The sequence below is a fragment of the Papaver somniferum genome, chromosome 10 (genome assembly GCF_003573695.1).
Source record: "Papaver somniferum cultivar HN1 chromosome 10, ASM357369v1, whole genome shotgun sequence".
In the NCBI taxonomy this organism is placed as follows: Eukaryota; Viridiplantae; Streptophyta; class Magnoliopsida; order Ranunculales; family Papaveraceae; genus Papaver; species Papaver somniferum.
The window spans coordinates 94152842-94224930 of record NC_039367.1 but is presented as its reverse complement, the minus strand read 5'-3'; the positions used below and the strand labels follow the sequence as shown (position 1 = coordinate 94224930).

Here is a 72089-nt window from a genome sequence, read left to right as displayed (position 1 = left end):
TTAAAAGATTAAATCTAAAACCCTAAACATATGAACCTAAAATAGATCATTGAAGTAAAAAAATACTAATTCCACATACCAATTTCCTCTTCTCATCAACGGCCAGACGTCGTTGCGAATTCCTAAAAATGGTGTAGTGATCGAAATTGGTCACAACATTCAAAATATACCAGCATTATTCAAATGTAAACCATCAAAATGTGACAGCATTAAACTAGTCTTAGATCTCGAGACTGCAAATTATTATAACCATTCTTACTTGTGAAACTGTCAACAATATAGAATGTAATCATTCACCAAATTAAGACTCCAACAAATTATCTTACACGAGAAACTCCAGCGACACTATCTTTTAGACCTAGCTACTGCAGAATCAGCACCAACAATCCTCAGCTGCTCAGCACGCCATCATCTGCTCTTGTTGTGAGTCTCTAGATGCAACTTATTCAGCCATTCCAACTATGCGAAGCTCTCAGGAATTCAGTGCAATAACCTCAAACCAAAATCCTACAGCATACACAACAAGCACCCGTCATGTCATCCATTTCTTCATCACCAGAAGTACCATGAACAGAACATCAACAAAAATCTTCCCCTGCAATAGAAGACCCATTGAATTCCTTCTGCTGTGCTATATGAGAAGCTATACTGTGGTCAAAAAAATATAGAGAAGCTACCATTACAGCTGGTATAATGGCAGCAAAAAAATACATGGGTGGGACTTCTCCCATATCCTGCAGTTTCGATAAAATTATTTTAGTATTTCGTACTTTGGATTTAGATCCTTAGATTGTGTAGTCAAATAGTATCTAAAAGAAGAAGAAAAAAATCAAGTTTACAATAGATTGTATCTACAAAACTACCTTGTTACTGTGCAATGATACATCGATGCTGGTTCCCATGGAAGAGGAGTAAAAATACTTTGGAGAACTCCAGCTGGAACTTCCTTTGGAATAGTGAATGACATCGCCGTCTACACCAAAACCATGAAAGGAACCCACTACAAAAAACTTGAGCATTGGCAACCAAGCTAGTTTGGTTGCCGAATATGAGTTTTTAGTTTCCAAACACATTGGCAACTAATGGTAGTTGCGGAGCCTAAGTTGCCGTATGGGGTGTTTCCAAATGTAAAGGCAATTACTAAAAATACATATTTGCCATGGTTTCATTTGGCAACTTATGTTACAGGAGCCAAATACGTTACTTAGTTAAATGCAATTAATTAAAACCACAAAATTTTGCAGTTGTTCTAGAGTTGCCAAACATATTAACAACATAATCATCGTAGTTGTCAGTAACTTTCCACATAATATGGCAACTAAATTAAAATCTTGTTGTGGATTTATTTAGCAATTAATTTGGTGGTAGCCAAATACTATGATTTCATAATTTCAATAGGTATAGACAATTAAGTTGAAGTTGATTGATAGTTATCGAATCGTTAAACAATTAAATTTACTAGTTGGCATATGGTTCCCAAATCATTCCGCAACTGTGATATTGTAATTATCATTCCGCAACTGTGATATTGTAATTATTTTGGTTGTATGCATGGATGATATTGTAATTAATATTGTAATTAATATCACAATTAATTATTATATTTATATGGTAATTAATATCTTCATTTATCTTGTAATTAATATCGTAATTAAACTCAAATAATTATCATAATTAATATGGTAATGAAAATATCGTAATTAACCTCATAATTAGTTAATTACTATTTTTGATCATATCCTAATTAATAATTTTTTTGTATAATGTATGCATTGACAAAACAAATTAATAAAATATGCATTTCATTTCCAGAACCAAGAGTAAAAAGTCATAACACCTTGGATGCTTCAAAAAGCCATACTACACGTTATCATCCTCCCTACCCTAATATCCTAATACCAGAAAAAAACAAGAAAGAAAAAAACACAAAACAAAATAAAATAGAAATTCATTCATCACTGGCTGGCCCACTCCGAATTGGAATCCTCCACGTCAGTTTTCAAATAAAGAAAATCATTCATCATCCATGGCACCTTCCACATTTCGATCCTCCATATCAGGATAGTCACGGATGTAGTTTTCATCTCTCATCAGGTCATCATAGTCATCCTCATCATTTTGACCTTCCACATCAAGATCCTCATCTCGCCCACTGACCTCTGCATCATCCTCCATTTCATCATCTGATACATCTGGTACAACCATGGAAGGATAATGTTTAGAAAAAAAACTATTAATTAGATCAGTAAGCGTGTTTCTCTTCTCTGTAGCATGTTTTCTGTCTGTAGAGACTCAATTCTTCCATTCAACAATTGTATTTCTTTTTCCCTTAAATCAGCCAAACTCTTGTGAGTGTGAGAAGCTTTGCGACCACGTTTGTTAAGACTCCCACGTTGTTCATTACAGACAGTTTCATATATGTCAGATGGAGTTTTACTAGATTCTCCTCGCAGTGTTGCTTCTTTCATGTCCTCCATTATTTTCTACATAAATTACAGATAGCTATACATGATCATATACTGTTGCAGAGATATATTTAGACACAAAATTCTAAGTATATTTGTAGTATGTCTTACTTTCATCTCCTGACATTTCGGTGGCAATTTTTTAGAACCATGGGTTTCTGAAAACAAAATCACTGCATCACAAGGCTTGTTCTCCGCAATCTTTGAAGCAGCAAGCAGTTGCAAACAAACCAAGTAAGTTAACACTACACGGTATATAAAACACGGATTCGAACCAACATCAGTAGACAAATGAGATACAATTAATGCATACCAAATCATATTCTACGCTGGCAAAACTTCTGTTGCCCGCACTATGATTAATTTCCTTTGCTTTAGCAGCCGCAGTCCCTCTGTCTGATTTTTTCTGTCATTTAAACTCCACCATCTGTTAGGTTAAGCAACTCTGCAGTGTATTCATAACATATATAGCTTGATATTTTAAACATTCTACACATACTACAGGAGGCTCTTTCATGGAAAGTCAAAACTTCATTTTATTTGCGACAGTCTAAAACTAAGTATGCTACGCATATTTGACAATAGAAGAACAGATAGGAAGTTCAAATGCATACCCTTGCGGAAAAGAACACACTCCTAACTAGAAACAATAAATTTTCAAAGAAGCAATGAAATTGTATAAGGGGTGTATCACTAGGTGACATAAAATTGTATGCTATCTAATTTTATGGTTATAATGTATCCACAAGTAAATTCAGAATCTAACACATAAGCAATGATAGTTTGATGAAAAGATCACATGTAACTGAATGTATATACCTTGAAATTGGCGTGTCGAAAGTCTTGCACTATATATCCAATCCTCTTGTTAATCTCCAGTTCAGAGGGTGGTTCGGAGGCCAAAGCTACCTCGTGACTACTAAGGTTTTGAATCTTTAGGTATGCTTTATGAATTTTGTGCCTATGCCTGTTATATGCATTCCTCATTATTTTCTTGATTGCTTCCTCTGGGTCTTCTCCAGTGCTAGACTTGATTGTAAAGTAGTCCTGGTTGAGAAAAAACTGATTAGCTGGGAGTTATAATTGACATTAAAACATCCGAATTATTGCTTTCACAAAAAATATTATTAAAATTGGAATAACACAGTGACTTCTAATACATACATAGAGATTTTTGATCACCCGCTGAATTTTTTCAGGAGGAATATCATCAAATGCATCGTAATTCAAGGGACAGTTCTGACTTTGCCTAGTCCACATGCACACTGAATTGATTGCGACTTCGTTTTTATAACCACATAGTCTACCTTCATAGAGATCCAATTCAAGTATTTGTCCCCTGAATTTGGAAAGTTCCTTCATACAGCTGCGCCCTCTTTTTTTCCTTAATGGTACAACTGTTTAATATTAAAAATGAACATATAAGTGAACTCGCGCAAAAAAATAAAATGAAGTGTTCATCTTTTATTTTCACATATGCATACATTTATACTTACTCGTTATTTCTGCAGTACCACATTCTTCATTTGATTGGGGAGAATTAGATGTTGAACGTGAAGGATGCTGCCGCTGGAGGTGTTGATCTTCAGGAGTATCATTTTGTTCTGGCTCATGGCGTGAAGTATTCTGATGCAAGATGTTTTGGTTTCCAAGAGGAGCGCCATTTGATGGTGTTTGAGATTGTCGTTGGGAAGATGAACTTCGACTACCCTGATGTTGTAATCCCAATGGTTGTTGCCGAGAAGAACTTGATACTTGAGTGTTATAAAGTTGATCTGATTGATGTTGGACTTGACGATGTCTTTGCATATATCCTGCATTTGAAGCATTGTACTGCCTCAAGCGATCTTTGTACCCTATTATTGCCGAGTCCCCTTGGAGATCTCCTTAAAGAATTAATAAAATGATTAGACCTGTTGGTTAGTACTCGATTACTACCAAGTCCTCTAGGAGATCTTCTCGGAGAATCAAGAAAATCATCATCAATTAGAGGTAACCTGCTTGGTGTTATAGGAAGACTTTGTCCACCCCTGTCTCGCAGTGGTGGTGAACTTGTTGGCAAGGGAGTGTTACGAGTTCTTCCTGATCTTTCTTCTGGTGGTTGAAGGTATTCTTCCTCCACTTGTTCATGGTCTTCGATTTGAGATGATGGTTGCTGATTCATTGGTTGTTGTTTCTTTCTACGAACTTGTTGGAATATTGATCCTCTTCTTGATTTTCCTGAACGCGATGGTGGTTCAACCAAATCCTCCAATGAATGGCGCACTGATTGTTGACGACCGAGTTGACTAGCCCTTCCTCCTCTATTCTTTACGCTACCTGTAGGAAAACAATGAATGAACAAATTAACACATGCTACACACTTCATTATATACCGTCATCTGACAATATAATTCTTACCGTAATTTGACCTCAACTGTCCAGGGGCTATGCTTGCTATGTCGGAGCTCCCAATTTTTTTCTTGGAAAGTTTTTTTTTGGTTTGAGACATCTGGAAAGGAATAAGAAAAGATTAGTCACGAAACCAAATCTGAATAGCAATAATGATATTACAAAACTATAACAATCCTGTAAAGGAATTTTTCTTGGTGCGGGTGTCATTGCGATACTCATAGTTTTTATTGTTGGTGGGTTGTGGGTCGTATGTCATAGGGAAACACATATTGCTGTCACAACTATAGATGCATTATTTTCTGTTTTGAACAATAGGTGCGGGTGTCATTGTGATACTTTGTAGATGCATTATTTTCTGTTTTGAACTATTCTCCACAACCTGATGGAAAGGAACACCCAACTTAAGCAGGATAGCATACACCAAACTATTCTGCACAACTTGATTGATCCTATGTAACCCCAATTTTTTTTTTTTTTTTTTTTTTGAGGAAACTGTACTAGAGAAGCTCTAAAAAGCTACAGACAAGGCCAAATTTAGACCAAAACACTAGCCATCAAAATATGTAACCCCAATTTCAGATTCAGTTGAACAGGCGTAATATCAATTTATGAACACATGAATCAAATTAAAAATATGTAACCCGATTTCAGTTTCAATCAAATAGCCTAATATCATTTTATGAACTCATGAATCAAATTAAAAATATGTAACCCCAATTTCAGATTCAATCAAATAGCCTAATATCAATTTATGAACTCGTGAATCAAATTAAAAATATGCAACCCCAATTTCAGATTCAATCAAATATCCCAATATCAATTTATGAACTAATTAATCAAATTAAAAATCGTAAGTTATGTACCTTGCTGTTTTTGATCTCTGATAATTCCCCAAAAAATAAATAAATTTCTTTAACATCTCTGGAATGATTTTAGGGTTGAGATTTATAGCTTTTCCAAAACACCAAGCGGGAATAATCCCCGCCCAAAAGGATTTTCTTTTGATTTTCATCCCGCCTAAAAATTGTTAGGGTTCAAATCGAAAGTTTTTGGACCGACATTATTACCACTTGATATCTTCTTCCAATCCTTATCAATATAATCAACACAATCATCCTACGGCGATGCAGATATATTTCCAAAACTGTAGAACAATACCCTAATTTTCTGCCAAAATTTCTTCTCGAGGAGAAATTTTCTACCTAAGATAGAGATGGGGAGAAATACGCTGGATCTGGAAGAAACTAGGATAAAACTATGTTTCGATGTGAAACTGTGATTATACATCTCTGTCGCCTACTTGATGGGTTGAGGAAGATCTAATGGTTATTTTACAACCACGTGTAAACACGTCAATACAGTTCACTGACACGTGCCGTGGGCATGGACACATGGTAAATTCACAGCACATGCCTCCTCACCCTCTAGTGGACATGGTAACATTATATGGAGTTTTTATAAAAAATAATTAAGGATTTTTTCTTTCTTAAAAGTTCAACTTTCAATCTGACAGTGGCTCATTGGTAAAGTTATTGGGGAACGGTACTATAACATATCATTCATGTTAGACCAAAAATCTCGACTGTAACCTATGATTCGATAATTGAGAAGGAATCTTGGAAAAAATAATGAACTCGAGAATTGTTAGCAACATTTGACTCATCAAAATTTTGAATAATTATAGTATGGGAATTAAAACGACCTCAATGTTGGTCGACCTCACTCATTTTCACCTGGACTTTAATAACAACATTAGTCAACATTGGTCGAACTCACTCAGGGGATACATGTGTGCACTTTGGTGATCTAAGTCAAATAGTGCATCCATGTTTCTTGTCTTTCTTATCGGTCTAAGTTTCGTTATTAGTTTGATGACTTTAGGCAGGGGAAAAAATAATGTCGAGTTAGCGTCCTTTATTTCTCATTTTTAGTTTTTTTAAGTGAGGTTAAGGGAAAAACATATACTAGGATGAGAGGATAAAAAAAACAGAAAGAAATATAGTTAGGTATTCTCTTTATTTTTCAAATTATATGATAGATATTTCAATAATATAGTTTCATAGTTCTTTTTTTAAATTTACTTATGTAAATTTTTATGTACATATAGTGAGATTAAACAGATTATATAGAGTCGTATAATCTTTCCTTGGAATCGATTTATGTAAATATCTCAGCATATCCATTGGTATCTAAAGAATTCTTGAGTTGGGTGAATATTTCAACACATTATAAAGACGCCTAACTAAATTACACTCGAATTTTATTGGTTTCTTTGGATATCCACCCATTTCAGAGTTAGGATTATTAGAAATCTATGTAAATCTTCTTCTTCCTTTTTTTGTTTTCTACATCTTTATGGATTTTTGAATTAGGGCTTTTTTAATCTCCAGTGAGTTTTTTTTCCTCAGCAAAATAAGATATTGGTTTTATTAATCAATAAATCATTTTCTTCGTCTAACCTCGTTGTTCAATTCTATCTTTTCAATCTGCAGATGCCTAAGAAACAATCTTCCATCACCTACAAAATCAGTTTTCCTTTTACGTTAGCAGGTACAAAGTTATTTGTCTTAACCGTCGAGCTAGTGCCAACCCAATTTAGTGTACACAATTAACATATATCTTCGAACTTGGTTATAATAAGTATGCGCTCTTAAGCCATGGCATCCTGTTTAAGCTTAGTCCTCTTGAGTTGGGTTGGGGTGCTAACTCCACCAATACTTTACAAAAAAATAAATTTGAAGTTTGAATCATGTATGGTATTTACCATTAACCTTTAACGAAAAATAGTGAATTAAAGATAAAAGAGGACTTAAGAATTGAATAGAGTTTTGAAATATTTATCATTCAATTTTGCATAATAGTGGAATCTAGTGTCTTGGTTACCTCTCGCACGCATTGTTAATAATTCTGTATATAATTTTATTAAACCTTTAAATTTAATCTTCACAAGTCCGAGAGTTTGAACCTCATTACTACAACCCACAATCAAAATTCTTAATCAATTGGCGCCGCCGACGCGGATTTGTGCTTAGGTAGAATTTTTAGGTTTATCTTTTTTTTTTAACTATTATTTGTTCCTTTTTACGTTTCTTTTTCATAACCTATTAGTCTCCAAAGTGTTTTACCAAATTTATTGGAATTCCGTCCATTTTCTCGACTATCTGTTTATTTCACCTAATGTCCATCGATTTTAGTCAATTTTATCCTGCGTGACTTGTATTTCTTCAATTTCTTTGGTATTCATCAATATAGCCCAATATCTCTCGATTTTGCTGAATTTCACTCGGATTCTTTTGAATTTTCCCTTAAGTGCATCAAATTTCACCTAATATATCCACCATCTTCATTTATTTTTGAATGTTTGGATATGATACCATAATATATCAAAATTCATCAAGTGATCCAAAATTCGCATTAGAAACCATAATATTTGCAATTATTGAACGAAAAATCTTCCTTTTTACCAGACTTTTATTGCAACTCGAAATCTCACCCGTGAATCAAATAGGTATACAGTCTAAAACTAGGTATGTTACGCATATTTGACAATAGAAGAACAGATAGGAAGTTCAAATGCATATCCTTAGAGCGTCCGCAGTGGGCGACTAAACCCAAAGTATATTTGGTCTAGGACCAAGACTAAACCCAAATATAGTCGGTATAGTCCACGCTCAACCACCAAGCGAACGTATAGTCCCGACCTATGTAGTCGATTTCGGCCATCTCGGCGGAAATTTCGGCGAAGTTCCGGATTTCGGTCCAAGAAGACAAGATTTTGTTAATTTCGGCCGGACGAAATCTTTGCGAAAATTTCGGTCGGAAACGCGTTTTTCGGTCGGAATTTCGGCCGGAATATATATATATTTTTTTTAAAAAAATTGAGTGGATTAATCTCAAGTATAAAAATTAAACAGATTAATTTACTCACTAGTATTATTGCTTGTTGTTGTGTTTGAATTTCTTGACCTAAAATTATCATTTGGTGTTGATGATGAGGAGGAAGGTGAACAACCAGATTTACTAATACTATGTTTCTTTTAAGTAGGTCAATACTCCCTCAATCTTCTAGTCTGACTCAAACTAGGATTGGAATTAACGCTTCATCCCCATGAAATTGAACCTGGCAACAAACACTTCTTATTATAAAAATTAGAACCGAAATTACACCGAAATTTGAAAACGAAATTTCCCCGAGACAACGTTTTACCAGTGTCTCGCTCGGGACCGAGATAAACCGGAATCCGAGATTAACTACCTTGGTCCCGACCCACACCAGGCGGTGGCATAGTCCACGCCCCACACCAGGCGAACGTATAGTGCACGCGCCCATTTTTTTGTGTGTGGGGCGCGTGGTTTTCAACATAAGATCTCGGGTCTCAAGATTTGGTCATCAGATATCTTTGATGGTGATAGGTGGCTTCCATCTATGGCAGTGAGGTACTCCTATCTTATAGTCCAGCTACACCAAATAATACGCTGGGCGAAACATAGATTACTCAGTCCCGATCTTTCTTTCTCATCTTCATCATATACCCCAGTCACCTCGTTGATATTTCTCTCAACAAATACTTCCTTCGGTTCCCCATCTTCTTTCTTCAATTTCACAGGGATTTCTCTTTTCTTCTTCATTGACTTCGAGATTTCTCTTTTTTTCTTCATTGACTTCGATTGGATAAAGAAGTTGTTGAAACTTGAAAATCAAAGGATTCCATCAAAAGTTAGGGAAAAAGGTAACTGTCTTCTGTAATTTTTTCTTATAACTATGATTTCGATTTCGGTAATGGTTTTATTTTTAATCAATTGTTGAATAGAACCCTCTGGTGGTTGATTTCTGGGTGTGGGTTGTGATTTTGGTTCAGATTTATGTTATTGTTGAAGATTTTAAAAGCTAACTCCCTCAAGACTCTCTATAACTATAAAATGGATTCAGAGTTTAGAGATAACTCTCATAGTCTCATATCAATCTCCCCCTCTTTTCAATTTAGTTAAAAGAGTCACTTTTCCTTCTTGATTTTACTGATCTGTGCTCTTTTTGTTTGTCTACTACCAGGTTTCCAACGGAGCTGGAAAGGGCTTTGATGTGACGAATTTCTGGTAATTGCGCTCCAATCCTTAACTTATGCCTATTTTTCTCACTAATTTGACTTGCATAGGTTGCTAAATTTTTTAATTTGTATACTATAGATTCATATTATATGTTTGTTGGTTTGACTTTAATCTAAGATCTCTTCTTGTTTCGCAGAAATTTTGTTTCTCTAATCCATAGTTGTTCTGCACCTCCTTTTACGGACTCTCATAGATTGTCTTCTGTTTACTCTTTATGTTCATATGATGGATTTCCAAGACTTCACTATTATTGACAAGAGCTGGATAGGACTTCCAAGAGACCACGACGCATTCAAAGCAGGAGTTCGAAATTTCATAGACTATGCGAGCTGGGATTTAGAACCCGACCAGAAAATATTTTGTCCTTGTAAGGATTGCAATAACAATAAGAGAGAGCTTGTGTCTGTAGTGCACGGACATATTCTGTGGAATGGATTTATGCCGGGATATGTCGATTGGGTATACCATGGAGAAGGGGATGACCAGGTGAGGGAAACAACCAATACTGGAAATGTGGTGCAGGAAGACGATGAAGAAATGTCTGATTTGCTGCAAGAAATGAACTATAACGCCTCCAATTTTTACAAGTTGCTGAACGATGCACAGGTGTGACTATATCCTGGCTGTGAAAAGTTTTCAAGATTATCCTTCATTGTGCACTTGCTTCATGTCAAGTCCCTCGGTGGATTGAACATCAAGGGGTTTGATGCGTTGTTGAGTCTCTTGACCAAAGCCTTTCCGGATGCCAAACTACCAAAGAATTTTTATGAAGCTAGAAAAACAATCAAGGGCTTGGGTCTTGGATACATTTTGATCGATGCTTGCGAGAATGATTGTGTTTTGTTCTGGAAAGAGAATGCAGATAAAACTTCTTGCCCGGTATGTCATGCTTCAAGATGGAAAACTACTGAATTGAATGTGGATAACGAATCAATCAGAAGAACACCAAGAGGTAAAAACATTCCAGTAAAGCAATTGCGGTACTTCCCTTTGAATCCAAGACTTCAGAGGTTATTTATGTCTTCAAAGACCGCTTCTTATATGCGATATCATGCCAAAAGACGTCCCAAAGATGGAGTTTTGAGGCATCCAGTTGATGCAGAGACATGGAAGACCTTTGATAAGAAGCACCTAGCGTTTGCAGCTGATCCTCGCAATGTAAGACTTGCATTAGCAACTGATGGGATGAATCCGTTTGGGAATATGTTGCATCCACATAATACATGGCCAGTTGTTCTCATCAATTATAACTTACCACCGTGGTTGTGTATGAAAGAGGAAAATTTTATCTTGTCTATGATAATTCCTGGACCCAAATCCCCAGGAAACGACATCGATGTGTATTTGCAACCACTCATAGAGGAATTGAAGGAATTGTGGGATGAAGGTGTTGAAACTTACGATATTTCAAAGAAAGAGAATTTTAAACGTCGTGCAGCATTACTTGGCACCATCAGTGATTTCCTGCACTAGCTATGCTTTCCGGGTGGAGCACCAAAGGGGAATTTGCTTGTCCGTGCTGTGGGCCTGACCGATGTTCAGAACGACTGAGCAATGGGGGCAAGTATTGTTACATGCATCATCGCCGATACTTTCCTGCTGGTCATCATTGGTGCCACCAGAAGTCAGCCTTTGATGGAGAGAAAGAACTTCGAGAACCACCACATCTGATGAATGGGGATGAAATTGCTCAACAGCTGGCTCATTTTCGACAAGTTCAGTTTGGTAAGAATGCCAAACAGACTGGTCTGACAGAAATAACACCGGTTACTTTTGAACACAACTGGAAAGAAAAGAGCATATTTCATGAGTTGCCGTACTTAAGCTCAATTATATGTTTTCATAATGTCGATGTGATGCACGCTGAGAAGAAAATTTGTGAAACTGTATTGGGCACAGTGATGAATGTAGAAGGGAAAACGAAAGACAATCTTAAGGCCCGGTTGGATCTGATGGACTGGGGATTACGGCCGGAGTTACATTTGAGACAAGAGGGAGATAAAATAGTGGTGCCAACAGCTTCTTTTGTCATGTCGCCCAAAGAGAAGGAATCTTTTTGTAGAACTTTGAAGGATATTAAGGTTCCCGATGGATACTCATCAAATATTTCTCGGTGTGTGAACGTTAAGGATCGAAAGATTATGGGTCTGAAAAGTCATGTCTATCATGTATTAATGGAATATTTATTGCCTATTGCCTTACGTGGACACTTGGATGGGGATATATTGGAAGCACTGAGTGAGTTATGTATGTTTTTTAAAGTGTTGTGTACACGAGTTCTCAAGATAGAGGATCTGGATAAACTACAAGATAGTATCGCAATTACTTTGTGCAAGTTGGAAAGAATATTCTCCCGATCTTTTTTTGTTGTGATGATGCATTTGCCCATTCATCTAACACAACAAGCAAATGATGCAGGTCCAGTTCAGTATTGGTGGATGTATCCGATCGAGAGGTAAGGGTATTCATTTATTTTATGTGCAACATTTGTCTAATTACATTGACGACTTGGGTGAATATTTCTTTTTGTAATTTTTTTTATACAATCACTATTTTTGCATCCTTTGAAGTCTTACTGTAATTACTTTAGGTATCTGCGTAAGTTGAAGTCTTATGTGCGGAATAAAGCTTGCCCCGAAGGATCGATGGCTGAAGCATACCTTATAGATGAATGTATCACTTTTTGTACGCGTTACTTGAATAGTGTTGTTACAAAATTTAATAAACTTGAAAGGAATGAGGATGATGAGGCGCCACAACCTGATGATCGATTAATAGTTTTCAAACAATCTGGTAGGCCCGTTGGAGCTGAAACTTGGGGACAGCTTATGGAGTCAGAGATGAAACAAATCCAACTTTATGCTTTGCTGAATACCAAAGAAGTGCAGCCATATGAGGAGTGCGCGTGCTATTTATTTGTGTTTTTATAGACATTAACTTGTTCAAGATCTAGTAATATTTTAGCACTGTTGTGGTTAACTATGTTAAGCGCTGCACCTGCAGGGAACACAAAAGTGAGCTGCAAAGCCGTGGCTTAAGAGACGCCGAGGTTAATAGAAGACACATCAAAGAGTTTCCTGATTGGTTTGCAACTAAAGTAAGTACCTATATATCATTGTAACACAATTTCTTTTGCGATTTTAATGACTTTCACTTCGTTTTTTTCGTCATTGATAAACATCTCTATGCATGTATGAATAGATATACCAATTGCATAAAAAAGGTCAGGTGAGTGATGAACTATATTCGTTGAGTCAAGGTCCTGCTAAAGAATGTTTGAGTTACAATGGCTACATTATCAATGGGTTTAGATTTCATACAAGAGAGTGGGAGAGTCGACGAAAGTCACAGAATAGTGGACTGTGTGTCCCTCGGGAAGAAGAAGGTGTAGCTGAAGATGAAAATGATTTTTATGGAGTTGTGAATAATATTATCGAGGCACGGTATGTGGGTCAACTCCGAGTTCTTCTTTTCAAATGCGATTGGAGACCGATTGCAGGAACAGATGAGTTTGGATTTACTAGTGTCCATATGAATAAAAGATATTATGTGAATGAACCGTTTATTTTAGCATCTCAAGCACAACAGGTTTTCTATATGAATGATGTATATAATAAACAAAATGAAGTGGTTATAAAAACGCAACCTCGTTGGTCTTTCAATATTCCAGAAATAGATTCGGATGGGGAGACTGAAACAGAAAGCTCGACTTCTAGTGAGGCATATCAAGAATGGCATTCAAGCTATTCGATAAAAGATCTTAGAGGAGAGCCACATCAGGATCGCAGTGACAGTTTTGTTTGGGATAGGAACGACGTTCCCCCAGAAACTATCAGTCGTGCTGCAGCAGCAGTAGCTTGTCGAAGCCAAGAAGATGAAGAGGAAAATGACACGGATGCCGTTTACACCTCTGATGATGAGGATGAGTATGAATTTGATGATAATAACAACCGCGATGATATGGAATTTTAATAGTGGTGAGCATTATTTATCGAGATAATTTTCCTTTATGCTAATCATATAATTAGGCAGGACAAGCGTGTAAGCTATTTAATCATGTTCAATCTAGTTAAACATATGTTAAAAAAAGAAAACTAGGTTCTTTGAGTGTATTAGTGCGTGACCATTGTTCATTATTTCCAATAAAGTATTTAAGAATCACGTCAAATTTACATAAATTTGTTACTTATGGTCACGTCAAAAATTACAAGTCTTCGGTAACTTTGTAAAATTGGCCAAGAATTGGAATTTTAGATCACTCAAGATGATCATTTGAGAATTCACACACAAGATATTAATCAGAATCCTTATTCGGCCAATAGAAATCATAGCCTATGTATCACATGGATCGCCATCTCTGTACGTTCATTCTCACACGGATTGCCATCTCGACCGTTCAATATAATCTTGGCACTACAATTTCCTTTGGCGCCCAAAAGTTCGGGTGATTGGAATATGGCGGCAACTTTCACGGGCGAATTCTATTTTCGCGCCTTAAATTTGTGTCCGGCCCAAACAATTTGGGGAACAAACAAATATTGATACCAATACCCAAAATTGAAACCTGAAGTCTCTGAACACCCTTTATTTTTTTGGTATAATCTAGATCGCTCTCTCTGTACGAAACTTTTACTTCACTTATGCGAACGACTTCAAATCTCTCTTCCTGCAGGAGAAACTTAAGAAAATTACAGTTGATGATATGTTGAGAAAAAGATGTAGGATTTCCACTTGATGGGGGAAGAAACGAAACACGAGAAAGTTTGATGGGGAAGTTATCAGAGAATTTGCCTTCTCTACTGACAGTTGCGTTTGACCTCAAGTTAAGTTTCTTACATTTCAAATGCTACTTACATATGCTTATGTGCTGTTTGAAAAAATTACTCTAAGAATTTTCTCTCAGATTTGGTTAAGCTGATTTTTGATGAACTCGATCTGTGCTGCAGATGGAGGTTAGATTTTTAATGAGAGTGTTTGAAATAGGGATAACTTCAGAAAACAAAAGGTTAGAAACGAGATTGATTGCTTTTTCTCATAATTTATAAATAACCATCTCAAATACTGAAATTATAACTGAGATCTAGCTGATTTGGGGGTTTTCAATTGATTGGGTGTTTTCAATTGATTTGAGATTTTCAATTGATTGGGTGTAGTTTGTCTAATTTATTTAGCATGGTTTGCTTTCCTGTTGAAACTTAACTGGTGATGAGAGGCAACAACTGGTGTTCTTTCTTTAAATCTATTTTCTGAGCATATTGAGTAATTATTTACACAATACCTCTGCTTAATATGGTTTATGTTCTATTAATAATTAGAATCCGTTGATCGGAGATTTTGCTTTCCTGTTCAAAATGCTTATATCCTATTGCACCGAGTACATTGACTCTGCACAACAGATTTTGGAGAAGAGAAAGCTGAATAAAACGTTACTAGCAAACCACAGTACATTGCTTGACTTGCTTAAAACCCCTCATCTTGTAGACACATAAGTGTTTGTTTTTTTCTTTTCATTTTGATTGAAATTCGCGTCATTCAGTAACTAGTGGAGACTGTATTGGACCAATTTTCAAGGACTTAAGCTTCTTCTTGCTGTAGATGTGTCAGGAATTGAAATTACGACGAGACCTGGATTTGGAAAATAAAGATGGTGTCTGAAGATATACTACTGCAGACCTTGTCAAAGAAAGTCATAGGTAACCTAAAAGAAAGAAAATTTCCTGGGAAGAGTAATGTGAAAATTTTGGACCTACCAGCTTCAAATGCCGCTGGTGCTTTTGTTCATGGGTTCGAGGACCAAATCTCTGAGGTAATTCTATTAGTATTTGCAGTTTTCTTAATTTGAGCGTAAACCCATGATAACACAATATGCTTTGTTCTCTGGCTTGAACTCAGCTTTCTCACACACTGCGCTGTTCTTATTGCTATGGTTGAAGGTGAGGAGGTCAGCCGTTAATTCCTTGGGGAAGCTTATAGCTTTCGCTGTCCAATTTGCTAATGTTGCCTTCAGTTTGTTAATGGACATGTTGAATGACCATTCTATGGTTGTTCGGTTGCAAGCATTGGAGACAATGTATCATATGGCGACCTGTGATCGTCTGAAGGTGCAAGAGGCACACATGCATATGATATTCCTCCTGTCCTTATATCTGTATAATACATTAAACCAAGGAGTGGATTAAACATAATACATGTATTTGCATTTCTGGATCACATCGTTGGATCCACACATGTAACAAGAGAAGTTTTTGATTTTCAATAAGTTAGACCTATCAATTATCTCATATCTTAGACTTCGCCTATTTCACAGTTTCTTGGTACCCTGGTGGATACAAGTACCTTGATTAGGCGTGCAGCCAGAAAAGTCCTCCGCTTACTGAAACTGCCATTCATGAAGATTGTTAAATCCTCCATGAATGGCCTTCTTATTAACTTGGAGACTTATTCTGAGGTGTGTACAAAATTTTCTTGTAGTTTTATTCTGGTTGACACTTCATGGGCTCAAACAAATTTTAGTTGAAATTTCTTAAATGACAATAACACACATCGGTGCATGCCTTGGAAATTTTCCTGACAGTAGCTAATGTTTCGTGCAGGTCTTGATGATCTTCGAGATTGAACGAATAATGTCCAGCCCAGCATACTGGAAATTTTCTCTTGTTGTGTTAATTTTTAAGATCATAAATCCTATCACAGCTCCCTTTAGAGCATAGACATTTGGTTCCCTGTAATTGATTACCTCTCCCATAGCTCTTGCCTTGGTTGTCGATTAGATATACCACCTGATAGGACTTTGTCTTGCCGTGAAAGTTGAGCTAAGAAACTATTCTGAAATTGGATACACACTTGGCACTCGGGAAGATATGATGATTCATTTTTTTAATCTTTGTACCTTTAAGAGTCTTTCAGGGCGCTCTTTCCATGAACGATAATTTAACCCGAGCGCTAGAACAATCTGAATTACATATTTCATTGTTAAAACTTTTATTTTACGTCAATACCTTGATAGTGACTGCCATCTTAATTTCCTTCTCTACTGTCTGGTTAAGGAATCTCGAAAGGGATGATGAGTAGTAGTCAGAATTCCTCTACTTAAAATCAACATTTTCTTGTTTTTAGAAAGACTGATCGATGCTGATTGCAAATCAAAGTGTTAAATATCTTTATTCAAATTCTTATTCAATTGATGGAAACTCAATGAAATTTTCAGAGGATACTCTTACATAGGTGGTGTTATTTAATGCTCAAACCTTTGACAATCGCAGTTGCGGGCTTTAGTTTCCGAAAATTTAAGCAACTGGTAAACTGGTTAATTGTCGAAGCTTAATTGCTGAAAGAGCGGTTTAGACAACTTATATATCCTTAGTTGGTGTTTTAAGTTGCTTAGATGTCTGAGGCCACTAGTGTATTTTATGTAGTTGCCATTTGTTTGTTGCTGAAGTGTTTGGAAACTAGTCCAAACCATAGTTGTGATTAACCTGTTGCCGACGTATACAAAAACTAGCAGTTGCCTTTGCTTAGTTTCGGAAACATTAGGCTACTAAAGCATTTCATATTGTTGGCATATGTTAGTTTCCAAAATGTTCAGAAACTAACAAAACTAATAGTTGTCATTAAGTTATTGCCAAAGCATATAGGAACTACTAGTTGTCATTGACTAGTTACAAAAGCATTTGGCAACTAGCAGTTGCGAGATTTTAGTGGCCTTTGCTAGGATTTTTTGTAGTGACCCCATAGTATGCAATAAGGCTTATGAGAAATCCTACAATAAAGTTTGAAACTGCATTTAGATTCCAAGTAATCTTAGAAGTACACTGTTAGATCAGTTTGATAATTTTCAAACCTGTTCTGTAATGCCATGTGAAAATTAGTCCCAGCATTCCATTCGTACATATCCATTGAAACTGATATCTTTCATCAATTGGATTTTAAGCCTTTGGAATTACAAATTCACTAACCATTCCCTGTAATTAAAATTTGGAAGAAAAAATGTTAACAATTTTTGTTCATTAAAATCTCCCTATGTTTTATTTGCCAAAAGGGAACTACTATTAGTCTTCTACCTTAATGGCCTCTTGGATGAAAAGAACAGTGATCAACATACAGAAAATCTCCCCAGCAATCCTTGTAAATATAGTGATAATAGTACGAGCATTGAATATTGCAAGGAGAAACAGCATAAAGGATGTCCAGATACAGACCCTACACAAAAACATCACATATAAAACTGCTTCAATCAAACCTATCTTGCTATCTCAGTACCACCATCTCAACCAAACCGCTTCAGAATCCCATGAATATCAACACCGTTCTTGCAATTCCTCATCTGCAATAAAAAAATCAAATCCATCAGCTCACAATTCACTTTTTCATAGTCTTCACTCTTGACAGTACTTTAGCTTTCAGAGATTAATCATTTTTACCCTTCCTTTTCGGATTTGTAAATGACATCTTCTACTATGATTCTTTAGAAGTTATTTAGTTGAATTTTATTGTACTGAAACCTTCAAAATTGTAATCAAATTCTCTATATTCAATTGATCGAAAATAAAAAAATCTAATAAGAAATGGATGACTAACCTTATGGACATTAACACTGCTTGCAATCTCTCATCTGTAGTTGTGGCTGCAACCTCCACCATCACCTTGTTATTCCATACGTTGCTTCACCATCTCACCCTTGACTGTAATATGCTACCTCCAAGACCATCAACATCAGCACCTAGTAACTGCTCAGCCATTCATAACATCAAACCCCCATCAAATTCTGAATCAAAACATCATAAACAAGTACAGGGATTAAGGAAGAAAGAGTGAAAAATCAAAATACCCCAAATCGAATCCAGTAAATTCAATCAAAAATCCCCAAAATCCAACATATACAGACAAAGATTAACAAAATCAAAGTTTGAAAACCACACAATCCAACCAAATCGAATCCAGATCTTGGGAAAAAATAAGAAAAAACAAAAAAATGAATTGCAGGGCGTAATTGTAATAAAAAACCAAACCCTAAGTAGTAAAAAGGATATGTCGATCATAACTCTAAGGATTATAGGAAAAATTGAATGAATAAAAGAACCCTACCCATAAGTAAACCAATTCCTTCCGATTCACTTCTCCGCTGAGTAACTCCACAAAATCCTCATTAATTCCTTCCGATTCACTTCTTCTCTGATTTAAATCTAAACCCATTTAATTCACGACATCAAAGTTAAAATCAGAACCCCACATCGAACCAGCAACTGGTAGCAGCACAATTCATGTTTAGTCTGAGTCTGTGTTCTTCCCGACCAAGACCTAACCTAACCTAGGAGAACCATGGAAAGTAAATGGTTTGATTTTATGTAAAAGAATTAGGGTTTTTGAAGAGATTTGGTGAATCAGGTGAGGAGAGGGAGAGGAAATGGCGATGATGAGTAAAGATGGGTTGAGTGAATTAGATTTTCTCAAGTAATGTCGTCGGTCGAAGAAGAGCATAGAAGATGAAGATAGAGCAAAACAGATAGAGTTCGAGTGGTTGGGAGGGTTTGGTGGGTGAATGAAAATGATGGACGGAGTTCGTTGGATCCAGCCATACAGATTGAGAGAAGAATCTGACGGCTGATATTGTATTTGTGATGTTTATACGGATTGAGAAGCATTTGTGTTTCTTTTGTGTTAATACGAACTCATGTTTTCGGTTTAATTATCAACCTTTAACATGAAAAAAAATCCAAAAAAAATATAAATAAAATTAGAACATTGTTTTCGACATTCTGATATAAAAAAATCCAAAAAATGTATAAGAATAAATCGGGAAAATGAAAAATGAATTCGATAATTGGTGTGTTTCTTTGTGCTTTCTCTTTGTGTTTTTGTGCTTTCTCTTTGTGCTTCAGGTTTGAATTTCGACTAGTCATGAAGTAATTTTTACAAGTCATACAGGTCATGAAGTAGCTTTAGTTCACACTGGTAAACTCAGGTTATAAGATTACTAGAGATGGACCACGAAATTCATGATGGTTCAGACTTCAAACTTAGCTGGATACATCATCAAAATCGATAAATATGAAGCTCAGTGTTGATTCTAACTCCAAATGTGGTATAACAACATACAAACTATGATCCAAGAACCTATGGGAGGTTTTCTGACTTCAAACTTACCATGATACATCATCGAAATCGATAAATATGAAGTTTAGTGTTGATTCGAACTCCAAATATGGTATAACAACATACAAACTATGAGCCAAGAACCTCCGGGAGGGTTTCTGACTTCAAACTTAGCATGATACACCATCGAAATCGATAAATATGAAGTTCAGTTTTGATTCGAACTTCAAATGTGGTATAACAACATACAAACTATGAGCTAAGAAGCTGTGGGAGGGTTCTGACTTCAAACTTAGCATGATACATCATCTAAATCGATAAATATGAAGCTCAGTGTTGATTCTAACTTCAAATATGGTATAACGGAATACAAACTGTGAACCAAGAAGCTTCGGCAAGGTTCTGGCATATTGTACACATACGATTGTAACCTGGCCGTGAGTGGACTACTATAAGTGCATCTACTTCGTACGAACGATGAATTCATCCTTTACAGGTAAGATTCCTTCGGAATATACCATGAAACGTTAAACAAACCATGTTCTGGCATATTGTACGCATACCTTGGCTCCGAAATCGTAACCTGGCCGTGAGTGGACTACAATAAGTGATCTAATTCGTACGAACGATGAATTCATCCATTTACAGATAATATTCCTTCGGAATATACCCTGAAACGTTAAACAAACCATGTTATGGCATATTGTACGCATACCTTGGCTCCGAGATCGTAACCTGTCCGTGAGTGGACTACTATAAGTCCATCTACTTCGTACGAACGATGAATTCATCCATTTACAGGTAAGATTCCTTCGGAATATACCCTGAAACGTTAAACAAACCATGTTCTGGCATATTGTACGCATACCTTGGCTCCGAGATCGTAACCTTACCGTGAGTGGACTACTATAAGTGCATCTACTTCGTACGAACGATGAATTCATCCATTTACAGATAAGATTCCTTCGGAATATACCCTGAAACGTTAAACAAACCATGTTCTGGCATATTGTACGCATACCTTGGCTCCGAGATCGTAACCTGGACGTGAGTGGACTATTATAAGTCCATCTACTTCGTATGAACGATGAATTCATCCATTTACAGATAAGATTCCTTCGGAATATATTTCCTGAGTTTACACAAGACAAGCTTGAACTTGCAATTTTTCTTAGAAGTGTGTGTGAGAAATACAGCGAAAGTAAACTATAGCCACGGTCAAGGTTTGCACAACAAGTATGCTCAACCTTAGGTACTTCATGTACTTTATCCTTTGCATTTACGCTTCTGAACTATGTCAGGTCAACCAGGTATGCGTACTGAGTATGGGTACCTTTGGAAGTTGTGAAATCATATCCAAAAAGTGCACATACCTGTGTGCGTAGTGCTCTTGAAAGTTCGTGAAGTCATATCAAAATAGTATGCATACCGTGTATATATATATCGCCATTAAGTCATGAACTCAGATAAAAAGGTATGCATACTAATGGTAACAGTTGGTTATGCATACCGTGTATACATATCGTCAAGAAGTCTTGAAGTAATATCAAAAGGGTATGCATATTGATACATACCTGTGAGCATACACGCTCTTGGAAGTTCTTCGAAGTCATATCGGAAGGGTATGCATACTGTGTATACATATCGTCGGGAAGTCCGGAACTCAGATCAAAAGGGTATGCATACTGATGGTTAACAGTTGGTTATGCATACCGTGTATACATGTCGTCAGGAAATATCGAACTCGGATCAAAAGGGTATGCATGTTGATGCATACATGTGAGCGTATGTGGTCTTGGAAGTTCGCGAAGTCATATCAGAAAGGTATGCATACCTCGTATACATATCGCCAAGAAGTCCTGAACTCAGATCAAAAGGGTATGCATAACGATGGTAAGGAATTGGTCGTTTTCTTGGGAAATTTTCCAAAAGATCAATTTTAAAGAAAACAGTTTGTGAACAAATAAATTGTTCTAACTGAGTCTCTATAGATTTAGAAAAAAACGGATTTTTATGGTTCATTGTTAGATTTAGAGTTCCGATACAGACATCGTGACTAATTAGAGGTCGGATAAGGCATATTTTGCTCCACTCTAACCTCTGGTATACATTCAGATCAATGGGATATGGAACAAAGCAAATTTTGTGCTTTATGGATGGGTTTAGGTTTTCAGTATAGATATTACGACCAATTAGAGACCGGACAAGATATATTTTGGTATATGTTGTTAGGTAGACATTCTGATCAACGGAACACGGAACACAAGCAATTTTTTTCGTTCATCAATAGATTTGGAGTTTCAGTATAGATATAAAATTTGTAAAATCTGACAATGATTAATCACATGGACCACCACCCCATCCAATGATCACAAATTTGTTCCGAGAATCTTTTTGTCCAATATCGGCATGCTTCACTTTCTTTCGGATTCCGTCGGTAATTACAATTTTCTATCATTTCACCCGTTATCTATCAATCTTATCCAATATCGCTCGACTTCACTATATATTTTCTGGGATGGGTTTATATGGTTACCTATCGACTCAAGCCAAATTTCCATCGATTTTTCACTTACTTTTGTTTGTTATCTGTCATTATTACCTAATATCGATCGACCTTATTCATTTTCTCTCGAATTCCATCGATTTTCTTCAGTTATCTATCATTTCATCGAATGTCCATTGTCCTTAAACAATTTCACATGTTATCTAACAAATACAGCTCGACCCCATTAGATTTTTCATGGATTCCGTGATACATATGGATTTAAACGGATTTTTCATTTGTAATCTGTCATCTTACCTTATGTCGGTCAGCATTACTCAATTTCTCCCGGATTTCATTGGTTTCTCCGGATATCATCAATGTAACCTAGTATCCGATGATATCAATCATTATCATCCGTATTTTACTACCCGATATCCGTTTTTTACTAAGATCCACACATACTTAGGAATGGATCTGTATGATTTTAGCCCGGCCAATAGGAAAACCAAAGATTATGTAATGAATTAGAGATGGATCTGTATGGTTTAAACATAGCCAATGAGAACCAAAGACTCAAATTAATTTGAAAGGGATCCGTATGATTTTAACGTGGCCAATGGGAATCCAAAGACTCTAATCATGCGGATTACCAACTTGTCCGATAGAGGCAAAACTGCCGGCAAATATTCCGGGGGAATTTGATTTAGCGGGAATGTTGGCCCCTTGGTTCATTTTTTACCGTGAAAATATTTTTGAAACCCACTTACTTTAAAACTCAAAACTTGAAACCTTACAAATTAATTCCATTATTTTTCTTTTTCAGGAAACCAGATCTTTCCCGAACATTCTTCTCCTCTTCCGGTTCCCGGCCATTTACTTTCTTTCTCCAGGGCTGCCTAACTTCCACCAAGTTTTCTCATACCGCTATCTCGCAATTAGTATCTCAAACGCTATTAAAAATTCCAAAATCCCGATTATGATGCTGGACTTGGTAGTCTCAAAGAGAATTGTTAGTTGACCCTTAACGTTTTTTTGGATTGATTTGATCAAATACCATTAAAATCTCCAAAATCCAGATTATGATGCCGGACTTCGTAGTATGAGAGAGATTGTTAATTGATACTATAAACTGGAAATTAAGACTGTGTGTGCTCTACTCTACATTCCAAATTAGTTTCCTGACATTCCATATCTCAATTAACCATCGCTTATAACCTGTTTGAAAAAACTACTCTAAGAGATTTCTCTCGGGTTTGGTTAATACTAATATTGGGTTTTTCTTGAAATTGAACAACATTAATTTTATCTTGTAGTTTTGGCGTCGAATTCAACTTCAGCACGATTAGCAATACCTAATTTATAACTAATAAAGCTGGTGCAAGGATTACACACCACTTGCTTTCTCCTGAATCATAGCTCACATGATGAGTAATTGATGCAAACTGTCCGATAAATTATTTTTAGGTATCTAGAACAAAATTGAAATCACATATGAAAACTTCAAATACTAATCACTTCTCTTTTATGGGTGGTGTCTACAACTTGTTGGCTGATAGAGGAGGTTTAACCGACCATAGATTCTTTAGTTGGCAGTCTTTAGTCCCTCAAAGTAAATACCGGCACAAGCACTTCTGTGGTTGCTCTTGTTTACTTGATCAAAACATGGAGCGACCAAATACTTTTGATACTTGCTGAGAATAAGTTGATATTTAGTAAAAAGCAACCAAATTTTCGGGTGGTCGGGAATCTGGTTGCTTGACTGTTAAAGCAACCAAAACTTTGTGTTCTTGCTAAGATTTTGGTCGCTTTAGCTATGTTTTCTTGTAGTGCTCCACTGGCACCTACAGAAGGAATGAAAGAACAATCAAATTGATCATCATGCCACAATTGCCTTACGTACCAATTAGTGAAACGCATAATCTTTGTTTCCTGTACGAGACAAACTGCACAACTTTGACTTGCAATTAAATTTTTTAGCGCAGTTATCTTATCGAAATCGTTTGACCCTCGAACATTCCAATAGAGGATATCATCTTCATGAGGAAGATTATCACCAACTGAGTCTTCTTTCTCAAATTGCGTCTCATTTTCTTCCTCTTTGTCATACTGCCCAACTGCTTCTTGCTCTATAAACCTTTCTTTATATCGCATGACCAACTGAGTCGTTCTCTTTCAAAGAGATTATGTCTTTGTTGCTGATATTCCTGTAGATGAATGCTAGGTTAGTAACAGTTTTCTCAACTTCATCACCTCCATCTCATTCTGCTGTTTTATCCTCCATCAGGTTCTACACAATAGAATTTTCCATATTGTTACGATTAGGTCCACCTGGTGAACTTTCATGAGTTCTTTCTGTATTGTGTGAATTCTCATCCTGTAGTGTCGTATATCTTGATCCCGAGTTAACAGTTGGGCTTTGATTTCCTGTAGAGCTTGCGTGCATACTCTTCCTGCAAAGTTGAGACTTCGATATAAAAATGTGAAAAATACTAGAACCCCCTACTATATGGGTTCAAACATATAGAAGCCCCACTATATGGATCATCCACTGTCAACTCCATATTTTAAGAAAATGATATTACTAGGCCCAAAAAAACAATTTTTCTTCAGATCTGGCCCATAATTAATTATTACGAATTTTAATAATACCAAGACTACTCTTTAGTATTTATACAAGAGGAACATTAGAAGATATTTTCATTTTCTATTTCATTTTCTCTCTCCGTCTAAACCAGAGCTGCTCTCATAGATTCATTTTCTAGGATTTTATCTATTCGGTTGTACAAGATCTAATCTTCTGATTTGATTTCACATCAACAATTTTCAAGCAAATCGATCTGTGATTTAGAAAGAATCAATTATGTATAGAGATTTTTGTTCTACTCTATCTTCTGCTAAAAGAATTTAGTGGTTTTCGATCTATGTCATCTATGGCTGCCGATGTACCACGAAGAGGAAAAAATGACATTGATCTCTACTTCTGTATCTGTATCTACTGATGATGTTTCCAGATCATCATTTGTTTGTGAATAAGTCGAAATCGAGATGCAGAGACAATAAAATTCGTCATCAACTATTAGATCTGAAGATTCAACAACAAAAAGCTGAGAAAGATAAGTTTCTCCCTTCTAATCATGTTTAATTCAATTAAAATTCCTAGTTATGTGATTCGAAAATAAAATTGACTCTAATTTGTTGTTTCGAAGCTACTTCAGGTAAGGTTTTCTATTTGATTCAATAGGTTTTCCTGATTTAGTAGTTCTACTTTCTTAGTTTGATAAGGTTCTGATTTTTGTTTCGTTGACTTTATTCAGATCGGAGAAGAACATTATTTTTATTGAATCAACAAGTTTTGAATCTAGGTATGTTTAGGTTTGTTGTTTGTTTCTGCCGATTTGTTGATAATACTAGTTAAATTCTCCATTTAATAAAAACGCTGATCTTTCATAATTCTAATGGAGCTAGTTGTGGACTCTTGTTGGTGTTTTTATGTTGCTTATCTTGACTACACATGTTGAGTTTGGTTAACGAATCTATGGTGGTGTTGATGGTGGAGATGCAGGTTCTGGAGGAGTATGAGGAGGATGTGGTGGTATTGGAGCATGTTTGAAAGAGGATTTTGAAGTCAGTGGTGGTGTTTTTCAGAATTGATGAATTGAAGGAGATGATGAGAAGATAAAGGATGAACTATTTTAAGTTTCTACTACTGGTGCTAGTGGTGACATGTAATTAGCTGATTTCACAATGTTCTCTTCTTTTTTAAATGTTTATGTTTTTGTTGTGATCAAGGTTAACTTTTTCTGATAAATTTACTACGGTAGCATCCCTGTCAATGATTTGTTTTTACTGTTGACTTATGCATCCTTATAAAGGTAGTATATGGATTCTGTAATGTATATCAAAGGGGTCGATGCTTTCCGTTGAATGAATGTATATCAAAAGGTAGTATATGGATATAGGTATGCACATTACATCTGTTTAACTGCACATTAGACAAGCCATATGCATGACAGTTTGCACATTAACTAGCATTGGCAGAATATATATGTGTAACTAGTAGTTACACATCTAATAAAATGTGTAACTTCTAGGTACACAAGCTAAATGAATGTGTATCTACTAGTTACACATGCAAATTAGATGTGTAACTTATAGTTACACATGTTAATTTGATGGGATATGCATATGTAACCTAATATGAAACTTCTATCTAACTGTAACATTTTTAATTTTACCTTCTTTTTGTAGAGTCTGTAACTCTGTAAGGGCGAACTATTAAGTTTTGTATACTTGCTCTAGTTGATTTTTGGATGTCCTGTTTTGTTCATTTGTATGAGAAGTTTTCTAGCTGCTATGGTACTGATATCATTTGCTTGTCATGTAGTTACTAAGAAGGCTGACCCAAGGTGCTGGATAACAAAGCTTCCAAGGCTGTCAAAGCTGGAGCATCAACCATTAAGAAGAAGGCTAAGAACATCTGCACATCCGTCACATTTCACAGGCCAAAGACATTGCAGAAGGCAAGGAATCCCAAATACCCATGTATTAGTGCACTACCAAGGAACAAGCTTGACCATTACCAGATCCTGAAATACCCACTCACCACCGAGTCCGCAATGAAGAAGATTGAAGACAACAACAAGAAGAAAACAAGGATGCTTTCAAGAAGATGTACAACATCCAGACAGATAAAGTGAACACCGTTATCAAGTAAGCCTTCTTGATTACTTACGACTAGATACTTCTTTTTCTTGAAAGGTAGTATACGGATATAGGTCTGGAATGGTTTCACTTAACTCATACATCTGTTTAACTGCACATCACACAAGCCATATACATGACAGTTTGCACGTTTAACTAGCATTGGCAGACTATGGATGTGTAACTAGTAGTTACACATGCTAATTAAATATGTAACTTCTAGGTACACAAGCCAAATGAATGTGTATCTACTAGTTACACATGCTAATTTGATGGGATATGCATATGTAACCTAATTATGAAACTTCTATCTATTATAGTGGTTATATTTATGAAATTGAGGAAAGAACATCAAGTCCTAGTAGTAGAGAGTAGTAGTGGATGCAGATTAGACTAATTAGATGCAGGTTATACTTATAGTTACACATGCTAATTAGATGTGTAACTTCTAGTTACACATGATGATTGTATGTGTAACTTATGCTAATATGCATGTGTAACTATTGTTTACATATGACATATGCATGTGTAACTACTGATTACACATGCATTTTGTTTTCCTGGGTTCATATCTATACCCTGCTGAATCAGTTGTGTGATCATTTTTTGCGATATTAATGTGCTAACACAAGGTTCTCAGGTGTTTGTATTATTCTGCCAGTATAATTATTATCTGAAGCTTTACTTTTTGTTGCTTAAAATGTCTGTTGTCATCGATAATATGAAAATGGCTTAGGTACATCTAGACTAGCGCTGTAAAACGTCTTTCTGTTAATACAGTGCTAACAGCGTCTTTCTGCTGAAGCAGTGATATCTTAATTAAGAGCTTCTCATTCACTCGCAAGGTTAACTGTATTATTTTATGACTGGTAATTGCTTGATAGTCACCTCTCGTTTTTGCTAGTGTTATTCATTTAGAGATGGATTTGCTGATTTTATGTTGACATATCTAAGTCTGATGCATGTGTAACTCCTAGTTACATAATTTAGATGCATGTGTAACTGCAAGTTACACATGCTAATTAGATGTGTAACTTTTACTTACACATACTGATTTTGGGTACACATACCAATGTGCATGTGTAACTCCTAGTTACACTAGTCATATGCATGTGTAACTGCTAGCTACACTAGCCAGATGAATGTGTATCTCCTAGTTACACATGTTATATGCATGTGTAACTCCCAGTTACAAAATTCAGATGCATGTGTAACCGCTAGCTACACTAGTCAGATGCTTGTGAAACTGAAATATACATTGTTTTATCTACTGTTCATTTTAATCGTATAAATACTGATTGCCTGTTGTTATATTTCAGGTTTTAGATAACTTCACAAAAGCTAATTGCTTAAACGTGGTAATGGTCTCGCTGGAACTGGAGTTGACGCTGAATACACAAGTCAGATGCATGTGTAACTCTCAGTTACACTAGATAGACACATATGTAACTCTCAATTACACTAAACAGATGCGTGTGTAACTTCTTGTTACACATGCTAAGAAATTATTGTAAATAAATATTAAAGTAATAATTGTATTTTTTTTGTGTTTTTTTTGATGTCTAGTTTTTTGCATATATATACAAGTGTAACTTTGCATTACACATATCATAAGGATGTGTAACTTCTGGTTACACATGCCATATGCATGTGTAACTTATGTTTACACCTTCGCACTGTATTTTAATAATTTCGGGTCTAGATTTAATAATTTTGGGCCTAAATTTAAATTTTATTTAATTATGGGCTTGACAATATGCATAAGGGTAGCAAGGTCTTTTAAAAACTCGGGACCTAGATTTAAACTTTTTTTAATTAAGGGCCTCATATTATGAGTTATCCATGGGTTGGACCTGAGCCTAATTTCCCCTATAAAAATCCAGCTCCCATCTTCATCCTTTCTAACTATCTGACCCGACCCATTTGCAATTAGGTTTTCAATAGTATTGGAATTAATCTCCCTTGGATTGCTTGCATCTGGACCCTCCATTTCTTTCCTTAAACTTTGCGAAAAAGAAACCAAATTTGAATTAACATGATTTTCAAAAATTGTAACTTCCTTGAATCTCTCATCAAAATCTTTGACTTTCTTAAGATGGTCATTATTTGATGGATGAGATATAGGCGTATATTTAGCATCCCATTCAATTTTCAGAACAAACTTCTATCCACCAATCTCCGTAAGCAGCACCGCCGGCACAACTTCAAAGCCACCGTCTATGGCTATTCTAAAGAAAACAGGCCTTTTCGTGACAAATTTAAGGTCTCCAAATAAATTTTCACCAATCCCCCTAGTTCATTGCCTATTTTCGTGAAGTTATCTGAGTTCCACAACTTTGATGGAAGACCTCTTATTTTTAGCCATTTTTCTTTGTATGGAATGCATCTACAGAATAAGTTTTCTCTTTTCTGCCAGACACAGAATTTGCTGTCTTCTTCTCTGAATCTTTGGAAGATAGGTTAAGTTTACCGGTGCTTCTACAAATTTTGAAATTATAACTATATGGACCCATATTATAGGAGACCAAATTCGTTTCCATTCCTCCTCCTCCAGATCAATAGAAGCTGTAAGCATGTTGACTTCCTGGAACTCCAGAAACCGTTTTATCTGTATCTTCTCCTTAATAACACCAGCAATCATGTTCCATGGTATTTTATGTGAAACTTTAACCAGTCCATTTTTAGCTGTCTCCACATAGTGCAGTAAAGGATAACCTTCAGTTGAATGTAATGGAGTCATAACATTCTGCCTGTGATTTAAATCTGTGAATTCTTCCAATATCTCTGCAAAAAGAACCCAACAGTCTCTTTTATCACCACTCGGAATGCAGACACTGAAACTCTTACTTTCTCCACCTTTTTTACCTAGATAATCTCATGTACTGTCCTGCATCGTTAGTTTGAATCTGAGCAAGATAAACATCTTCACCCAGCCTCTCTGACCATTCAGTTTTAGTTGCTCCTTGGTCAGCCGCCATCTCAAAAGTACTTTTCAGCTAAACCATCATCTTAGGGTTCAATACAAGCCACGATCTGAAACCTCCAGTTCTTCTTTCTGTCATCTTTATGATTTTGAATGAGACAACATAGTCTTTTCAATTGTGATGGTTTTCCTCTCCACCTGCACAGATCTATGCAACAGCTTCTTTGTACCACTCATGTTCCATGCTTCTCCACTGCCTTCCTTTGCCATTTTATCAGCATTAAAGTTTACCTCTCTATAACAATGGGCAAAATGATCTATACATCTGATATTATCACAGACTATGTTCCATCTTGCAAGTATAAACCATGGCAGGTCATTTTTCTGGAAGGAAAGAATTGCAGCTTTAGAATCAGAGTTGAAGACTACTTCCATATGATGATTATGCATTGCCCATTCACCTGCACAAACTATGGCCATAATTTCAGCAAAATAATTTGTAGCAACACCAAGCCCTCCTGCTACTGTAATAAGAAAGGTTCCACTTCCTCCATCCCTTGCTACAAAACCATAACCAGCTAATCCTGGATTTCCTTTACTTGCCCCAAAGACCAAAAACCAAAACCTTTTTTCCAGTAGCAAGTACCAAGTAGGGTAGGAGACAAAGTTAACTCCCGAAAGTAGAAAAATAGTTTTTACGCCGGCCTTTCCAAGCCTTGCATAACCCGTAGGCAGGATTTACGTTACATGCCCCATCACAACAAAATAGAATTTTAGGAGGTGCAGGGAGAGTGAAAAAAACTTCTGCAACCTTGAAACCATAAGTCTGCATGTACTTGCTACCAAAAAAACTTAATATCTGGAGATCATATGCTTCATTCCTGATTTTACCTTTTAATCTGAATTCATTCTCACCTGTTAGGAAGATGATTTTGTTTTTAATCAAATCAATATTCTCTATTTCTCCTTCAAATACTGCTCTGTTTCTGATGAACGAAATTTTTCTGAGAATGAAGAAGGCTGCAGCTATCCACAGTTCTTTGATCACTTAAATTTTGTGGTTTGCCATCCCCAAGACATAATGGAAGGAAGAAGGGTTTCTGAATTGGAATACAGTGCAAATCCAACTCCACAAGATAAGACTGTAATTTGCAGGACCATAATACATGGTCAAGATTTTCTTCTTCATGTTTGCACAAGTAACACCTTGAATCCATTTGAAAGCCTTTAGATTTGAGTTTAGCATCAGTAGCACAAATTCCTCTAGCAATCTTCCACACATTGCTTGTTATAGTTGGATGTACACATGCTTTCCAAATTGACTTATAGCTATTTAAGACAGGGAACTTACTTCTTATGCACTGAACTGCTGAAGCAACAGAGAATTGATATTGTACCACACCATATTAGCCTATCTTTTCTTCCATCTATTACTGGCAGTTCTTGGATTCCAAAGAAATTTAGCATCTTAGAGGGGATGTTCCATTCTTTATTAATAGCTAACTTTCTGATTCTTGTGCATCTGTATGTAATCATTCTCTGGAAATAGAGTGCTTAAAGCTTTGTCCTTAATACATGCATCATTCCATATAGGTATATCTTCACCATCACCTACAATCCATCTAGAATGATTTTTGACTTCGGTCATTACCCATTTCAAGCCTGGCCAGATAGATGATTGCTTGTGATAATTAATCCATTCTCCATTTTTCATTTTGAATTTATCTTGAAAAAACAGGGCCCGTTCATCCTTACCTTGTTGAATTTTCCACACAAGTTTCATTAATAAAGCCTTGTTGATCACCTCTAAGTTTCTAATTCCCAGACCACCTTCTTCAAATGGCACACATACCTTCTCCCATTTTAAAGTGAAAAGTTTCCTGAAACTTGGATCACCTGTCCAAAAAAAATTTCTAATGGTTTTTTCACATTCCCTCAATACATTTTTTGGCCATTTATAAATGGACATGTCGTATATGGGTATGCTACTGAGAACTGTTTTGATTAGAACCAATATTTCTTCGAAAGCTAACATCTTCCCCTTCCAGCCTGCTAAGTAGCTCTGTAACTGTTCCACTACACTCCATACATGAATTGATTTAACTATACCAGAGAATAACATTACACCAAGATATTTGTCAGGGAAACTTGCCAGTTGCATATGACAATCACCGGCTATTGATTCTTTTATGATTTGAGTAGTACCATCTACAAAACATTTACTTTTGACTGCACTTACTATCTGGCCAGAGGATTCTTGATATTCAGCTAGTGTTTGCATTATCCTTCTCACATTCCTTCTATCTCCATTACAATAAAGAAACATGTCATCTGCAAAAAAGATGTGAGTTGGATATACTCCATTTCTATTAACCATTAGGATGAATCTTTTCTCCACCAACATTTGAGATAAGGCTCTGTTTAGCACATCTTCTGCTATTATAAACAAAATGGGAGACAAAGGATCTCCTTGTCTTAATCCCCTGTCAACTGAGAAGTATCCAGAAGGTCCACCATTTATCATGACTGATATTCTTGCTGATTTAAATAACACTTTAATCCAACTGATGCATTTTACAGAGAATCCCAATTTCTGCATTACTGTGAATAAGAATTCCCAACTGAGAGAGTCAAAAGCTTGAGTAATATCAATCTTCATCCCAACATTCCCACCTCTTCTATTGATTTCCATTTCATTCACCATTTCAGAAGCTAAAACTATGTTTTCTTGAATTGTTTTTCCTTTAATAAAAGCACCTTGTTGAGGTGATATAATTCTGCTGAGCAGGCTGCTTATTCTCATAGTAAGAATCTTGGTAATAATCTTTAAGAAAAAATTTGAGAGACCAATTGGCCTAAACTGATTAGCTCTCTTTGCACTTTGAGTTTTAGGAATTAAAACCAAAAAGTTGGAATGCAACCCATTTGGAATGTAGCACCTTTTCCAGCAGTATTGGATTGCAACTATTACATCCTGACCAATGATGTCCCAGCATTGTCTGTAGAACCAGCCACCAAAACCATCAGGTCTAGAGGCACTATCTGGATCAATATCATATATTGAAGCTTTAATCTCATTTTCACTTGGAATTTGATCAATAAAAACTCTGTCTCCATGTGAAGAGTTTTAGGAAATGCCTTCAAAATATTATCTGAAATTTGGACTTCTTGAAATTTGAACTTATCAGAATAATGTTTGACTAAAACTTCTGAGATTTCTTGTTGTGATGCTACAATATTGACATTCTCATCTTCAAGTTCAGTGATTGAATTTTGAGATTTCTTTATCTTCATAGTTGTATGGAAATAGCTTGTATTTGCTGCTCCTTCTTTCAGCCACTTAGTTCTTGACTTCTGAAAAAGAATTGCTTTATGATGCTTTGTAATAATTTCTTGCACCCCCTTTGCAGTAACTAAATCATTCAGAAGTTTGATATCTTCAGGATTTCTGTCAGAAGCTAAGGTTGCCTTCATTACACCATTATCTGCTTTAAGTAACTTAGCATTTACATCCCCAAAAGTCTCCCAATTCCACTTCTTAAGAATTAACTTCAGATATTTTAGTTTTGTCATGAAGATAAAGATAGGAGTACCAGTTACAATCTTATTCCATTCATCTTGAACCACCTTCAAAAAACCTTTGTAAGACAACCATACTTTTAAAGCTCTAAAAGGAGTATTATATGGCTTTGGAACAACAATATGTCTCAATCATATTCACCACTTCCAAAGATGGAATCACATTAACAACAGTGGAAGCAGAAGTACTTCCTATCTCAAGCATTTTCACCACTTCCAAAGGAGGAAACTCTTCAGGGATAAACACCAAATCTTCATTGTTTTTTAAGATCTCAAACCTGACAGAAGAAATTTCACCTTCTTCCAAGTGCTATTCATTATGAGCTAAGGGAGGAGAATTTATAGATTTCTCACCACAGTCTTCTGAGATATTCTTAGGAACTGGATTACAAATATCAAAACCAAATAATATATCAGTATCCTCTTTGTTTTTATTCTTTCTCCTAAATTTATTTGCCACTTTAGTTCCATTATCCAATCCACTTTCCTTTTGGGTTGCTTTCTTACTTTTTGCTCTGCATTCAGCCTCAAAATGACCTATTACTTTGCAGTGATTGCAAAATTTTGGCACCTTAGAAATTTGAACTCTCTGTAAGAATCCCCATTTTTAGTTTTCACCCATACCCTATCAGGGAGAGCTTTGCTGAGATCTACTTCTACCAGCACACTAGCATGATACCCAATCTTTCTTTGTAGAGTAGTGTCATCCACCTTCACAGGCCTTCCCAAAGCTCTACCAATGTTCATAAGAATTTTCTATTTCCAGTATTCAAAACTTATCCCAGGAAGATGAAACCAGACAAAAGCTGTTGAATTTTTTTGATTTTTAGCTTTGAAATTAGGTTCGCAGTTACGAATCTTCAAGCTCTGCTTTTTACTTCCCAGTATTGAGACCAATATAATGTCTATCTTCAAAATTATCCAATTTAATCACAAAGAAACCTTTACCAAGAGGTATTAATTGACATTTACCTTTTAAATTCCATTGATGTCTAAGGGATTTATCAGCAGCTTCAAAAGAGAGTTTCAAAAAATCCAATCTACCAGTAAGGCTAAATTTCCAGTCATCTATACATTCATCGATGTCATCATCAGAAATATAAACTTCAGGATCATTTTCATGCTTCTCTTCAACAGAACTTGAAAAATTAGAGTTATTATCAAATTTTTTGGATCTAGACTGATTTTCCATCGGATTTGGTAAAATTTCTGCCATAAAAACCAAGATGATAAAGAAGAAAACGTATGAAAATCAACACCAATCATTAGCTTCAGTATTGAAAATCACCCGAGGTTGCTTCAAAAATCACCCAGAAAATTGAAAGATCGAAGAAGAAAGTCAACTGAGTCTGTCGCCCGATTCGCACAGCCTCTCTCTCTCTCTTTAACTCAGTCTGATCCACTCACTACTATCAGTCGTCATGAGAGAATCCGAGGATATATCAAGATTCCTCATCATCCTTTTAGATCGTTGAGTGGATCTACCAGTTATCATTCTAAAAATAAACTAAAATCTAAATTAACTCTAAAATGGCGAAAGGCAAAACTCTACTAATCAATAAATCCCGGCCACAAGAGGAAGGATCAAAGACCCGTCCTTGAACAACGGAGAAGTTCAATTAGCACACTCACAGACTGATTCAAATCCAAAGATTGAAACGAAGGTGAGGCTGAGTTTGCAGAGTGAAATCGCCATGAGAGAGAAAATCCTTACTACGGACACTTATTGGTTTAGTTGCAGTCGCGTAAGATTGCTGTGCTGATTGGTTTAGATGAAACTAAACAATGTGATCTAACCCTTCCAAAGAAATTATTGGAACGATTAATTTGGTTGGTGGGATGTTACGTTGTAAACTTTAAGTTCGTTTAGATTTTTCTATGATATCTTTGTTTACCTGTGCTGCTCACATAAACTCGTTATTTTTGATGAAACCCTTATCTTTGCAATGAGGTTGATCCATCTAATATTGTCATTTGATGAATGAATTTTCCTATAAAAAAACATTTAAGACATTTTGAAACAAAAAATGACCTTTCGCAGGAATCAAAATTTTTGATGACCTTTTACCAGGAAAACTACTGAAAATGACCCCTAAGCGAATACGTACCTGTATTGGGGTCGGAAGGTTTTATGATTTTTGGATCTAAGGTTAATATAATATGTTCGAGTCTTTGTCAGTGAAGTCGACTTCTGTTCGCCATCTTACGTTTACCTAGTTAATTAATGATTTTCTAATGGGTCAGTATCGGTTAACAAATGTTTTTGACAAACCTTCTTGACAAAACTTATCAGCCGTGGGATCTTTCATATCGGACAGCTTATATTTCTAATGACATGGCACAAAATATATATTCTTGGGTTGTGTTTGGTTGTAAAAAAGTTATGCTTAAGAATGTAAACTAAACCTAATGCAACCCGAACATCCGTCGTCATCACTCTTGGCCTGGTCATTTTATGCTAATAAATTATTAAGATCCAGCATCCAGATGCAACATCTAACGAATGTTCTGATATACATGACCTCCTTTTATTTATTTTTGATTGACGATGTTATAATTCTAGCTCTTACAATGATCAATTATGTATAAACCCTTAACTGCAAATAGATTACGTTTGATCATCACTAGATATATATCAGAGCTTTAATTCAAGGAAAAAAAATCAAACCTTTGATTGATATTCGAGTTTTTAAGCGATTACTTTTTTTTTCCCTGTTATGAACGTGATGATCGTACAGGCGTAAATGAAATCATCTTTAAGCCTTGGTCAGCATTTAAGATCATTAACAATATAAGTGTCCTTAATATAAATCTACAGCATGGTTATTCAACCAAAACAATCAATTTAATAATAAGTTTCTTCCAACCATATAGATTTGATCATATCCAATTTAGTTTATCTTTGAACATAAGACATTATTCAAGATATGAGGGTCTAATGGGGAAAGAGTTTTCATTTCGTCAAGGGTCAGAATTTTCAACAGTTAATAATCTGCACCGAGGAAAGCAGAAATGTGGAAAGAAGGTGATGGAGATTTATTGGATTTTAGTTTCTATACCTTATATTTGTTCACCACCAAACGTAACCCGCAACTAAAAATGGTGCCATGTAATCAAAAATAGTAACCGTCAGATATACAAAATCAAATGGCTAGTATATTTTGTCAAATCTGTTTGTCAAAAGCTTTTGTTAGTCGATCCCGACCCGAATTGTCTTTTTCTAATCTTCTTGTAATCTGACAGTATTGTTTTAAGCGAATAAATATTGGTAGGATTCCTAGTTTATAGATAGACAAATAGCGCACAAGGCATGAGTATATGTAGATTCGTTCAAACCGACTGAGAACAACTCAATTGATTAGGGATCACTTTAAAAATCAATGCCAACCGATTAGCATTGACCTTGACCAATTATTTTGGTCTTATCATAATGTTTTCATATATTTTCATAGTATTTATTACTAACAAACTATTTTGCTAATAAATTTGTCTCCTGCAATTCAAGAATTGATTAAAGTCTACCTAATGAAACTATCATCCCAAAGAAAAATGAGACACTAGTTATTTTAAGGGTAATTTTAGAATCTGCCCCTTATTTATGGTGCAATTTCATGGACACACTTCATGTTTGAAGATGTTTAAAAAGTACCCGCGTTATCGTCCCATCTACATTCTGTGAACTAGATTCTTGAACGCCAATTGTTATGGTTGCACTAACACCGTTGAGTTTGAAAGCCAAACGTTTAAATCATGCATACTGAAAAACTAATTTCCCAGTGTATTTTTGATATATTTTTTTTTCTTCTTTGGAAGTACGTAAGTTTTTTTTTCCTATTTTCCTGTCCTTTTACCATTTTAATTTTTCAAATCAATTCATTTTTGAGAATTTTGGTAATTTTGGTTTATCTTATGTACCAACTACAAGAATCTAGATCCTTCTTTGTGGTGCAATTTGTGAAAACACTTCATGTTTTTAAAATGTTTCAAAAAAGTACCCGCCGTTATCATTTCCGTCTATATTCTTGAACGCCAATGGTTGTACTAACGCCTTCACGGTTGAACTCTAACAAGTAAACGTTAAATCTTATTGGGTAAGGGTCTAATTTAGGTACATAAGCTACTAATTAATTTCTATTTTTTTTATTTATTTAATTTTAAGAATTTGTTTCTTCTTGTCTTTATCTGATATTCGATGCCAATGTTTGTATTTAATGTTGATGAGTGAAATAATTTCTTAAGAACAGCACCATGAGCAGGATTTATGCATTAACCGATCTTCCTGCTCTCGTAGATGATCGTGAGTTCAGGGTATGGTTCGGTGGACAAGTAAGTTTGTTAATTATTGCATTTATTTGTTGAATCCATTTCAGTTCATTCACCTCGGCAAGCAGTCTGGAGTTTAACTCTGCATGAGAATATCAGACTGCAGCTTTTCTGCTCTTTGAGTTGTAATATGCTGATCTTGATTAATGGTTTTCTTCACTATAAATTGATCTAGTTATTATATATGCAAATGAATAAACAGATCTATGATGTGGCTGAGTATCTTGCAACAGCGAGCGAAGAAGATAGGAACAGTCTAATAGCCGCAGCAGATACCGTATAAACGTACTACGAAAATATGTTTTACGAGTTGTGCATCATTTCTTTTTCTGTGAAAATTTGTTCCAGTCTCAGCATGAAATTTAGTGGAAGTACTGCTAGAAAACCACGGGGTATTAGAAATAACTGTTAATTAAAGCTTGCACGAGTACTCTGAGATATACATCTAACTTATACCACCTCTGCTTTAAAAGTACGCAATAATACAACAGAAGCCGCTCGATTGCTGGATGGTCACGAAGTCCCACCGGAGGATCAAGGAGATATAGATAGAACTGATTTGTCCAGGAACCGTACACACTTCGTTCAACAAGCTCAGGCAGATAATACCAGGGCAATTATAATTATCATTGTTCTCGCTTTCTTTCTGTATTTTTTATCGAATGGTTCATCGTTTAAATAAAAACCAAGCCAGCTTCCATCATGAATGTGTAAGATTTCGTCTTTAAGCTCGTTAGGGAAGGGGTGTAGTCAAAAGTCCAAATCTTTGCTCCATTAGAATTTACTCTGTTATGGTTGGGAGTTGTAAGCCCCCTATTGTGTGAATTTGGTAATCACATATTGTGACAGTCAGTTGTGTGCTTGTAATTTAAACGTGTTTCATGTACTTCAATAAATTCTGTGTTATTACGCATTCGTCAATGTACATATGAACGTACATATGTGGGATCTGGTTCATTAGATGCCGATGAACGTAAGAGATGAGGTGCCAACTCGACTGCAACGCCATTAAATTCATAGGAATGTAGGATGTCTTACCAATCAAAAAAACAATAATTCGTAGGATGACTTGCTTTTTCTTTGATTGCTGGAGGATGGCGACATCCTAGAATATCTCGTTGGGTCTTTACGAGGTAGTACTTGTTAAGGAGAAGAATTGAAGAAATAAGGTGCAGCCTTATATGCTTCCCAGAACAAAATCAGACGATTGCCTTATGCTGGAGTATCCCTGGACCATGCCTCGTCTTGTTCCATCTCTGTAATTAACCACCATAAATGGTGTTTTACGGAAGCTGAACCACAAAATGGTGTTTTAGGAAAGGCAAACACACACTGGCCATCTGTCAGAAATAAGGTTTCTTTACTCTATACTATCTCCTTGGGTTCAGCCGTACAGATGAAGAATCGATCTCATGGTCGATTGGTAAAGAAAGAATTTTGGCAGTGAAGTCTGTATATTCTTGGTTTTATATACAGACCACGAAACAAAAAGAAGAACTCTTAAGTATCTGGTCAAGGTCCAGCTCCCCGCCTCGTAAAATTGGTTCCTTCCTTTCCCTTGGCAGGTTTATCACAAAAAGATAGCTACGAGGGATACCATTGGCAAACGAGGCACTGTAGTGGTTAATGGAATTAGCCACGCATTGGCAAATGCATTTTTCCTACTCCACTGAAATATGCATCTACTTCTTATCTTATGTGAAGTTGGTATTGGTTATGCCCGATTGTATTGATCTTATTATTAAAGGTTGGAAGGTTAAAAACCTTTTAACTGCAGGTCCAAGTTCTTTGGCAACTTCCACCAGCAACAATTACTTGGACAATGTGGAAGAACTGAAACAAGCTAATTTCTGAAAATGTCGACTTTGATGTAAAGCAAGTGATTGAAACAAATCAAATCCCAAGCCTATTTCTGGTGCAAAAACACGGAAACTTCAAGAGGGAATTATCTTGACAGTGCCGTGTCTATTTGAGTCCTTTTCTTTGGCCCTCTGCCTTCTGATGAAAGTCAATTAGTCAAGGTCCTTGACTTGAAAGTTGCAAGTTGCACCGCTCCTAATCTTTGAATCCATCCTGGGCAATGATAAAGTATCCATCGTCCCTGTGGTGGAAAAGATAAGTGACACAAAAAACGTCTTATTTAATATACAAAGAGTGAAAGAGTGATACATAACATCTACCAGGTTGTGGTGGGTTCTTGTTTTCATTGAGATTCTTATCTTTGAACGACGACAACAATTACCAACGAGGTGGAGAAGGTAAATGTCGCCATCACTCCCACTTTCATTTGTCTTTCAACTTAATTTCTTACATAATTTCTCCATCTTTCGTCATCATATTCTTCTGCTTCTTATCTATATCGTCATCAAACGCAATTTACCAATAATTGTCCAGTTTCCTGATCGACTATACATACAATATTTACATACACAATTTTTTTTATAGACTCAAACAAGTACAAGGTTTGTGCTAAATCATGTCTTCGGAGCAAGGATTTGTAGGCGATGGTAAATGTTTTGAGTCAAGACTTTGCAGACTCATGGAATATCAAGCAAAGCAAACTCAGCAGCAATTGGAGAAGTACCAAGAACAATATCAACGTCAATTAGGGGAGTTAACTGCGAGTATAACCAAACTTATACAAACACTAGAAATAAATGCTAAATTTGTTGGTAATGTTGGTACCGATGATAACCGAGTTAAACTTGAAGTTCATAGCGGACAGAATTCTGTGGATGCCGTCCCAACACTGCCACAACCAGATTGTATAGGTACACCTCGGGAAAATGAGCGGGAACCTGGTTATCAAGATAGGTACCGGGACAACCAAAGTACTCGTCAGGAAATTGAAGAAGAAATTGATGAGGAGGACACAGATCCCTGCCTGTTAGAACAAGGGATGCCTTGTGTTGATCATCAACCACAACAACCGCGCCTTAGCGACTTTACTAGAATTCCGTCGGTGGATTACCCCACAATTCAGCTTAATTCTGGTAAGTTTAATTGTTATTTTTTTTAATAGAGAAAGCTTTGAAGAGATCAACAACAGTTGTTTGAATGAGAATGACAGTTCTAGTATCGAATATCATGTCTCCAATATGAGAGTCCAGCCTCTAGCTGACCTATATGTTCGCCGACTGACCCGAAGAGAGGGAGTACCTTTTAAACTTGTTTTGAGGCATGCCAAAAAAATTTTAAGACATACTCAAGAAGGACAAAATAGGGTCACTAGATAGTATAATAATAATCCCTTATCAACGATATTTAATAATAACAGTAATGTCATATCATTTATATTTTTTATTTTATTTAAATTTTTTAACTTTTTTAGATTTAATTTTCTTTTTTTTAGTTTTTTAATGCTTATTCTGTATTTATAGTTATCAGTCGAACTAATTTTTTTCAAAACATACTTAAGTTCGGCTGATAAGTTATCAGCCGAGTTTCACTCTTTAACTGTTGAACCTAAGTTCGGCTGACTCGAGCAAAAAATAGGACAGCCGAACTTAGCATTGTTCTTCATAAAGTAAAGTTCGGCTAATATTTTTGTGTTTAATTATCAGCCAAACTGTTCATCAACACTTTCAGAATGAAGATCGATGAGTAGTTCGGCTGATAATTCGTTTCAATTTTAAGCCGAACTTCACTTTGTAATTATTCGAAGGTGATGAAAATTTTAGTCCAATTAGCGTGAGTTGAAGTAAAGAAGAGAAAAGAAAAGAAAAAAAATTAAGAAAAAAATTAAAATTAAAATTAAAAATAATAATAATAATAAAAAAAACCTTATCAAAAAATAAAATATTTTAAAAATAAAAAAAAACTCAAAAAAAAGTTTTTAATAAAATTAAAATAAATAAATAAGTAAATTAATTAATTAACCAAGGTTATCTAAGTAATTTAACTAGCTTTAGACACCCCTTATTAAGAACGCGCGATTATGGGATACTTATATTAATTGGGGGATATGAATTACTTTCCTCAACCAATAGTGTTTGCTAAGGGGTGTTTTTGGGAGGAAAAATACTAAAATACTCTTCCCTCAAAATAAAAAGCTAAAAACTTAAAATCAAAAAACAAAATCATATCCCCCATTTCCATCTTCACTGCCGGCTTTCTCGTTAGGGTTAGGGCTTTGAAACCTAAATATTTCCCACTTTGAAAATGATTTTGTTTTTTTACATTCAGAAGTGATGAAGACCATGCCGGAAGTGATGAAGACCATGCCGGAATTGATGAAGACCATGCCGAAAAATGGTGTCGGCATGCTTGGTAACTAACATTTCAATGTCGTAACTAAATATTGGCATGCTCGATAGAAATCTATCAATGCCGATAGTCAAGTGAAAAAAAAAATCAATTTTCTGAATACTTTACATAATGTGCCGGCAAAGAAATTTAAGCAACATACTATGCCGTTAGCGGTACCGGCATGCTCGAGAATTAACTGACTGTGCCGGCAGTGGACTGATTAAAACCAGAAAAAAGATTCAAAACGGAATAGGTTTTGAATTTCAAAACCAAAAAAATTTCTGGGAGGGGTACGCCTCCCAGGTCGAACACAGCTGGGAGGGGCTACGCCTCCCCGAATAGCGGCAAACATTTATGAAAATTTCCAACAAATGCCGACATGGATGGACGACCGACAACGACACTGGCACACTGTGTTGGCCGAATATTCCCTGGTACATGAAAATATGGTGCGCCGGCATTGATATAATTATGAAAACCATGTCGGCTAGGTTGTTCCGGCATAGTACTCATAGTTATATCAACGCCGGCAGGATGTTTTGCAGGTCCAGCCATGGTGAATCCAAAGTTACATCCGGAGAAGATTCAACATAAAAGACATATTTGTTGCTAACGTGAAGACTCAGAGACATCTCTTTGGTCACTATGGTCACTCATCTCAACCAAAAATTTTGAACCCAATATCCATACTTCTAATCTCTCCAAAATGATAAAGACTTCTATAAATCATTTTCAAACTAATCAATTCACATAACTAATTATTATTAACCACTAAACCTGATTAATGAGGGGTAGATTAGGAATTAGTGAAAATACATGGATATGGGGTGACCTTGATTTACTATTTAATTCCCGTTTTTGTCTTTTTCCTATATCCCCCAATTACGCATTCCTTATCAACCTACACTAGTTAGGGTAAGCATTGAGTATGCCTCAAAAAAATTTGGTATGCCTCAAAACAGGTTTCTTTTCATGGCCACTTTTTGTAAAATGAAGTCTCACGCAAGTGCAATTTGATAAAAAAAATTTGGAAATGTTTACTATTAAAAAACCAAAAATATCCCTCCCTTTTAGTCAAATTACTAAAACTTCCCTCCTTTTTAATCCAATTATTATAACCCTTTATGTATCTTATTTCTTTATGGGTATAATTGACAACCAAACTTTAATAAAACATATTTTAAAAATCCGCGTTTTGAAATTTTATCTCGTTGAAAGGTTTTGAAAATCTACGCGAAAAGCATAAACAACAATATCAAATTTAGAATTTTTACAAAAAATTCGGAGGTGTTTATCATTTTAGGCATAATTAGAAAATTAAATGTATATCCATTACACAAACCACCACAAAGGATGCATAATACTTTATGCAGTCATATTTTGGGTTATGCTTCAACTAATTTTCCGTTGTAACTAATAAAACAATGTACTCCCCCGTTTCAATAAAAGTGGTACTTTAACTTTAGGCACAACTCTCGATTATAAGTATAACGCGCTACGCAATCAGGTGGGTTTCGTTTTTCTTTGGTCAGCCCTCCCCACCGTGGTAGCGGTGTTCCAGTTGATTGGATGGTTATCGTTAGATCTTTTGTTAATTAAGTTGTCAAATAATGGTAAATGATTATCAGGGTAAACTTGGAAGTGCATATTTTTTATCCTGACAATTTTAGGGGCGACCCAAAAGGAATTAGGGGCGACACTAAAAGACAAAACAGGTCACTCAAACGTAATTCTAAGCTACCCCTTATCTCTGATTTTTCGAAATGGCCAATATGTCCTTATATAATTGGGAGTCTACACCATAATCGGTAGGTTAAATTGAAACTGTACCTACCGATTATAATGTGATACTTCGGCTAATAATCCCTTTTATAATCGGTAGGTTATCCAACATATATGACTACCGATTATAAGTTGCCCCAAAATGAGTTTTTTTCTAAAATCCTTCATGTATTGAATTTTGAAACCTGGTATAATTGGAAGGGAATACAACTTAACAACCTACCGATTATAAGGAGTCCCAGATCGAACCCTTGCCATATTCCATAGGTTTTGAGTGTACACAGCCAGCCATAAACACTTGGTTCGTGTTCTGGATGCAACATTAATCGGGAGTTAAATATATTACAAAACCTACCGATTATAAGTTGCCTCAAAATGAGTTTTTTCTAAAATCCTTCATTATTGAATTTTGAAACCTGCTATAATCGGAAGGGAATACAACTTAACAACCTACCGATTATAAGGAGCCACAGATCGAACCCTTTCCATATTCCATAGGTTTTGAGTGTACAAAGCCAGCCATAACCACTCGGTTCGTGTTTTGGATGCAGCGTTAATCGGGAGTTAATTATATTACAAAACCTACCGATTATAAGTTGCCCCAAAATGAGTTTTTTCTAAAATCCTTCATGTATTGAATTTTGAAACCTGCTATAATCGGGAGGTATTGTTACTCGTAGCTTTCCGATTATGGGAAGCCCCAAATCGTTAGCTTAGACAGGTTTTAATTCGTCCGATTATATAGGAGCCCCAAATTTCACCATTGCAAAAATCTAAAGATTTCTAATTTCTATACTTTAACAATCAGTAGTCTCTTGAGGTTCTTGTTACTCCGATTGTTATAGAAGCCAGATACGAGTTTGGCACATAAACGAACTTAATCGGTAGTGTAATCTAGTTAATAACCTTCCGATTAGGTATTTACAATCGGGTACAGTAAAGCTGCCGATTATGTAAGGACATTAACGTATTCTCTGCGTTTTTGGACATCTCTTAACGTAGTGTATATGTTGGGAATAAAAAAATCGCCCCTAATTCCTTTTGGATGGCCCCTAAAAATGCCAATTTTTTTATTTGACAGCGTTGATTAGTCCAAATATCACTTCATTTAATTTTAAAATGTGAAATACAATATTATATTGTCGTTTCTTTATCTTTGTAGGCAAGAGAAATTTTTATCTTCCTGGATGCTTGCCACTCTACAACTTCTCCCTGCAAGGTAAATGGGAAAAGGCTAAAGTGTTATTGACGAAGCAGCCGGAATTACTAAAATTAGAGATAACAACTGCCTGAGACACCGTACTACTAATAGCTGCAAAAAATAAACAATGGATGTTTGTTGAAGAACTCCTGAAGATTATGCCACCTGAAGCTCTTGAATCAAAGGATAACGTACAAGGTAACACTGCACTTCACATCGCAGCAAGAGAAGGAAACAAGAATGTTTCCAAGGCTATAGTGGATAAGAACCGTAATGCGACACAAATACGTGATAAAGACCAAAAAGTACCACTTCTAACGGCTGCATTGTTTGCTTCACCTGGACAGAAGGATACTATTGAGTATCTTTGCACCGTTACTGAAAACAAGGATCCAAGTCCATTTGCTGGCCCTGATGGTGCTTCTCTGATATGTAACATACTTGATGCTCATTACTACGGTACGTAACGGTTTTTACTGCATGCCCTATACATGTTGCCAGGACTTTACCCTGATTCTTTTTATGATTTATCATCTCGATAAAATATCACATTAGATTTAGAATAAAATGTCTAAACTTTTTGTATAGATATTTCTTATCATTATTTGTGCATCCGTGCAGATATTGCATTGTACCTCTTCCAACGCTATCCCAACTTGGTGCTAGAGAAAACAAAAAACAGCAGGATGTGGCCATTAGAAGTGATTTCTGAAAGGCCATTTGCATTTCGAAGTGAAAATAAACTGAAGTTGAGAGAACGCTGCATTTACTCACGTTAGTATTACTCCGCTTGTTAATTCTTTGTTAATAGCCCATTGTTTCGTAACGTACCAAAACATAAGCAATGGTCGTATGTATACACGACTGTGTAACACCAGCCAGTGCTTGTTTATAACAGTTATCCAAATAGACACAACTAGTCTTGGTCGTTACCATGGAAGTACTATGGGAGATGTGGAGAATCCATCAGTATGGTCGCAGGATGTTCATATGAGATATAGAGGAATCATTTCCAAGTTTTTTTCCAGATTCATCACACACTTTGCTCCTCATGGTAGGTTAACAATCAAAGCTAGCTTTATTTTAAGTTTATTTGGAGTTATATTGTCTTCACTTTTCTTGCAAAAGGCGCAGTCCTGAGTAAATTGCACAAGCTACTCCTGGCAAGCACCTGGGCCATTTATGCTTAATTTAAATGTATGTATAACATTCATTTTTCAGTTCCTAGTATGGAAAGAATATACAAACTGAAGCTGATGCATGAACAAGCTGCTGCTTTAGTTAAAGGTCTGATCTGTCACCTTCGTATTACGAAGAGTACAACTGAAATATCAGACTTCTTTAAGAATTCCCAAGTCTTGCAGACGGCTATAAAGTTCGGGACAAATGAACTTGTGGAGGAATGCCTTACACACTTCCCTGATTTAAATTGGGCAAATATGAACAACAAAAGATTGATACAAATTGCAATTGAAGAACGAAATGAGAAAATTCTTAAGCTCATATGTAAGACTAGTAAGGAATATAAGAAGCAACTTTTTTCGAACAGAGATTTAAGCGGTAACAGTATATTGCATTATGCCGCAAAATTAGCGCCTCTGCCTCAACTTACTTCAGTATCTGGAGCAGCTCTTCAGATGCAGAGAGAAATGCAGTGGTTTAAGGTACGTAACTTCTGTCACGAGGAAAACCCATCTACATGTGGCTCTCAGTATTGCTTAATATTCCCAGATTTACTCAATCATTTCAGATCCCGAGTTCAACCTGGGATCAGATTGGTGTTTTAAGGTCTAGGACACGTTATTGGGGATTTGTCAGTGCCCCAGTCGAGCCTGCCTAACTAAAAAGACGTGGGTCATTCTTAAGACTGCATAACTAGGTTCATACTGACTGACTAATGGTATTTCACTCAGGGGGTGCAAAATCTTGTAGATGAAAGAAATAGGCATGTCAGGAACAAAGATGGAAAATCAGCTCAATTTATATTCACACAGGAACATAATGAGTTAAGGAAGGAGGGTGAGCAATGGATGAAGGATACATCTCAGTCATGCATGTTGGTTGCTACTCTTATTGCAACCGTTGTGTTTGCTGCAGCATTCACTGTACCTGGTGGAAACCTAAGCAATGATAATAATGAATACAAAGCAGGCACGCCAATTTTCTTATATGTGAATTCATTCATGGTTTTTGCCGTAGCAGATTCCTTGGCTCTGTTTTCCTCGACCACATCAATTCTTATGTTCTTAGCCATTTTAACTTCACGATATGCGGAAGAAGATTTCCTCACTTCATTGCCAAAAAAGCTTATAATTGGCCTTGGCACTCTTTTTTTTTCTATAGCTACAACTATGATAGCGTTTGGTGCAGCACTTTTTATTGTACTAGGGTCCAGATTCACATGGGTTCCTATCCCTATAGCTTTATGTGCGTGTCTTCCCGTGAGCTTGTTTGCATTATTGCAATTTCCGTTGTTTGTTGTAATGGTCCGTTCTACGTATTGTCCTAGCATATTTCGTTTCGATTGACAAAGCAATCGGTATGTTTTAATATTATTGTAGAATGGCATGATATTACAGTAAAGCGCACTCTATGTGCAAGTATGATTTTCAGTTTCTTTTTTTATAGGAAACGCATATACATACTTGTTTCTCATTATTTCAAGTATGATAAAAAGCATTCCTAGTGCTTAAGGTTTTAAAAACCAGACATTAATATAAGGTTAATTTGAAGAGAGGACAGGTTATCTAACCAGGTAACTGCAGTATGTTATCACGAACAATGTTATTTTTCTTTTGTTGATTAGTATGGTGTTTCTTGTTAGGTTGTCTTAATATGTTGACCACTTCTTCAAAAGTTAAGATCAGTCAAAAATACGATTGATTAATGCCTGATAACACAAAGTTTTTATGACAAACATAAGACTGAAACACATAAGTGACTGTCAAATGGAAGACTCTCTTAGAACCACATAAGTGACTGTCAGTCTGTCACAAACTGCAATTAACAGATACACACACACAAGGGGGCTAACAATTTTTTATGGAGCCAAGATTCGGCCTAGAGACCCCTTCCCCGATGGGCTTAAAGATGAAGTTTTACAAATTCATGGTAAATTGATAGAAGACGGCTTGGTTTTTTATTTAGAAGATGAACTCTCCTTAGATAAAAGATAACCGAAGACAGCGATAAGGGCAACAATAAGTATAGTCTTTCGTTGCTCAATTGCTAGTACAAGTAGTTGGAGCAGTAGAGGTTGACCACTTCCATGTCTTTGTCCATTACCTGCCGGAGGTTGATTGCTTCCATTTCCTGGTGTCTTGCTCTTGCTTGCCAACACATGTTTAAAAGTATAGGTGAAATCGTCTTTATCGGTACTTGTATCACCGTCCGATGGGACCTTGTATCTCTTCAGCAGTTTAGCGGCTTCCTTTACATCATTCCTTTCTTTGAAAGCAGTTCTGGTTTAAGTTAGATATCTCACTGCGTACAAGCTTCAATTAACATTTAATTCGAATATTCAAATATTGTTTTCCTTAATTGCTACCTTGTATGGTTTTAACGCTGCAACTAAAGAAATAGAAGAAATAGAAGAAAATAAATGATAATCAAAAGCAATTTCATATTTCGCGAATTAACTCTGTTCTTAATATTTATACCTGCTGCGGCTATTAGACTTTCCCTATCTTTTCCGTCTCTTATATAGTCAGCCACATCATAAGTCTGTTTACGATCATTTGCATAATAGTTAGATCAAAAATGATGAAAACTAGTATCAAAATTGATGAAAACGTACTACAATTCAACCAGCAAAGCTATCTGATTCTCATTCAACAAATAAATGCAATAAGTTGTAAACTTACTTTTCGACCGATCTGTACCTTGGATTTAGGATCATCTATGTGATTAGGTAGATCTCTTAATGCATAAGCCCCGTCCATGGTGCTGCACTGAAGAAATATTTGACTCGTCCAGATTAAATAAACATTGGTGATCGAATCTTCGCTCAGATATGGACAAGAAGAAACAATTTTTTTTCCAAGAAGAAATAAGGAAATAGGAGTTCATGTCCCTACATTAGACATCTATTTGTCTATCAGTCTATCAAAACCTCAATTTCCAAAATATTCCCGAAAATGCCTCTTGGAAAAATGGCTTTACATTTGTTGACACTTTATGTCAATTTCTTAGCCAGCAAGATGACAACGTTACGTTATCCGGAGTCTTTTTCCAGATATCTCTATCTCATGCCGAGAGTAGCCATATACATGGTCTCAAGTATACTAAAGAGGCTCCTAACATTATTGATTTTTGCAGATGACTGTCTAATCTTTACTAAAGCTTCTTATTGGGAGACCAATAATTTAACGAGCAATATTAAGGCTTTCTGTATTGTTTCTAGAGAAGAAATAAATTTTCGAAAATCTGGTTTAGGGATGTACAAAGTGTCCGGAAGCCTGCGGCCTACTGTGTACCGTCCGGGTCCGAAGGAGCCCATGGGCGTCCGACAGCCTGTCATGGGCTTATCCGGCCTGTCCGATAATTATAAGTGGGCGGACCCGGGTATTTGTTCAAAAATTGGAGCCCGACCTGTTTGCATGCCTGGTAGCCTGTTTATTTACCTGATTCGACTGTCGGATAACATGAAATAAAGTTTTCTAACTGTGTGATGGATTTCACTAGGAATTAAATATCAAGTTTGGACAAATTATTGAGGTTGAAGAAAATTTTGACTTATATTTCACAGTAAAGTAATGAATTGCTTGAACTATCATTTGAACGAGTTAGAGATGTATCATCAATCATCAAGCTTAAAAGAAAACTAAACTGTATTTTTTTCTTTTTTTGAGCTATCTCTTGGGCCCGAGGCCTGCCCGGCCCGACCTGGTCTGACATGTATTATTTCACGGATATGGACGGGCCATGTGCACTAAATTTTTGCTACTACCCGGCCCCGCCTGACCTGTTAAACTTAGTGGGTAGTAAGCACTACGAGCCTGTCTGGCCCGGTCTGTGCTACAATCGGGCTTGGGCTGGCCTGTCCGGCCCGATGTACACCCCTAATCGGGTTAATTTCTCAGAAATGATGTCCGCACCAAACTATTTTATCCGAGCTTTAAATATCGAGAGGATTGCCCTTAATTAAAAATATTAAGGCATTCCTCTTCACGTTTTTAGATCAAAATCCGACTCTTTTCACCATTTTACTGATCAGTTTGAAAAGAGAGTAGCAAAATGAAAGGGCAAACATTTGAAATAAGCCGGTAGATCGGGATTGGTCCAGTAGGTACCAAAGGCCTCGCCTATTTATCACATGAATACATCCCTAGCAAAGTCACCCATTTAATGGAACAATCCCAATTTCTGGTGGGGCAATACCAAGTCTGGAGATGTGTACTTGAAACAGTCGAGTAAATTTTGTTCTCACAAAATTCAAGGTGGGTTAGGTTTCAAAAACCTAAATTTTCTCGACTTGTCTTTACTTTTGGAAACAACTTGGAATTTAATCCATAATCATGAGGATTTGTGGGTTATATTCTCTAAGTATAAGTAATTTAAACATGGTCATCCTCTTTACTACAATAAGAACAAAGATAGTTCTTATGTATGGAGAAGCATTTGTAAGGGTCTAGATTTTATCATAAATAATAGTCATTGGGAGGTTAGAAATGGAGAGCATTCAAAACTAATTGGACTCCAATTATTGTTCAGCCACTCTATATGGCTCAACCTGATCCCAACAACTTTATTGAAGATTTTAAAGACAATGATACTAATACTTAGAAAATAGACATGATCACTGCATTCTTTGGTGCTCGCTATTTCTATCAAATAATTAGTTCTAGGATCCCTATATCTAGACATGATAGACTAATTTGGCCATATAGCAAAAATGGTCAGTTTTCTGTTAAGGTCATTTCAGGTCAGATTGCTTTCATGCATAATCCTAATAATGATAACACCGTCTATAAATCCCTGTGGAGGTAACACATATTGCCAAATATCCATATTTTCATATGAAAGTGTTATGAACTTATTCTTCCATCTAAGTTTATCCTTGGTAGATATAATAATAAGCAGGATATCCTACTTGTACCATGTGTAACTCAGGTTACAGTGAGTCCCCTGAACATATTATTTTACATTGTGCATTTGTTAAATGTGTGCGGTCTATGACTCCTTATAATACTCTCATTACTCAAGGTTGTAATAAGAATCTTAATGGAGATTGGACTGCTCATCTGCTGTCACTTTCAAGATAAAGTTTTTGTTGTTTTCACAGTTAGTTGGTGTATATGGAGATATAGATACATCCGACCTAGTTTGTTGGATACGACTTGATTGATTCTTGGACATTGGTCTTTGATACCGTCCAAGTTATGTCTTTGTAATTAGGTTCACGGATTTGATTCTGTAAACATTCTAATTATAAGAGGAAGAGATACAACTCTAGATATTATTCCTTGATTGAGTTTAACTATCATAATTGTATTGAGTTTGTCCATACGGATTGCCTAAGAAAAAAGTGGTGGTGTGTACTCCCAGTGTTTTCACTTGATCTAACTTCTCTTATTGATTTCTAACTTAAACTTTTTATTGCTTTGTTTATTTTCTTTTGCTTCTTAAAATCTAAAACCAAAACCCCCTTTGTGATATTATAAGAAAACTAAAACCTCTAGTTCCTTGTGGAAACGAACTTGACTACATTATATTACTTGTTAATTAGGTGGAAACATATTCACTAATTTGTTGTGGTTACGACACACATCGCATAAATCGTCTTATTAAACAAAATTTGATCCACAACAATATAGGCAAAATTTGATCCACAACGAAACTTCATATAACTAATACTACCTCCATTTCTAAAAAAGAGATACTTTCACTTTTTCATTTTAGCCTAAACACAGGCCAAATTAAAAAAATAAAAATATCTCTTTTTCAAAAATAAAAAGAGTATCCATGCATTGTCAAACTCAAAACACGCAATGGATTATTTTTCCTAACAAAAAAGGAAAAGAAAAAACAACCATAATCACATAAACACAAGTGATACAATAGACAAGCATGAGTCGTCTTATTAACCAAAACTAAGTGGCACGCCCGTGCATTGCACGGGCCTAGATTTGTTATTTGTGAAACTTAAGCACCCTAAGTTCTCCTCACATATTTAAGGCGATCTTTTAAAACTTGAAGAAAAATGCATGAAATGCATAGCGTTTGGTTTATTATAGAGTACACTTATGAAAAATGATTTATTAAATACCACCGCAGTCATATCATAGAAAAGGAGAACAACTTTCATGAAAAATAAAATGAAAACTAAAATCATACCTTTCAAACACTCTCGGAACGTAAAAATATTTAGAAGATCTTAAATTCTACTTCAAAGATTGTTAAGCCATGACATTGTATTCCAAGCGTGTATATATAACGAATACCAAAAGAAAAAGGTTTAAATAAACGCCACGCGGTATAAAGGGGTTGTAATAGATCTAGGACGATGAAATTGCTTGATTCAACTTCGCAACTGTTCTTAAAGACATATGCATCTCCCATGATCTTGTCTAAAAGTGTAAATGTTTCTTTTGGTCAGTTAAATGCCGACGATAGTGTTCCAAGAAACTAAAATTAATCATCAACCTCTTAGCTGTTTTTCCCATGATTAATGTAAAAATTATGTTGGAAGTTTCATTGATCACTTTCAGCTTCATTATCTGCAAGTAACATTTACACAGATAAATTTTGAAAATATTAAGCACCAATATCCTCGAAGTGATAAGTAATATTGACCAAGTTTTACATGGAATGAAAGATTAATAAACAACGTCACAGGTGATTTCGCTGACATGCATCACAGGCCAGGCAGCCAATCCTTCTTTTTCACCAAACCATCTATTGTTGTTGAGCTTGCGTAGTTAAATACGTTTCCCCTTCAAAAATTTAAAAATTATTAGTTCATAGTGCAATACTCTACTCCTAAAACATGATAGAGAAAAGCAAAATTAATAAGTTTTGTGGTAATCATCACCCATGCATCATCGTGTGCAATCAAAATATCCACAGTTTCTGTAGGGTCAGAATCTCGCAATGATAATGTTTCAGCGAAATCATCAATGACACGGCACTTAAGCGTCGCAGAACAATTCCAGAAATGATAAAATAAATGACGTCAGCTAAGATCACGAGAAAGATATGATAGTCCTGCGAAAATTTAAGAGTTTGTGAAATTAACATTTGTAAGGTTGCGAGAATGTCGCAGACCATATCCAAAAATAAAGGACAGATTAGCTGTCATCCACTATGTATTTCCTTATAAATAGTCGTTCGAGTTGTAAAGAGAAGAGAGATCTTTTTTGAGTAAGAAACAAGTAAATAGGAGAGAGAAAGTTTAGAGCAGAGATCATTCTTGATTTCTTTATCTTTTCTTGTAAGAACATCCAAAGATTAATCAATAAAATTAAGAGTATAAACTTAAAATGAGTTGATCAATAATGAAATCATATGAGCAGTGTAGTGTAGGATTTCTTGCAACTACATAATGGCGCTAGAAACAGGGAGGTGTTGAAGATTATTCTAGAAAAAGCTAAAGATTGATATTGAGATTTGTGAAAATTTAGGGTGATTGATTAAGAATTTTTCATAATTTCTTGCAATATTGTTAACATTGAGGAAATGGATAGAAGAAGAAATACATCTGAACAACCGGCTATTATTAGAAGAAGCAAAAGAATTGTTGGAAGAGAAAGAAGTGAAATGCGAGAATCTACTAGAATGAGAAATAATAGAGAAAATCAAATTCAAACACCAATTCAACAAACACTAATTCAAGAGAGGAATACAGATTATGACAGGGTGAGCATACACACTTGGCGATCAAATTCGGCAGAAGAAATAGAAGAAGAGCAACAAAACATAAATTATAGACATGAAGAGAGAAATCAAGAAGCAGATGAAGGAACAATTCATGGAAATGAGGAAATTGGAGCGTTAGAAACGTTGAGACGAAGAATACATGAAGAAAGAAGAGTTGAGGCAGAAGAAAGTGCAAATTTAACAAGGAAAAATCACGAATTAAGGATGGAGAATATAAGACTACCGAATAGAAGATCGAGAAGTATTACAAAATCATATTCAAGATAGACTAGAAGAGAAATGAGGAGCAATTCACCCACAATCAATGCTGGAAACAATATTCAAGAAGAGATATCAAATCCTAATGAAGAATATCGCGAAAATAGAGAAAGAACTGATGATCGTTACGTTTCACAAAATGAAACTTTTGATGATGGGCAAAATGGTGGAAATCAAGAGAACGGACAAAATCAGGGACAAAATGACCAAGATGGCGAAGGAAATCAAGGGGAATGAAGAATAATTTTACATGTGAAAGAAACTCAAAGAAATCAACAGACAATTGAAGAAGAAATTGAAAGATTGAGAGCGAAAATGGAAGAACAAGAGCTTCAGGAGACGATTCGCCAGAACAATCATGACAATCGAGAAAGAAGGCGTACACAAAATCGGAATAACGGTAATCTCAATGAGGAGTATGATAGAGTAAAGAGAATGGCTGAAAGACAGCGAATTGAATTGATAAGAAATTAACAAAATCATGGAGGGGAAAATGAAAGGCATCATCATGTGTGAATTCAAGATAGAGATGAGGAACAGAATCGCAGAAGAAGACGAGATGAGGATAATGAAGAATAAATGCAAAATTTCGCGAGAGAAGATAGACGTGAACGCAGAAGAAGAGAGGAAAAACTAAAGAGACCAATGGATCAAAATTCAGGTGTAAATAAACAAATCTTGAAAGAATTAGAAGAAATGAGAGGAATGCTAAATAACAGAGGAGAAGTAGGTAGAAGACAATTGGATGAAGCAATAGAAGAAGCTGCGAAAACTCCATTTACAAGGGAAGTACAATTAGGAGGAATACCACCGAAATGCAATTTTCCCGCATTAACCAGCATTTTTGATGGAACAACTTGTGCAATTCAGCATATTAAAGCCTATGTGAGGTGCATGTTACAATGGGAAAATCATGATGTTGTATTGTGCAAATATTTCGCATCCAGCTTAACAGGAGAAGCGTTAAAATTGTTTGAAGGTTTACCAAAGAACACAATAACCTCCTTCAATCATTTGCAGACTACATTCTTGGGGGCATATATAAGTAATAATTCCTCACGACCTGGTATATAAGATGTGTTTGGATTAAAACAAAGGATTGGCGAAAGTTTGAAACACCTGACTAAAAGATGGAGAACTATGTGTAGCGAAATGGCTGGCCGTGTAGATGAGAGATATCTCATATTATCATTTATCAATGCTATGTTTGCAACAAACCTATTGTATGTCCAAATTTTCAGAGTCAATAATACAATCACAATGACTGAATTGCGAGAACTTCAAGAAGAATACATTGCTCTAGAGGAAAGGAAAAATGAAATGGAATCATATCCAGTTGCGAACACCAGCTCACAAACAGCGAATGCAAGCTTATTACCCAAGCTAATAAACACAGTGGCGAATACTTCGCAAGTACAACAAGAGAAGGTGACAAGTAACAATCAACAGAAACTGGTAGCTATGGGGAGCCGAGATCAAGAAGAGTATGAAAGAGAAATAAATTTCTACAATCGTGGAGGAAATAACAAGATTCAAAGACTGGATCAACCGCAAGAAACTTATGGAGGTCAAAGACAAAACTATAATAAAGGACAAGGAGGTCACAAGGTAATATGGGAAGAAATCAAGATGCCACCTCTAAATGCAAGTGTGGATAAGATATGTGAAGCTATAATCTTGATGGAGAATATACCAACACCATGGAACATGGGAACGGAACCACCTCCAAACCACAGAAGTCATGAGTTTTGTTCTTATCATCATTTTCATGGACATACCACAAATGATTGCAGAAATGTAAAAAGAATTATTTTGAGAATGATAGATCAAGGAAAACTAAACGACTTTCTGGTAGGGCATCCGCAATCTCAACCACTGCCACCACCACCAGAACATCACAAAGTGAATACGATGAAAAAGAAAGAAACATTCTTCATAGAAGTTGGTGCAAAAGAAAAAAATATATTCTGTCACTCTATTGTACATTCATATAAGACAATTGAAGATTTTCATGATAATGTTTTGAGTAGAGTGTTCGCAAGAGATAATGATGGAAGAGAAATTATGAATATTGCGAAAATATCGCCACTAGAGGAATGGAAGAAACAGATCATTTCTTTTACAGCAAAAGAAATTCCCGAAGGAGAAGAGGTGCATGGCAATCCATTGGTAATAAAATTAGAAATTAATCCAAAACCGAAAGAAGATGAGGATGATGAAGCTGAAGATTAATGGGCAATCAATAAAATTCTAATCGATACTGGAAGCTCTGTGAACATCTTATTTTATCATACTTATAAAACCATGGGTGGAAGAGATGATGATCTTATACCATCAACATATAAGATATATGGTTTTAATGGTACTGCTAACAAGCCTAAAGGGGAGGTTACTATGCGAATTCCATTGAAGGGAATATCTTCTGAAATCTTATTTTGTGTCGTTGATGTAGAATCACCCTACAATGCGTTAATTGGTCGACCTTGGCTACATGGGATTCTAGGTGTAGCTTCAACTTTCCACCAGTGCATCAAATTCCCTCACCCCAATGGTGTAGGAATCATAAAGGGAGATTGGGTCGAAGGAAAGAGGTGTTACGAAACTGAGATAGAATCTTGCGAAGGAAGAGCAAACAAGAAGGAAAACTGGCGACACAAAATCAAAGATGTACAAAGAAGTGAGAAGTTGATGGTGGATACAATCGAAAGGAAAGGAGAAGAGATGTTGCGAAATTAATGCTAGCTTAGAATAAAAATAATGAACATACCACTACTAAGGAAAGAGTAGCAGAAAATAGTAAAGAAGCAGAGGATGACAAAGGTAATAAAAAAAAGAAATGTATGAATGATTAAGTTGATACTCTCGCAATAAGTAAAATTCTCAAAAATACATTTGATTGAATGACAAAATTAAGATTGCGAAATTCAGATACAATATGATGATTTGCGAGACTCTCGCAGAGATAATGAATTTTATTGAAAGTAATCAGAGAAGAATGACAAAAGAGAAAGAGGCGAACCTTTATGGCGTACACCCTAGTTCGCGAATACAATTTCGCAAGAGGAAAATGTAAGACCTAAAGTACGTCATATAAGGGGGTACCTGTTGCATGGCTCAGGGAAAGGCTACACCGCCACCGGAACCTGATTCATGGAGATTTGGGGTCAATGAAGCCCATCTGGGAGAGGCACCTTGGATTCTCAGCTTAAGCATATAACTTGGGTTGGGATACTAAGGTAATAAGGACTCTCCCAAGGAGTGCAGATCTGATCAAGGCGCCGAGGTACACGGTTGAGTCAAGAGTTCCAGGGACGTTTGAAGCGTACCTTTCCATTCTTGACAAGTCTTGGCTTATACTGCACTCGGCCTGAAGAAAACCCCACTTAGGGTGCAATCTCGTAACCATAAGCTCTATAGGTAAAAGGGATAAGAGGCTGCGAAAACAACTGGTTGTTGTTAAGACTGGATGGGAGGAGCTAACCTTGTACGGTAGAAGTACGCCTCCTTGAAGGGGAAACCAGGAGGGAGATAAGAGCGGCACCCTCCATTAGGGAGCTGATAAGTGTCTTAAGACGCAAATGTCATGAGGCTTTTTATTCGCAAGGATATTAAGTCTTGTCATATTTGTGCAACAATCCTGAAGAGGCAATAATACAACAGAAAAAGATAAGACGAGATCAATGGGTTTTCGCATGAAAGTGCGAAGACGTCCTGCGATTTCGTCGCAACACCGCAATGTCATGGGGCTTCATTTTCGCAAGAATATTTAGGCCTGTCATATTGTCGCAACATTCCTGAAGAGGCCATAATACAAAAGAAAAAGTTAAGGAAAGATCAATGGGATTTTGCATGAAAGTGCAAGGACGTCCTGCGATTTTGTCGCAATGAAAAGAGGTGGCATAATAAGACCTTTAATTAGGAAGGAAAAATAAGACCACACAGGAATGAGATTTTGAAAAGAAACAAAATTCATTTCGCACAAGATTGCGAAATTACACAATAAGAAAAAATTTGTGAAATCTCTCATTTGGATTCAAATAACAGAGGCAAGTATGGGAATGTATGAAATTAGAAAATGTTATTTGTCTCCATATGATAGATTTACTCAAAGATTCAAGAATTAATGATTATATTGATTAACTATATTGCAAAGAAGAATTGTTTTAATTAATGCAGGTCAAAATGAAAGAAACACAAATATACATAAAGAAGAAATAAATGTACAAGTATTACAAAGAATCAAAGAAAGAAATAAAGACTACTTCTTGGTTAATCCTTCATTATCTTCATCAGACTTGTTCCCTTCTTCGTCTGTGTCAGAATCTTCATCACCATCAGAACTTCCATCACTATCAGATTCTTCATCGTCAGCTTCGCTATCAGAGATAATCAAACTGGGAGTATTCTGTGGGATTTCTTCCAAAAGACAAGGATAATCAGAATGTGGGATATTATGATCGTCACAAACCATTTGGATGGTTTGATTGCGAAAATGCATAGCATCATTCTTAAAATTCACAACAGTGATCTTGATTTGATTCTTTAATCTAGAATACTTGTCGTTGCGAGAAGAAAGATTCTTTGCGAGTTCCTCCTTTTCAGCTTCGAGTTCCTCAATCTTTTCACGATATCTATTTTCAGAATCTGCGAGCAAAAGACAATCAATTATTAACTTGATGAGAATTCATAAGAAGCAAAAGATTAGTAAAGAAGAGCAGTTAGTAACCTTCTCTGTCAGAAATCATATCTCTATTCAAGGCTGTATGCTCAACTTGGAGACTAACATTTACACCTAAGTCTTTTCTAGCATCATCTAAGATTTTCGCAGCCCAAACAAACTCATCCTCACTACTTATAAGAAGACGAGAACGAATTTGATTTTCCCTTTCGCAGAGTTCGATATTCTTGCGGTTAGCTTCATCTCGTTCAAGTTGAACTTCAAGAATAGCCTCTTGGAACCTCGCCAGAGCCTTGGCACCTTGATCATAGATGCGATCCTTATCATCTATGAGACCACTAATTTTGGTTCTTAACTCATTGTTTTTCTCTTAAATCGGTTGGCTAAGCCTAAACTAGATCTATGATCAATTTCTAAGAGGCGAAATTTAGATCTAAGCTCATTTAGAGAAAGAGATGAAATTCTATCATTTGAGAAGCTATTTAAGGAATTGTTAAGACGCTCAAGAAGGGTATCATTATCCAAGGCATTAGGAAATGAACGAAGAAGGGTAGCTTCATCGGAAAGACCATAAATGTCTGCAAAAAGGATCATTTAAATAAGATAAAACAACAGGATGAATGAATAAAGGGAAAAGAGAAAAGTAACATACCATAAAGCTTATTATTAGCTTGTTGAAGACTAGAGATTTTTTTCTTATACGAAGAAGAATCAATTTCTAATTGTCTATTTTTCTCGCGAAGACCTGTAACTTCAGCTTCCAATTCTTCATTCTTTTTGCGAAATTGAAGATTCTTCTTTTCAAGATTTTCACGTCTTCTCTCTAGATCTGAGGCAACAGCAAAAGAAGCTTTTCTATCCTGCGAAAAAATATAAAAAATATTAATATAAAAAGAAATTTTGAATTATAACAATGAAGAAGTAAAAGGATAAAAGTATACCAGACTATTGAGAGAATGCAAAAAATCGGGAGTCACTGATCTAGAAACTCCACGAAGAGAGCTATCACCATCCAGTAAAGGGACATCGCAAAGGGTAGCGAGAGATTTGCAGGTATCTGCGAATTGGATATCTCCCATTCCTTGTAGATAATCATAAAAGAGGCCAGATAGCTTAGCCATAGAAGATTCAGGTGGAGAATCTTCACTTGCAGCAAGATCATCGTTGTCCTCATCACCCTTATGACTTTCGGAATTTTCGTGAGGAGGAATATTTGAAGGAGAAGAATAATGAACTTTCCTTTTCTTTGGAGGAGGACCAGTTGATTTTTCCCTGCGAAGAGCACCTTTACCTTTATCACCAATCTTCGCAACATCGGCAGATTCTTCTACTTCAGCAATAAACTTCACACACATATAGAAATAAGAAATGGAAGCATGGAAGTAACATTACTATTTAAAATCATAAGAGAAAATTTTTTACCTCATTTGTGTATGAGCGAAGATCTAACAGAGTACTAGATTTCCCAGTCCTGTTATAACTATCTTTCAGTTTTTGGATCTGCGGAATGTCGCAAGAGTTAGCGAACAGAATAATAAAAATCAATAAAGAAATATAAAATGAGTTAATGGGAAGAAACATACCTCTTTCTCCTTCTCGTGCCAAGAGAAAACCCAAGGTTGATAAGCAGCGAGATTTGCAGGAAGAATATTTGACCCCGCAATGTAGGGTCCTTTTAGCATTAAAGGAAAAACACACCATTTATCATCTTTGGATTGGCGAGGAGTTGTGTTTTTACCAGAATTCCAATCAATATCTTGCATGAGAATTTTGGCTTCATCAATGTTATCTTTCCTTTTTAAGCGAATACCCCAGCGATTATTCTCTTTCTTCATGGAGATAAGTTCATAGTTCTCAAAGAAATTCTCTACTGTATACTTCTCAGCAACTATCTCTAGTTTTGCGAATTTAGGATCCCTAAGTTATTTGGAGTACAGATATCCTCTACCAGCACCACGATTAGCGAACTCTAGCATCAGACGGATGCATTCCCCACTCAGTTGGAAGATAGCTCGCGAAAATCCCGAGTGAGCGAGAATTTCATAAAATAAAGGAAGATCTGGGTTATAAAGAGGAATAGAGAGACCTGCGAGAATCTGACCTAGCGAAATTATGATTGATTGATCATCACAATATTGATCAGAGAAAAGTTTGACAGAAAGAATTGATTTGGCATTCTCACCAGGAATGGTGGAGAGTGTGAAACCTTTATCAGCAAGATCTTTTTGGACATCTTGTAAATTCTTCTCATATCTATGACCATTTGGAGCCATGTTTGAATATAGAGTATGGGAATGAATATAAAGTAAGAGGATTGAAGGAGGAAAAAAAACAGCAGCAGAATTTGTAGAAGAATAACAGAGTTGCAGAAATGAGAGAATAAAAATAGAAGAGAAAGTAAAAAAGAAAAGTGGAAAAAGGAGTAAGAAGAGTATATAAAGGAGATTTTTTACTCGAAGAAATAAACATCATTAAGACGAAAAGACGTGAGCGGTTGAAAATCAGCGGTTACAGAAGACATGTCAAGAAACAAATGGAAGAAATAATACGTGTAATAAATGCAGAATATGAAAAGATGAACAGCTGCGGCATTTCTCACATCATTCTCTACTCTACAGAGAAGATATGAGAAGAGACAAGATGTAGGATCAGAATCTCGCAATGATAATGTTTCAGCGAAATTATCAATGACACAACACTTAAGCGTCGCAGAACAATTCCAGAAATGATAAAATAAATGACGTCAGCTAAGATCACGAGAAAGATATGATAGTCCTGCGAAAATTTAAGAGTTTGCGAAATTAACATTTGTAAGGTTGCGAGAATGTCGCAGACCATATCCGAAAATAAAGGACAGATTAGCTGTCATCCACTATGTATTTCCTTATAAATAGTCGTTCGAGTTGTAAAGAGAAGAGAGATCTTTTTTGAGTAAGAAACGAGTAAATAGGAGAGAGAAAGTTTAGAGCAGAGATCATTCTTGATTTCTTTATCTTTTCTTGTAAGAACATCCAAAGATTAATCAATAAAATTAAGAGTATAAACCTAAAATGAGTTGATCAATAATGAAATCATATGAGGAGTGTAGTGTAGGATTTCCTGCGACTACAGTTTCCTTTGGTGATAGTCCCTCATCTGCAAAATCAAAACACGACTAATTAATTCATAAACTACATAGCTAACGCTGCATTGCGTAGAAGATAGGGGCCTAAATGCACTGGACTTGAAGGGATCATTACATGTTGATGAATTTTTTCCTGATACATACTTCAACCTTACAGGAACGCTGCACAAAACATATTTAATCAGTTGAACTTTGAAGTTAAGTTCATCAAATTCTTCTTATACAAACACTGAAACGGAAAACTGAACAAAACCCTAACTGAAAACGAAATAATGTAAACGAACTCTAGCTCACATCATAACTACCATGTATTGTCTTTATCCTTCAAATAATCAACTTTGTACTAAAATAGTATCAAGGTTATCATGAACAAAAGAAAAGAAATATGATTTCTCTTAATATTTTCGCGAAGATCATGTTAAATAAAAATCCAAAAACAAAATAAACGGTAAAGATTATATTTACAAACGGTAGTGCTTGAGACGATTTCCTACACCATCTGAGCAGACATACGTTAAGATAAAGAGCGTGAAAAGTTTTATGGTAAATTTATTTTGTTGTTATCAACAAAATATATCAATTTATAGATGATAAATTTATGTCATTATTAACGGAATAAAATAAAATAAAATCGTACCTGCAAAATAAAACAAAGGGTTAGAGTTTATTGATTAAGAGAAAAGGGTTAGGGTTTGTCAATAAAGAACTGGCTTTGATTATTTACCGGTTTCAAATCGTACTGGAAAAATAAAACAAAGGGTTAGGGTATATTGATTAAGAGAAAAGGGTGGGGGTTTATCAACAAAAGAAACCACAACAACTGATAATTAGACCGAAATCAACGATGAACAATAAAAATAGAGAGAGAAGGAGGAGATCGGTGATTAGTGTTTGTGTGTAGTAGCAGAGGGAATTGTTGTGATAGATGATTGAGACGCGAGTCTTGTTTTTTTTAGTGAGACACAACTCTTGTTTTTTTTAGGTTTGAAGCTCGGTGTAGACCAAATATTCTACGTAGCAAAATAATCTCGGTGGTGTTATTGGACGAAATATTGGTGGTGTGAAAAAACAAAAAATTTCTATTGATCTAAATATATTTTGGTGGGGTTAGAAGCTTTAGAAATCGAACTTGATTCAACTTTTAACCATAGCAGAGAAAAATCACCTGAATCATATTATTAATTAATTTGATCCGCAACGATATGGTAAAAAGTGTCCTCGTTAAAACACAATGTCTCTAATATATTTAACGGTGGACTGTCAAACTCAAGACACAAATTAGACTAACAGACTACAGATGGAAATGATAAAGGCGGGCTATTTGTAATGTATTTGCAAATTGCACCCTGAAGAAGGGGGCACATCCAAAACTTACCCTTAAAATAATTAACTAGTTTATTATTTAGCTACTTATTATTTTCCTTTAGATTAGGTGGACGGTATTTGTCTACCTAATACTGTCTACTAGTTCAGTAGACTTTAAAAAAATACACGCCAAAGGCTCATTTTCTATGCAACTGATAAAGAAGCTACACCACACACCCCCTTTGTGCACGAATTGTCTTTTCCTTTTTATTTATTTTTAATAAGCATTTGTCTTTTTGAAATCTATCAATCATGCGTTCATCCACTCCCAGCATCTCCAACGGTCATGCATTCATTCACTTCGAGCATCTCCAACGGTGTCCGGGTATATGTCTCATATGGAAATCTAAATATTAGTTTTTTAATTGACATTATGTGTATATAGAATCTTATTTTGATAAACATTTCTAGTAGTAGTTGTATCTATATCTATTCTAGTATAATTGTTATTCAGTTATAAGTTACATAATTTAAAATGTGGGCCAAAATGATTTTAAACAGAAAAAATTAATGATGTGGACATGGATCGGAGTATCTAAATTTAGATATTCTCATCCAAATTCAAACTGCCGACTCATACTGATTTTTGACTATCCAAGTACCATTGGAGAGAGTGTTCTATGTTAGAGTATCTAAAATCCTATGTGACACCAATTTTTTTAGAGACGCAAACTCTATTGGAGATGCTCTTAAGTCGGAACCCTGGTACCAGTTCCGCCTTCCTAAATCACAACAAGAATATATCAATAAGAAGAATAGACAGAAAAGAAATTTTTTACTTACTGAACAATAGTGGAGTACTTCACAAGGGTAGACTCAAACGTAATAAGCTAATCCTCTGACCATGAAATTGGTTGGTATCCTCTAGAGGGTCATTTTATTTTTAATTTAAAAATCAATTTCATTAATATCAAGGAGAGATTACATGTGCATGATGAGCAACCCATTATAGCGGCTTCATTAGACAATATTTCAAAATATTGAATAGTGAAGATACCTTTTGATTGTGCACCATGAACAATTCTCCATAAATTGTTCATTTGTCATTCCTGATTGTTTTGCAACGAAGAACGAATCCTCTAAACAAATATTTAGATACTCAAGGAATTATATATTGGTCCGGTACCAATAGCAAACTTGTATTATGCAGTGTTTTGGCTTGTATTGGGATCGGACTACAAGTTTTGGCTTTAGTAATGAATTTCGTTGTCTTACTATGCATTGTGTATCCACTATTATTATAAATATTGTGAATACCAATATTTTGCAGAGCACGTGTCACGATCTTAGTGGCCGCATACGTGTCTACAACTGTATAGCCTTCGCTAGACAGATGAGCCTGAATAGCAAGGGATACCTCCGCAGATCTGCTTTATATCATCCCAAGAGAAATGACGTCAACGGTCAAGATAAAGGAAGAAAAAGGCTAGTCTACATAGGTTCAGCTGGCAAGGGACAGAGGTAGATGACGCATCCAATAAGCATTAAATGCTCTGATTCTTATCTACACGCATGAGTCAAAGCACGTGGAGAGAGGAAGCGTGTCAGAACCCGATTGGCGGAAGCAAGCGGTGAACGAAGGTACAACGCGCACTGAGGCTGGGTAGTTCCCAAAGGAACGTGGGCCAGCTGAGGTGGCGATATACAACTGGAGAAGCATGCGGTGGACGAAGGTACCACTGGTACGGAAGGTATATCAGCAGACGATGGACCCAGAGGAAGTAAAGATATACCAGGAGCATAAGGGGCTATATATATCAAGATTCCCCAACAAATTAAGAGCATTCAATATCTAGGAGAGAAGATATAGTCTTAAGATTATACCTCTTTAATGTTTATAACTTAAGTAGTTACTTCAACTTGAGTTCTCTCTATTACTTTGGGAAGCATGTAAGATCTTTGTAACCACCACATACTTAATACGATTCTATCACTCATTACCCCGTGGACGTAGAAAAATGTCGAACCACGTTACATCTTGTGTCTCATGATAACTTAGAGGCTTTTACATTACTCTTATGTTCTTTGTTATTATTGTGATCTTAGATACCATTTATTGCTTAGCTTAATCAGTTCAACAGAGGTATCGATAATCCTTAGTATTAGATCCTTTGAGCTGTATACATCACGTAGGCTACGGGAAAACGAGTAGCCACAGTTTGGCGCCCACCGTGTTTTTCTCACGCACCGGAGTTTAGACACAGTTTATATTTTGCTTATATTTCTTCTGAAACGAATGGGTCTGTGTTTCAGCGGTGAATTTCACTCTCTAGTGATTTCATCCATTTCTTGTGTATGTTTTTGGAGTTCATAGCCTCTAACACCGTGTCACACTACAGATCCACAAAAAACTTTCAAAAAACACACTCACAAAACGCCAAATGTTTGTTTTTTACTAAAACAGCACACCACGTTTCAGATCTGAGAACCTTTGACTGACAGAGGAATCTCAGTAAGATTTTAAGGATAAAAGATCTTCTAACGCATTTAATAGCCCTATTTTTCGCAAGATCTGACACCCCTTTTTCATTGGTTTTCGACGTTTTAAGGTTGTTTTTCCCAAGGGTGTCATAAGCATTTAATACCCGTCTTTCAAAAGCTTTATTTCAGTCCTTTTCTGAAAAAGCTGCTGCTTAACAGTCTTCTGTGTCAGAGCATTAATTGCTACTTTTAACGAAGGCACCCAAGTAGAAAAAAAATTTCGTCTTTTCTGTCACCGCAGGTTACCAAGAACCAAAGGTATGCAGAAACCAACTGATGCACCAACAAATTCACGACCAGCTATCACAAGAGGGAGATCCCAAAAGACATCTCACGCAAGCCAAAGAAATGAAACGGTGGGAAAAGCCTTGCAGGGAGCAGAAAGCGAAGGCATCTTCAAAGACAACGTAGGCGCAGGCGCTTTAATACTAATAGGCTCGATCAACTGAGGACCGACACCAGTAGGGAGGTTCTCACCCTCAACGGAAGCAGCTCGGACTGGGATAGGGTTATCCTTGGCAAAATCCTCTTCAATGTCATCCAAGTGAGGACTAAAGCCAGTATCCTCGATATCCTCCATATCTTCGTCAACAGGTTCCTCAACGGCGGCCTTAGGGTCATCATCCAAGGCATCAAGATCAACCACGATCTTCAGCTTTCCCTTCCTCTGAGAAGATTTAAAAGAAACACATGTGATAGATAAGAATCAGAGGAAAATTACTAAGGAATATATAAACACAAAGGTATGATCCTTACCTCCGCAGGTGTACCACACGAAGCCTACCTCTTCCTAGTCCTGGTGGCCACGAAATTACCAGCAGAGCCTTGAGCAGTCCCAGCAGAAGAAGCAGGGGCAGACTAGAAGCCATCGAAAATAAAGATGCTAAAGTTAGAAAAGATACCATAGAATACGAATCTATCTAAGCAGGAAAAAGGCGCTACAACAAGGGTACCTCGTGAGAAGCAGCAGGATTGAAAACCCAAGGCTGATAACCATCATACTTCTCAAGCAGAGAATAAGCTGAGCGAGGAACCGAAGGGTCCGCAGTGGTAAAACCATAGGCCCAAGGACCAACCACAAGAAGGGTAATACGAGCCCATCGGTCATCATGATCAACACGAATGCGGTCAGACTTTGGCAGAGACAGCCTAGCAGAGTATGGGATCATAGTCAAATCGGTCTTGTCAATTTCCTCCAGCAAACGAAGGCATTTACCTTCCCTAATCTTCCTAGCAGTAATATGGATGCGACGAGGGCCAACGCTCCAAGGAAGAAGGTTAGTCTTTTGAATAGCATCAGCATATGTGACATTGAAGTTGGCGGGAGTATAGTCTTCTGCTTAGATCTCCCCTCAACAAAGGGATCATAAGACTCCAAGGTGGTCTTGCCCCTACTACGGTACCAGCATTCACGAAGGGCACGCCAGTAATTACCAGTATAATGATAGATTCCTCGAACTTGAGTCTTGTTCGCCGGGTCATCCATAGTGGATAAGACATCATAATAGAAAGAATTCTTTCTACTATAAAGAGGAAGAAACATACTAGCGGCCAGATGACCAACACTAATCAAAAGGTTGTTCTCATCGTAAGGAAAATCTCGAATGAGAGAATCAGTGAGGACATTAGGGTCGTTAACAAACAAGATCTCAAACTTGTGAAGACGAAAGTTCTTTGCAATCTCAGTAAGGGACAAGTGACCGTAGCCATCTTTGTCACGTAATTGAAGCCTCTGCATCTCATAATGAGGAAGAGGAGGAGGAAGATCTTCAACACCAAATTCTTCAGCCCCAGACTCCGCGGCCTCCTCATCAACCGTAGATATATCAGCAATCGCAGGAACGTCAGTATCCTCAGGAGGAGGGGATGGCGTAGCATCAGGATGATCCATCCGCGAAGGAGGATCAGTCGATGAAGACACCCTCGGCGCTTTACGCGTAGGTTTCTTCGGAAGCCTCATTATACCTAACACCATCATGAAAAACTTCATCATCAACAATGGCGGCAGAAAAATTACAGTACCTCCAAAAGGAAAATAAAGGGGCGGAAACGGGAAATTTTGGGCATGGGTTTTATATACCAACCAAAAAGACTTGTTTGAACATATCATGACGCAAAAGCGAAAATCTTTGATCACACGACCAAACTGGCAGGCGAAGAAACAATCATGGCAAAATTAACATCAAAAGCCAAATTAGAACAAAACCCAAGTTCCCAATCATCAGAAGCAGTTAAGAACGAGCGAAAATTCTCACATGCAAGTATAACAATAACTACAAGAAGAAAATCATGATCGAAAGTGAGTATCACTTACTTTTACGATCGATACAGTGAAGCCAACGTACGAGGAGAATCGAAGAAGAAAACAGGAGGAAGAGCAGTTAACAGCAGAAGAACATCTCCACGAAAGTGATGGAGAGCGACATTTCGGAAGAAGAGAAGGAAAGGGAGTTAAGGAAATTCCCTTCTCTTTGTTCTCCTCTTATAGGCGGCTGGAAAATCCAAAAAAAATTTGATGTCCCGAAATTCAAGGGGAAGTTATTGCATGAAAGGACATGTAAGGCCACCCAATTGGTACGTGCAAAATTGGCGGCGTAACGGAAGTTTCCTTCCACTTCTACCAAACGGCAGAAGATGAAAGAAAAGGGGCAACCTGTGAATACCAATATTTTACAGAGCACGTGTCACGATCTTAGTGGCCGCATACATGTCTACAATTGTATATCCTTTGCTAGACAGAGGATCCTGAGTAGCAAGGGATACCTCCGCATATCTGCTTTATATCATCCCAAGAGAAAGGACGTGAACGGTCAAGATAAAGGAAGAAAAAGGCTAGTCTACATAGGGTCAGCTGGCAAAGAGACAGAGATAGATAACGCATCCAATCAGCATTAAATGCTCTGATTTTTATCTACACGCATGAGTCAAAGCACGTGGAGAGAGGAAGCGTGTCAGAACCCGATTGGCGGAAGAAAGCGGTGAACGAAGCTACAACGCGCACTGAGGCTGGGTAGTTCCCAAAGGAACGTGGGCCAGCTGAGGTGGCGAGATACAACTGGAGAACCATGCGGTGGACGAAGGTACCACTGGTACGGAAGGTATATCAGCAGACGATGGACCCAGAGGCAGTAAAGATATACCAGGAGCAGAAGGGGCTATAAATACCAAGATTCACCAACAAATTAAGGGCATTCAATATCTAGGAGAGAAGATATAATCTTAATCTTATACCTCTTTAATGTTTAGAACTTAAGTAGTTACTTCAACTTGAGTTCTCTCTATTACTTTGATAAGCATTTAAGATCTTTGTAACCACCACATACTTAATACGATTCTATCACTCATTACCCCGTGGACGTAAAAAAATGTCGAACCACGTTACATCTTGTGTCTCATGATAACTTAGAGGCTTTTACATTACTCTTATGTTCTTTGTTATTATTGTGATCTTAGATACCATTTATTGCTTAGCTTAATCAGTTCAACAGAGGTATCGATACTCCTTAGTATTAGATCCTTTGAGTTGTACACATCACGTAGGCTACGGGAAAACGAGTAGTCACAAATGTCTTACTTAATGTTTCTCCATGTGACCAGTTTGAACCAACTAGAAGAACTAGACGAGGGGATCCTCTAAGTAGACAAGAACATAACTTGAATCATTGTTTTGCAACGAAAAACGAATCCTTGATCTAACTTCTCTTATTGATTACTTTATTTGCTTTATTTTGCGAACTTAAAACAAGAAAACCGCCCTTTTTGTGACAATCAAACAACTAAAAACTATTGCTCCTCGTGGAAACGAATTTGATAACATTATATTATTTGTTAATTAGGTGGGAAAATATTCATTATTTTTTGTGGTTACGACACGCATCATTGCTTATAACTGATCCTATACCTAATCATTTATGGAGGCCATTTAAATTTTTCAGCACTTGGATAGAACATAGCACTTTTAAACATAATTTTGAATTTCGTGGAATGTTGATGTACAGGGTAGTCCTACTTATACATTGAACCCAAAAATAATATAGTGCTAGAATAGCTTTATGTTGCATAGTGCTAAAATCATTTAAGTTGAAATCATTTACACTGTTATGTTCTATAATTTTGAAAAATTTAAGAAGTGTTTTGGGCTACAAACACAATCGGTAGATAAATAAATTTACAAACCACCGATGGTAGAAATTCGTAAAATCAAAGATTTATAAGTTTGGGCAAAATTGTTTTATGGTGCTACATCTTTAATCGGTAGATAGAAAATATTTATAAACTACCGATTATGAAATTTGAAGAATTAGAAATTTTATAAGTTTAGAGAACTTATAAATTACCGACTTATAAGATGAAAAAGTTGAAATTCTATAAGTTTGAAAAAATTGGCTTTGGGGCTACATTGATAATTGGTAGTTCAGTTATTTTCCAAAACTATCGATTGTGAAAGATGTAAAGAATTCGAAGATTTATAATTTTTGAAAAATTTATATTTCGGGCTACATTGATAATCGGTAGTTATGTTATTTTCCAAAACTATCGTTAGTGAAAAATTAAAACCCGGAAAAGAAATTGAGCTTGGGGTATTTTCATAAATGGTGGTAATCTATCTTTACAGAACTACTGATTATACAGTAATTTTGGCACGTGAGTGTATAATCGGTAGATATTATACTCTGTTATCTATCGAGATCGTCAATGGCATTAAGTGCATGCAAACCTCCTCTTTTCTTTTTTTTTTGGTTAAGGATCGCATACAAAGTGGGTTTTTGAGATTCTTAACGCAATTTTGTTTGATGCTAATACGAGAAATGTGTAGATAAAGAGTATGTTGATACTACTTTTTAGTGATCTTATTTTTTTTTATTAGTCCCCGAATTCTTTTTGAGTCGTCCCAAAAAAAACGGCCAGGAAATTTAACCCTCCATTATATATGGTATGTCGAACTCAAAAGAACGGTTGTATGATCTCCTGAGGGTTATTTGTAGTCATGTGACCTACATGAGGGGAAAATCGGTATTTCGACACTAAAATATACACCGGTGGCAGATATCGGGCAAGGGCTGTTTGGGCGAAAATAAATATTTAGGGGCCAAATAACTGGTATATATATTAATAATAACAAGTAGAGTGCACGTGTTTTGCACATCGGAAAACCATAGTTATTTTCACACTTATCTTCCATTTTTGAAGAAGTATGACACTGCAACCCCTGTTAGGCAATGATGTTGTTCTCCTTTTATTGTTATTTTAATAATTAGACTAACAGACTACAGATGGAAATGATAACGGCGGGCAATTTGTAATGTATTTGCAAATTGCACCCTGAAGAAGGGGGCTCATACAAAACTTACCCTTAAAATAACTAGTTTATTATTTAGCTACTTATTATTTTCCTTTAGATTAGGTGGACGGTGTTTGTCTACCTAATACTGTCTACTAGTTCAGTAGACTTTAAAAAAATACACGCAAAAGGCTCATTTTCTATGCAACTGATAAAGAAGATACACCACACACCCCCTTTGTGCACGAATTGTCTTTTCCTTTTTATTTATTTTTAATAAGCATTTGTCTTTTTGAAATCTACCAATCATGCGTTCATCCACTCCCAGCATTTCCAATGGTCATGCATTCATTCACTTCGAGCATCTCCAACGGTGTCCGGGTATATATGTCTCATATGGAAATCTAAATAAAGGTTTTAATTGACATTATATGTATATAGAATCTTATTTTGATAAACATCTCCAGTAGTAGTTGTATCTATATCTATTCTAATACAATTGTTATTCAGTTATAAGTTACTTAATTTAAAATGTGGGCCAAAATGATTTTAAACAGAAAAAGTTAATGATGTGGACATGGATGGGAGTATCTAAATTTAGATATTCTCATCCAAATTCAAACTGCCGACTCATACTGATTTTTGACTATCCAAGTACCATTGGAGAGAGTGTTCTATGTTAGAGTATCTAAAATCCTATGTGACACCAATTTTTTTAGAGAC

At 36.1% G+C, this 72089-nt stretch overlaps 3 protein-coding genes and 1 long non-coding RNA gene across 8 annotated transcripts; 3 read left to right on the top strand and 1 right to left on the bottom strand.

Annotated features, from left to right (window-relative positions):
• The first annotated feature begins 10190 nt into the window (after positions 1-10190).
• LOC113315973 lies at positions 10191-11438 on the top strand. Its single transcript, XM_026564211.1, has 2 exons — positions 10191-10571; positions 10641-11438. The coding sequence occupies exons 1-2, from the start codon at positions 10191-10193 to the stop codon at positions 11436-11438; spliced, it is 1179 nt and encodes a 392-aa protein (XP_026419996.1).
• Positions 11439-37948: 26510 nt separating this feature from the next.
• Positions 37949-38986, top strand: LOC113316955. The gene is made up of 2 exons (XR_003343123.1): positions 37949-38074; positions 38274-38986. It is a non-coding gene; the product is annotated as an uncharacterized LOC113316955 (long non-coding RNA).
• A 1943-nt stretch (positions 38987-40929) lies between these two features.
• Positions 40930-47914, top strand: LOC113315678 (protein ACCELERATED CELL DEATH 6-like). Its single transcript, XM_026563938.1, has 6 exons — positions 40930-41064; positions 45264-45761; positions 45924-46076; positions 46201-46356; positions 46524-46966; positions 47216-47914. Exons 2-6 carry the CDS (start codon positions 45434-45436, stop codon positions 47828-47830), a joined length of 1695 nt encoding a protein of 564 aa, XP_026419723.1. The 5' UTR covers positions 40930-41064; positions 45264-45433; the 3' UTR covers positions 47831-47914.
• Positions 47915-48240: 326 nt separating this feature from the next.
• Positions 48241-49379, bottom strand: LOC113319280. 5 transcript variants are annotated; one of them, XR_003345286.1, is made up of 3 exons: positions 49184-49379; positions 48962-49025; positions 48241-48872 (listed from the first exon to the last, which is right to left on the bottom strand). XR_003345286.1 is itself a non-coding variant. In XM_026567551.1 (3 exons), exons 1-3 carry the CDS (start codon positions 49241-49243, stop codon positions 48442-48444), a joined length of 432 nt encoding a protein of 143 aa, XP_026423336.1. In that variant the 5' UTR covers positions 49244-49342; the 3' UTR covers positions 48241-48441. The 5 variants fall into 5 exon arrangements, 2 of the variants coding, with proteins under 2 accessions (XP_026423336.1, XP_026423335.1); XR_003345285.1 differs by having other exon boundaries at positions 49166-49375; XR_003345287.1 differs by having other exon boundaries at positions 48241-48785; positions 49166-49357.
• Positions 49380-72089: the final 22710 nt, after the last annotated feature.

What these genes read in the sequence shown, in the direction of transcription:
- LOC113315973 (XM_026564211.1), top strand. Translation starts at nt 10,191, where the DNA reads ATGGATTTCCAAGACTTCACTATTATTGACAAGAGCTGGATAGGACTT. An exon ending in AGTTGCTGAACGATGCACAG is followed by an intron (nt 10,572 to 10,640) that starts GTGTGACTATAT and finishes CTTCATGTCAAG; the next exon opens with TCCCTCGGTGGATTGAACAT.
- LOC113315678 (XM_026563938.1), top strand. Translation starts at nt 45,434, where the DNA reads ATGTTTGTTGAAGAACTCCTGAAGATTATGCCACCTGAAGCTCTTGAA. An exon ending in ACTTGATGCTCATTACTACG is followed by an intron (nt 45,762 to 45,923) that starts GTACGTAACGGT and finishes GCATCCGTGCAG; the next exon opens with ATATTGCATTGTACCTCTTC. An exon ending in CACACACTTTGCTCCTCATG is followed by an intron (nt 46,357 to 46,523) that starts GTAGGTTAACAA and finishes TTCATTTTTCAG; the next exon opens with TTCCTAGTATGGAAAGAATA.
- LOC113319280 (XM_026567550.1), bottom strand. Translation starts at nt 49,243, where the DNA reads ATGGACGGGGCTTATGCATTAAGAGATCTACCTAATCACATAGATGAT. An exon ending in AGGTACAGATCGGTCGAAAA is followed by an intron (nt 49,026 to 49,165) that starts GTAAGTTTACAA and finishes GATCGTAAACAG; the next exon opens with ACTTATGATGTGGCTGACTA. An exon ending in AAGTCTAATAGCCGCAGCAG is followed by an intron (nt 48,750 to 48,961) that starts GTATAAATATTA and finishes CTGCTTTCAAAG; the next exon opens with AAAGGAATGATGTAAAGGAA.